This window comes from Gossypium hirsutum, chromosome D12, assembly GCF_007990345.1.
Source record: "Gossypium hirsutum isolate 1008001.06 chromosome D12, Gossypium_hirsutum_v2.1, whole genome shotgun sequence".
Classification (NCBI taxonomy): Eukaryota; Viridiplantae; Streptophyta; class Magnoliopsida; order Malvales; family Malvaceae; genus Gossypium; species Gossypium hirsutum.
Window position 1 is genome coordinate 40,169,444 of NC_053448.1, and position 72,089 is coordinate 40,241,532.

Sequence of the window (72,089 nt, forward strand, 5' to 3'; positions counted from 1 at the left end):
TTCTCAAACTCTGGCATTTTGAACTTGTAAGGGAGTACTAAATCTGGAACCAAGCTTAATTCTTTAGCATCCATTCCATAGTAGTTCTCAGCACATTCCATCGCTCTAAATTTCACTTCCAACCACTTGTACTTTTCCTCTAGCTGTTTTGGCAATTCATCGTTCATTTTCTCCTTTTCAACTGTTTCATCGAAATTAGGGATAGCAGGATTAACAAGGTTATCTCTGGGGTTAGAGCCTAATCCAGCCTGAAAATTCAATGGTGTTGCAATGTCGGCCTGAAATTGCTGAGGCTTAATGGTGACAAAGGATTTGTGCGGATATACCTCAACTTGCTGAGGGGTAAAGCCTGGAGGATAGACAAGTCTCTCACTGTCTCATTCTTCAACATTAAGCACAGAGCTTTTCCCTTTATCAACTCATCCAGTCAACAACTGAGTCAACTTAACCATCATATTCCCCTGAGATTCCGTTATTTTATCCATCATTTTTTGTTGAATCTTCTCAAGCTGCTCATTCATTTGTTGTTGAAGTTGATCTTGCATTTTCTTTTGGAATTGTTCTAGCCTCTGGTCCATGTCTTTAGTTTTCGATCGAGTACCGTAGCAGTGTTTGGTAGGTTGGTTGGTTTCCAGATTAACTGAGAAATTATTTAAATTAATTAGAATCTTTTTTAATACATTTTTTTAATGCATATGAAGCAATGCAATGCATGAAATGAATGCAAAAATGCATCAATTTTGATTCAATTCCATTTAAGAAAACTTTACTAGAAATTAAATTTCTTTACATAAAGTGAATTACAAATAAGACTTTGCCCTAGTACCCAGAACTCTAATCTTTCTAAGTAACAAAGCTAATTCTTGCCCTCGATCCGACTCTAATTCATACTTCACACTCAGCATGTCAACCTGTACTGCTAAAGTCTGTATCTGATCAGCTACTCCTCGAATCTGGACCACAGCTTCCTCCATAAGATGATCTCTGCTCCTAACTTGACTCTGAAAGTAGTGGAGCTGTTCATTATTACGACTTTCATTTGCTTTCAAGTATTTGATCTAGATCTCACAATTTCGTAGCGCCGTTTCTAGCTCTTCGATTCTTTTCTTCATTTCCTTAATCTTGCTCAAACTTGCTTTCAACTCTATTGCAGAATTTCGATTTCTATATTGATGAAGAGATCTTTCCAACTTGGTCACCCTATCCTTTAATTCACATTTTTCTCTCTGGCTATCTGACAAACTCTTTTCTAAAGCCTCGTTTCGCATCTGCATCTTTTGGAATTTTCGTTCCCACCTATCGGCTTTGTCCTTTTCTTCTCGAATTTCTTCACGCCATTGTTTTGAAGTTTTTCCCAGCCCGGTAGTTCTTATTGACAGACGCAACTTTTTATAATCCGACTTCAGACTAGCCAACTCCTCCTCGGCCTTGTTTTTTTCTTTCCTTAATTTCTCAGTTTAAAGCTTATGAATGTCTATGACTAATCTCAAGTTCGTCGTTTCTTCCTCCATCTGTTCTATCTTCTTTTCTAAATCTGCATTTCTTCTTTCTAAATCCTATCTTATAATTTCCAACTCAGAAGGGACGACTCGCAAAGATTCGTCTATTGACTGGCTATTTTCCTAATTTAACTTAGGTGTATTATCGTTAATCCTCCTAAGCCACCATTCATGATACTCATGAGTTGTCATCGGACCCACAGCTAATCTCTTCATTCGGCGAGTCTGTTTCCACGCACTAGACATCTCTTGAATCTTCTTTCTATAGCCATCATCCCTATACGAAAATTCATAATCAACTATCCCTTGGGTCGCAGGTATAAATTGTCTTGACCTATATTGCCTTAGCACCAATAATGGGACATATCCAACAGCTCCCCAAATACCAAGCAAAGGAACCCAATCAAAACTACCACACCTATACAGGATCTCATCTGGAAACAACCAAGGATCTCTCCACTTAATGAAGATTTTGAGGAATTGCCATCCACTTCTCCTCCGAAATGTTGTCTCTCCTCGGCGTAGCTACTATCTTCTTTAGTGGTGAATAATTTTCAAAGAAAACCCGATACGAAACCTTATACACCTTCTAAAAGTGACTATGAAACCATGCGAGTAGAAGCTGTGCACACCCAATAAATCTTCCCTCTCCCGTTTTTCGGCATGCACTCAATAACCTGAAAGTTTCTGCCAAAATCGCCGAAATTGGTGTAACCCTTTTATCAAGCCGGTCGAATAAGTCGGTGACTGCTTCATCAACATACCCCAAGGCTTTGGGGAAAACAACCAAGCCATAGATACTTAGTGCAAAGACATCTAACCTCTTCCTCACGTCTGGGTGCGTTAAAATTACATCTTTCAAACTTTTCTAAGGAACGCACTTACTATCCCCCTTTTGCTTAATCCGTGCAACAACCCACTGCTCTCTCATCCCTGTTATACTTATCAGCTTCTTCGAAAAGGTTGGCACATTTATCACTCTCGAATAGACCCTGTCTACTTAAAACTTTGAACATCGAAGTAAAGCCACATATTCTTCTATCGTAGGCACCAAATCGACCTTCCCAAGTGTGAAGCAACTGTAATCAGGATTCCAAAATTGGGCGATGGCTCGGAACAAACGCTTGTCTACCTTCACGTCAAGCAAATAAGGCAAATCCCTATAATTATCATAAAATAACTATCTAACCTCATCATTCCACTGATCTCATATTTCCTTCAACTCTTGCAAACTATTTTCAGTTACACTGATGCGAGTAAAGTCCCACAATTCCGATACATATCCGTCAGCCAAACTATCACCCTTTTCTTACTGCATTGTTTTAGACCAAGTTCGGACAGCCGCATTATCCTCCACTTTATCAAGAAACTTTTTTTCTATGATAAACTTTCTATTTAGCAACTAAATATGAACTGACGCCTTTTATGATGAAATGAAATGCCATATCATGCAATCAAAATAAAATACAAAAAGTCAGTGTCATATAACAACATAAAATATAATCAAGAAATAGTAAAACACCTAATCAGATATCTACTAGGGTTCAGTATAGTTCTACCTAATGTGGATTCCTAAGGTTCACTATATGAAGTTCGGCTTCTAGGGCAAAGGTACCCGAACCAACGGATTCCTCGATCTTCACCCATTATAGGCTCATATTGATCAAGTTTGGTTCAGGGGAATACATTTTCCCTATGACTATACGGAGATGAAAATCTCACGAAGGCATAGGTACCGATGTACTCCGAAAGTGATCCACTATCCTATACGGAGGTGAAAACCTCACGAAAGAATAGTTTCTCACTCCCACTTAGAAGGGTAAAATCACTCGACTCATGTAATGTGTAATGCAAATAATATTTAAATCAATTAAGTAAGAAAATAATGAATGTAATAGGATCTCATAAAATTTTTAAAAAATATTTTCTCGACCATAAGACAAAAATTAATCAACTTTGTGACTCGACTCTCTTATTTAAAAAAATGTCCCCAGTGGAGTCGCCAAGCTGTCGAAACCATTTTTCTAAAAACAAAAATTTAGTTGTCGACTTAAAAAAAACAAAATTGGGAGTCACCACCAATCTTTTATTAAGGTGTGATTGGATCACTTAAAAAACGAATTTGGTCTACGAGTTTCAAAAAAATGGATTCGGGAGTCAGTTACGTACGAGGAAGGATTAGCACCCTCGTAACGCCCAAAAATTGGTACCAATTATTAATGTCTTAAAGTCGAGAGTTAAAAAATGCGATCCTTAATTAAATTAAATTATTTATTAAGACTTTCTCATTTAAAAAAAAAAAGAAAAACATCACACCCAATGCGTTAGGGCACAACATTTTATTCTCTTCAAGATGAGTTAGTCCAAAAAACTCGTGTAATAAAATTTAAGAAAATCTGATTGTTTAAAATTTATGAAGAAATCGCAGCCCAATACGTTATGGCACAATTTCCTAAAATCTCAAACATTCAATATTTCCTTTATTTTTTAAAAAATCTTTGTCTCGAGAAATCAACGTGTCACATCCAATACGTTAGGACACAACATATTGAATTCCCGATGACAAGTTTTATTTTGTTTGATTAAAGAGCAATCCTTGATTGTTAGACTTTACGAAGAAAATCGGAACCCAATACGTTAGGGCTCAATTTTCTTGAAAATCCTCAATACGAGTATTATCTCTATTTTGAAAAACTCTATTTTTAAATTCGAGTAAAAAGATGGCATAATGTTATATTGTATGTATAAATGTCACAATAACAAGTACAACAATGGCATATAAATAATATAAAATAAATAAACGAAATGAATATATAAAAAAACAATCCATGACATGCAAAAATATCAAATAAATAAAGAATATAAATGTAAACACAATTAAATAGCGAATGAAGAAAGCAAGCAAAATAAATAAAGAAAAGAAGGTATATAATATACTCATAAAAATTATGAAGATTAAAATATACTTGTGATTTATAAAACTTTGGATTATAAAAAGTATATAACAAAATATATAATGCAAAGAAAAATATAAACGTATAAAACATATGTTAAAAATATATGTATTTGAGCATTTAAAAAAAAGAATAAATATACACATTTATATATATAAATGTAAAAAAAACATTCGTTAAAATATGTAAATATATACACATGTACATATATACAAATATATAAAAAATCGAAATTAATAAAAAATAAATACGTATATATATAAGAGAAATTTGTACATAAAAGAAAAATAAATACACATATATATGGATCAAAAAATAATTACATATAATAATAATTACATTATTGAGATTAATTAAACAAAATGAAATAAAATAAAAAACTAAATTGAACTGTAGGTGACAAATCTGGGGTAAATTCGCAAATAAATAAATCCCAAAGGACTGTATTGAACGCGCATATAATCATGGAGGGACTGGAAGAGAAATTTTCCCTTTCCCTCTAAACGGCGTCGTTTAATAGGGACCAATTTGAAATTTAAAATAAATTAAAAGCGAATTTAAAAAAACAAAATAAACTTAATTGCAAAAATATTAAAAGGCGGAGGGGCTAAAAGCGCAATTTACCCTTCCGCGCAAAAACACGTGGATCCTAGGCCGGGTCGAGTCGGATTCGGGTCGGCCTCCCCAAAATGACGCCGTTTTGGGCTTCTGGGGGCTCTCCAAAACGATATCATTTTGGTACCCTATATAAACCTCTATTCTTCCAAAAAGAATCACTTCAAACCATTTTAAAAAAAAAACCAAGATCCTTTCAAAAAACTCTTAGCCCCCTGTTCTCTGGCCAGGGCCCAGTCACCGGCCACTACGCCGGCCGCCGATCTCTGGCGCCGACACTGCCGTCTGCGGTGGCCGAAAAAGGAGAAAATCTCCTATTCAAACCTTTCGAAGCCCCTAAGCCCAAATCTGGGTTTAAATTTTCCACAAACCAACAAAAGCACCCTAAAAAAACCTAGAAACCTTTCGGCTTCTAACCGTCTGTCTTGGGAGACGAACCTCGACCGTCCCAACGGCGTTTTGGAGGTAAGCGAAAGTAAGTTCTTTCCTTTTTGTTTTATTGTATTTTAGCAAAGTAAAAAATAAAAAAATAAAAGAAAATATAGAAGAGGACGATGTTAAAATATCAACCTTTTGATTTCTTGATAGATTTTTGTACTCTTTGATATTATGTTTGCTGTGAAAATAATAACTTTTTGTTTGTATTGATTTTCGAAAATCCCCCTTTCTACAATATATCGGTGGCTTTTTTATAGCCGAATCAAAAAATAAAAAGTAATGAAACAAATCTGTTTGATTTGATTTACAAAATCTTTGATTTTCTTTCTATTTTTGCTTTCTTGCAGGTGAAGATCGTGCGGGGCTTGTGTCTGCTGCGCTGTTGAAACCCTAGGGTTTCTGACTGTCATCCGGAGGTTAATTTGGGCCTCTGTTTGGCTTGGGATTTTGGGCTTAGTTAATCTTGGGCCTCTGTTTAGTTTGGTTTGGGCCCTTATAGGCCTCTTTGTAATTTGGGTCTTTTAGACCTGGGCAAAATCTGGCATGTACACCCTTAATTTAAAACTTCGACAGTCTTGCGATCTGAAAAGCCCAACTCGAATTAACAGCCTCAACTGTGTGGGTCATTTAAATCCGGTCACTATCTCCCTTAAACGGAATCTAATTAGCTTTTCCCAATTGAACACGCCAATTTTTTTCGCAGGATTTTGAATACAACACCGCCGACTCAACTTCCTAATTGTACACCAAACGATTCCAACCTAACACGTGCTTTTTGAATTGAAATCAAATCAACTTTGAGGGGATAAATTTGTACTATCCCATATACCGGAGAGATAGCGAATATTAAATTGTAAAGTATTTAGTATAGGTTCATATCTCACGGTTACTTTGTTGAAGCGATAACTGGGCTAAGGCTAAAAATGGTTTAATTAATCATGAAAAAAATCATGCTTTAAAAATAAATGATTTAAATAAAATTGTGGAAAGTAGAAAGGGAAAAAGCCTTGGAAGGCAATTGAACCAAAAGGTTGAAAACAAAAGAAAGAGAGAGGGAGAGAGAGAGAGAGAGAATGAAACAGAGAACTGAGTATGACGCAGGAATGGGGAAAAAATAAAGAATTTTATTAAATGTTAAAAGGGTAGCTACTTCGTGTGTATATATATACTTTTAGTGTTAAAATTTAGTTAGATTTTTCTTAAATATTATCACTAAATAATTCAAAATTTAAAAAGCAAATTTAAACTAGAGATTAAATTTAAGCTAATTACAAAATTGTAACAATATAAAAAATCCTTTAATCTTTATCCAGCTGCTTTTGAAAAAAAATCTTCAACCTTTCAATCTTTATCCAGTCATCTTTGTATCTTCAATCTTTCAATTAAGCCCTCCTCTTTGCTTTTTGTTCCAAATTAGCCCCTTTTTTTGTAAGAGTTTGAATTCAACACAACTTCTTTCCTGATAAGAAAAATTCAAATTTAATAGTATTTTATTGATAATTAGCTAAAAATAAATATATTAAAAATACGAATTTATCTTACTATCACATATCTAAAAGAGTTTGGATTTACTATTTATAGATATAAACACTCGTATTTTAATTTAGGTTAAATTTTGACAAGTATATTCTAATTCGACTTAGCCAATAATCAAGAGATAGGATTCTCTCATGATTTGTATATAACATATATTTTTTTTAAAGTTTAAAAATATAAATACATATTTAATTAATTATAAAATAAAATAAAATTTAATATAAAATATAAACAAATAAAAAAGTGAGATATAATTGAATAAACTATAATTACACGTAATAAAATTGGAATAGCATGAATCATTGTGATTTAACCAAAATGATTTGCTTTTTCTCCCACTGATGTGTCAACAGAAAAATATTATTAGCATTGAGATTACACTCAACATAAGTAGCACACTAAATGAAATTAGGTTCAAGTCTTTTTCAAATGAAGAATTTCGTGGGTGGTGGGAGTTTAAGGTCTACGAGTACATCAATTTCCTCTACTCTAATGAATTTTAGTTTAATTAATGTAAAATTGAGGGCAAATGACTAAAAAAAGCCCTTTTTTTTAAAAAATTACCGAAATGAGCCAATTATTTAATTATTTACCGGAATGGTCCATTTTTCGCGAAATCGCGTCCACGTCAACGCGATGTCAGGGTACGCGCCAGGAAATCGCGTCTACATCAGCGCGATTTGCTTACGTGGACACAAATCGCGCCCTCTAGGACGCGATTTGCTGACGTGGATGAACAATTTCTCATTTTTAGCTTGGAAAACTTTGAAAGGCCGTTACTTTTCGCTCGGTTGTCCGATTGAGACGATTTTTTTTATTTCGAATAACTTTTCGAGATCTACGCGCTGATAAACTGCCGAAGGTGGTTTGCCACACTTTTCATCGAAAAAGATCCCTTTTTGTCCCTAAATTTTGATTTTTTCGATTTAAAATTAAATTTTGAAACATTCAAATCATTATTTGTAGTGTGTGTATATCTTAATAGTTATGTACAGAAAATTCAACTGAATATAATTTTATATTAAATTCATTTAAGTTCTTCTCAAACGACCAATGATTCTAACTGTCTTAATTATATGAGTTACCGATGCCTTTGCCTAAGCATCGATGAGCTAACATTTTATATAAGTTATTTCTAATTGTAATTAGCACTTTCTATCATTATGCAGGTTGCTTTTCCTAACTTGGAGAAAATCACAATCTACCATTTGAGGAACGCAAAGAGGATATGGCACAGCAAATCTCATAAGAATTCCTTTTCTATGCTAAAAGAGTTGACTGTTGAGGAATGTAATGTGTCATTTGAATCTTTTTTGTATTTGTTGCTATTGATTCAAAAAAGATTCAAAATTGTTACCAACAAGATTCGAACCAAGGTACTAAAGGAAAAGAGCAAGCATCTTAACCAACTAAGCTAAACTAATTAATTGACATATTATAAAAATACTGTTATTATCTTAATTTATTACTTACGTTCTAACGATTTATCGGACCTATTCCATACACGTGCCAAATCAGAAGAAATAATACAACAATTCTGTAAAAAAAAATCCGGTGTTTACTTCAAATAAATAAGGAAAATAATGATTTGAATGTTTCAAAATTTAATTTTAAACCGAAAAAATCAAAATTTAGGGGCAAAAAGGGATCTTTTTCGACGAAAAGTGCGGCAAACCGCCTTCGGCTGTTTGTCAGCGCGTAGATCTCGAAAATTTATTCGAAATAAAAAAAATTGTCTCAATCGGACAACCGGGCAAAAAGTTATGGCCTTTCAAAGTTTTCCAAGCTAAAAATGAGAAATTGTTCATCCACGTCAGCAAATAGCGTCCTAGAGGGCGCGATTTGTGTCCACGTAAGCAAATCGCGCTGACGTGGACGCGATTTCCTGGCGCGTACCCTGACATCGCGCTGACGTGGATGCGATTTCGCGGAAAATGGACCATTCCGGTAAATAATTAAATAATTGGCCCATTTCGGTAATTTTTGAAAAAAAAGGGCTTTTTTTGGTCATTTGCCCTAAAATTGTGAGGTTAAATATGTTAATATTCTCATCAATTGAGTCTTAGTTCGACTAACATAAATATTGTTATCAATGTAGGAGGACGCGGGTTCGAGCGCGTTGAAGCGTATTATCCTATTATTTTATGGTTTGATATTTATAAAGATATAAAAATAGTAGAATAATTAACTTAAATTAGTCTCAAACATAAAAACATTCTAATTAAGTTTTTAGAATATATTAATATCATATTAATCAAGTCCTTTTTTCAATTCAAATATTAGGGTGAATGTAAAAAAAAACAACAACTAAGATTTGACGTATTAAACAAACACTTCTAAATTTTATTAACATTGTTTTTTTAACACATTAAATTCAAATTGTCTATGCGATAAGTATACATATGTTTACAATTTGTTCCATGTGTTTCAGATATGCTTTATGTTAGATTCAAATTATACTTAACACAATTAGATTGATTAAATGACGTGATTGATACAATACAAATACTTTTTTTATTTTTTAAAAGTGTTACAAGCAAGTACAATCAAAGTACAAATACTAATATATGTTTGAGGAACCACAAGTATCAAACTATTACAATACAGAATGTCGTAAGAATAACAAAGTAGAATTAAACCATTTATAGCACTTCCGGAATAAGAACTAGTATAATCCAGACTAAAGCCAACAAATTGGAAAAAACTCTATACATGGCAATCGTGTCATGTGCTTAGAGATTTAGCCAAACAACTGTACAACCTTAAGCTTGGAAACTAGGGGTGTGCATTTGGTTAACCGACCCGAAATAGCTATAACCGATTTAACCGACGTTCTAAAATTTTTAACCGTTAACCGAATCAATTTTTTTTAAAAAACATTAACTGAACCGAAATTTTTTCGGTTAATTAGGTCGGTTAACCGAATTAATCGAAAATTGTATGTTTTTTTTATTTTTGGTTAAAAATTAACCGAATTAACCGAATTACCCGAATTGAATCACTACATAATTAAAAACATTACATAAGTCTTTGAATCACTACATAATTAAAAACATTACATAATTCTTGAAATTAACACATAATTGAAATGTAAGTCTTTAATATTCTCCATTTATATCCATTTCTTCTCACCAAAAAATATCCATTTGCATTAAACCTAAAAAAAAAACATGTGTAATTGGGTAGAGACTTAGAGTTAGACTTTAGTTTTATTTTTATTGGGTTGGTAATTGGGTAGACTTTAGTTTTAGTTTTATTCGGTTGGGTAATTCGGTTGGGTTGGTAATTGGGTTGGGTAATTAGGTTGGGTTAGATAATTTTATTTATTAATTTTTTCGGTTAAACCGAAAAAATTCGATTAACCGACCGATTTCGAACCGAATTAACCGTTAATTGAAAAATCATAAAAAAATTAACCGACCCCCGACCTAAAAAATTTGGTTAACCAACCGATTAACCGAATTCGGTCAGTTAACCAAATTTTTTCAGTTTTACCCGAATTATGCACACCCCTATTGGAAACTCAATCGCTAGTATGCCTAAGTAAGCTTTCGAGTGAGCGCCTTGCTCTTTAAATTGGATCGTCCATAAGAACCTTGGCAAAGATAACAAGAGAGCAAGAAAGCTATTAGAGAATGTGAGACTCTTATTTCTCAAATGGCTCATGTGTACAAATGAGGGTGGGGGTGTCCCTCTGTTTATAGGCATAGCCCAAAAACATCAACGACAGAGATTGAGATATAAGGTCCACTAAGGACGGTGGAGATCTAATCTCTACTATCTCTTAGCTACTCATAATAAATGTTATACAAGGAGTATGATCAAGTTTGGGCAATTCTATCTACATCTATCTAGAATGCTCCAAGGCTCTATGGTCCATGTAGGCCACAAAATCCCCTTTGAGTACGATTGAGCCTTTTGGTGCTCTTTGGTGGCCTGAATGGATGCCAAATTCTACTAGGACGTCTCATTCTCCCCCAAATGATTAAGTGACATCCCCATTACTCATTTTGCATGGAAATCTTTGATCTTGTCCTTGAATTGCCACAAGGCATCCCTTGGTTCCCAACTAGCCTGGACATCAGGTAGCCCATTCCACTCTACAAGGTACTCTTCCCTAGGCATGTGATATTGTTGCCTATAAATTCAGTTGGCAAGGATGCATGCCACTTCTTTGTCATATGTCCTGTGAATCTCCCATCTCAATGGCTCACTATAGTTTGAGGCATGACCCAATACTTTACCACATGTTTTAGGAACAATTGGGCTACCTTCTTGGTCGAACAATAGTTCGTGGCAAGAATAAAGGTCGCATACTTTGAAAATCAATCGACAACCACTATAATGCTTCCATAACGGTTGACCTTCAGGAACCCTACGACAAGGTCCATTGAGACACTCTCCCAATGGTGCTCGTGTTGAAAAATCGTGTTAGGAAAATGCAATGGAAAATAAATTTAAGGAAAAACCAGAGTTTTAAATTTTTTCCCAAACAATAACTTAGTTGTGTTATCTAAAGTAATAAACACTTAATCAAAACTGTACATTTTCGATTCGTCTACGATGAACGCTTCGACCGAGTAGTCTTCTCTATTATCCTCAAGCTCATGTTTGCCAAGTGTGGGCTTGCTTCCAATTAGAAAATTTTTCACAAAAATTACTAGTAAGGTAATTTCACAATTTCTCTAAATTTTTGGGTCAAGTTGTTAATAAGAAAAATATCTCTAGAAATTTTCTGAAATAATTTTTTCAGAAAATTTTCTCTCTACAACTTTCTCTTGAAAGTGTGTGTAAATAATGACCCAAGACTCTTTATATAGAGAGAGTTTAGAGAGTTCAACTATGATTAAACTTAATCACTTTAATATTAAATTAATATAATATTTATCAAGATAAATATTATATTAAATTTAATATTAAATCTTATTAAATTAATAGAATATTTTTTAACAAGATAAATATTAAATTAAATTTAATATTAAATCTATTAAAATATTATTATTTTTGAAATAGTTAATCTGAAATCAAATTCTTTAGTAAAGTCCCAGTAAAAGTGTAATTCTTCCACTATTCAACCACCGAAGATCTGCCACCGACCATTTTTTGGCCACTAGAATGCCAACGTCGCAATCGTCAGCACCCCAAGCTGGTTCGATTTCTGCCAGTTCAGTCCAACCACCAATTAGACTGTCAACCCGGTTTCACATATTAGGCCCGGTTCGACCAGTTTGGGTCTTAGTCTCATTTTTGGGCTCCCGGGCTCAATTTACGATCTCAAGTCCAATTTTCAAGTTTAGTTACCCATTAGGCCAACTGTCTAACTTGAAAATTAACTTCCAAAAATATTTTATTAATTTTATTTGATCAAAATTAAATTTTCCAAAAATCACTTAGATTTTTCAAATTAATTTTTTAAGAAAATTCTTTAACCAAATTCTCTAGTTGAACAATTCTCACGACCACCTAATTTAATTCCACATCGAATAAATCGACTCAATTAAATTATTCCCAAAGTCGAAGAATTTTCTTCTGATTCAAATGCAGTTCAATCGAGTTTTTGTTAAACTAGTGGAGGAACCATCAGACATATACAATTAGGCTTTAGTGATTGCAATTATGTCTAGAAATATCATTCTGATAATTCACAATTACTTAATCATGGTGTTAGTCCACAAGAAGTACCATGATTGAAAACTCCTTATTGTATACTCTTTACGAAAGCAATTCATCCAACTATTTTGTCCAATGACATCGTCATGTGTGTGTTACCCTCATATGATATCATTGATTCCTTTGAGTTAAATTTGTACAATCATATTTTATCTCATTGTCATCATTGTGTCTTCTTAATGACTAATATGATCACTGTCAACAAATGACCGTTATAAATTGCTCATTCGAGAACAAATAACTCGTGGCCCCATTCCATATTTATTAATCCACACAATGCCAATGAGAGGATACCATTCCATATTTATTAATCCACACAATGCTCGATTATCTTTAGAGCATAAGCCTCCACTTATATCAAAGCACATGAATTACATACACATAGTTAGTAACTAACTCAGGTTTAGGTAAATTACACCATGAATATCACAAGTGAATTAATTCACAAACGGGTTTAGAATTAATTCATCTTGGATCTAGTCTAATGTATCATTCTACCAATGAATACATCTATGTCTCTACCCGTGGAGTCAATTGCTCCGTTAGACGTCATATTATTTTTTCAATCGATTTGCTCATTTCCAATCAAACTAAAGACATGATTAGGTACATCTACTAATACATGTTTTCTTCTCGTATTACGATCTGACCACGTAATATTTGTTAAACGTTAGATAACCAATGAGCCAATATTTGTTTCCATTTTGCTTTGCATGCAAAAACATTGAAGACAATACACAAAGGATATTAATGTAATTAATTGATTTTTTATTAAATCAATTTGTTTAAAAAATATAAGTATACAAAAATGAATATACTAGGACACCAGATCCAACATAATATCCTGGTGAGACATGACAATTACACATGGTGAGACTTGAAAACTTGTGCATATAATTGTACATAATACGTCTCAAAACTGAGTACTTAAGAACCAATGCCTCCAACTTTGTCAACTGAACCAAGTCCTCATTTCCAATACAATACTAATGCTTTAAAACTCAATTAAAATGTTTTTAAGTTTGGTAATCGAACAATAATGTGAGGACTTTTGATGAAATTAACCCAAAGAAAGTAGAATCTCTTTTATGTCATGACAAGTGTGTTAGTGACAACCGTCTTGACTCAGACAACCACTAAACTCAAGTCGCCGCGTTTGACTCGGTCCATCAATAACGCGCTCAAAATTACCACCGCCATTTCTGCCCTTTTCCTTCATATCCTTAATCTTTTTTTTTGTTCATGTTCTTTGATCATTGACCTTATTTTCTCTCATGGGAACTTTACTTTCAAGCCGTGGTTTCTCCTTGTTCCTTCTTTGGACCTTCACTTTATACGGTCTCTGTTTATCCTTCTCTCCGATCGACAATTACCTCATCAACAGCGGTGCCTCCCTCGATTCCGTCGTAGACAACCGTCGATTCATCTCCGACTCGTCGAATTCACCCGATTCCCATCTCTCTTCTGGTCGGACCTTTTCGCTCTGTGCCGGAACTCTCCTTCCTGGTCTGCCTCAAATCTACCACACCGCTAGGGTTTTTAATTTGCCGTCGAAATACGTCTTCAATGTCAAAGATCCAGGTACGCACATGGTACGTCTCCATTTCCATCGATTCAATTCATCGAGATTGGATCTGGGTAACTCTCGATTTCACGTTTTGGTTAATGGGTTAGTAGCTTTAACCAATTTTAGCGGTGGGGATTTTGTAAATCCTAAAGTTATAGAATATTTGCTTTACGTTAATTCAGAAAAGGTTGAAATTCGTTTCGTTCCAGCTAAAAAATCGAATTTTGCTTTCGTTAATGCAATCGAAGTGATATCTGCACCAAAAGATTTGGTACTAGAAACTGCACAGTATGTTAATGGTGATAAAATTGAGGAATTTCAGGGTTTAAATAAACAAGCATTTGAAACTATGTATAGGGTAACTGTCGGAGGTCCTAAAGTTACTCCGTTCAATGATTCTTTGTGGAGAACTTGGATCCCTGATGATGAGTATTTGAAATCGAGTGAGGGTTCCAATAAGGTGTACTTCGGTGGTCGGATTAAGTACCAAGATGGTGGGGCGAGTCGTGAGGTTGGTCCTGATAATGTGTACGATTCAGCTCGGTTGATTCGAAGCAAGAATGCTTCCATCCCTAATGTGAACCTCACTTGGGAATTTCCAGTGAGTGAGGATTATAAGTATCTTGTTAGGATGCATTTTTGTGATATTGCTAGTATATCCCTTGGATTGTTGTATTTCAATGTTTATGTCAATGAACATTTGGCATATAAAGATTTGGATCTCTCAGACGTTACGAATTACATGCTGGCTTCTCCATTTTATGCTGATTTCGTGGTTGATGCTGGTCGTTCCGGGGTCATTACCGTAAGCGTTGGACCTTCTAGCAAGAGCATGGGGTATACGGTTGATGCGATTTTAAACGGAGTGGAGATCATGAAGATGAATAACTCCGTTTATAGTCTTGACGGTAAGGTGCCTGCGGAGTTGATTATGAAGTGTTGGCCAAGAAGAACTCTTGGGATTCTGCTTCCTTTGATTGCTCTCGCCTGTTTGCTGTTGAGCTTATCTGCCATTGTGCATAGGAGGAAGAGTAATGCTGAATTGTTCCCATGGTCGAAACTGCCTACGGATATCCATGAAATATCTCCAAAGCAAGCCAAACTACAACTATCAAACATTGTTACATAAACATTGTAAAGATCCAAATCCACTGGCTTTATAATATACTATTACAAGTAGCTAGTGGGGGCATACTGGGAACGTTTGAAGGTTTGTAGTTCCAATCTGTTAATGGTTTCTTCGTGTTTAAATTCGAGGTTTTGTCCAGTAATATGTATGTAAAAGCTGTATTAGCAGAATATAATGTTGTATTCTATACCTATTCTACATTGATTATGTCTGAGATGGTGGATTGGTGATACTGGAATTGTTGTTCATATTGCTACACTGCTTGGAAAAGGCTTAATCTGGTTATATACTTCCAATTTTCATTTCATCCGGGAAAAGCTGTAGTTTTCTCAACATGTCTGTCATTTGATCCAATAATCTTCTCTTAGATAAGAACAAATTTGATAAATATTGATAACTCTCGGAATGAGTATTAGAACGATTTCATTTTGGTTGAAATGGTAAATTTAAAGTTTTAGAAAGTATATACTCTACCTTATATGTAATTTTATTGATTTTAAGTATAGATGAGTTTAGGGGTGGGCAAAACTCGATTCGACTCGAAAAAATCGAAAAAAATTCGAATTTCGAGTTAAACGAATCGAGTTATTCGAATCCGCTCGAATTTTTTTTTCAAATTTCGAGTTCGAATCGAGTTGAGTTTTCGAATTCGATAATTCGAATAATTCAAATATTAAACTATAATATTTTATATTTTTACCCCAAACTCCCAAACTTTTTTACTTTTCCTTCAAAACTTTTACTCCTTCCCACTTTCCCCTAAAACTTTTACTCCCCTCCCAACCTTCGAATCTACCCAAAATCCATTTCCCACTAAAATTTTACTCTCCCATTTACTTTTTTTCAAAAATTTACTCCCAAAAATCCTCAAAACTTTTTATTTTCTCTCAAAATTTTTACTCCATCTCACTTTTTCCCTAAAACTTTTATTCCCTTCCCATCCCACCTCCCATCTATCCCAAACCCTCTCCCCTCCGATTTTTTTTAATATTTTCCTTCCAAAATTTTACTCCCTCTATTTACTTTCCCTCAAACTTTTATTCCTCAAAACTTTTTATTATTCCCCAAAACTTTTACTTCTCACCCTTTACTCTCAAATAAAAAATCAAAATTATCCCAAAAAAAATCACTAAACATAAATACTAATAATTTTATTTATATCTACTATTTATATTATTAAATTAAATTTCACATTTTATATTATTTATATTATTGAATTGTTTAGTCATTTTGAATATTTATATTAAAATTAAATTATTAATTATACCATAAAATATTCGTGTTAAAATTTTATATTGGTATCAATTTCACATTTTATTTTTAAAATAACTTTTATTAAAAAATTATATTTTTACATTTAATATATTTTTTAATTCCAAAATACATAGTGACAAGAATTTGAAGATAATTGAAACAACTAAGCATGCAAATAAGCTAATCAGTATATAAAAAATTAATAAATAAATTATGAGGTGATGGACAAATTTTATTATGATGGGTGACAATGGTTACAAGGACCCAAAATTATTTTTTAAAATTTAACTCGAACAAATATATTCGATTCGATTCGAATTCCATCTCACTCGACTCGATTCGAGAAAACTTCAAATAAAATTAGGATGATAAAATGAGATTCGAAAACTCGATTAACTCGAAAATTTTCGATTCGATTCAATCGAATGCTCACCCCTAAATGAGTTTATATATTTATAATAAAATAATATTTAATTTAGTTAATGATTGGTCAACTCAGTCAATTTAAGTAGAGATAGTTTTCACTTTGAAGTATAGTATAAATATGATGACCATTGGACTACCCCTCATATTTTGGTGGTCTCAAGCCCATTTATCTTTACAATTCAGCAAAATACATAATATATTTACTTTTGAATTAAATCATTATTTAAGGCTTAATTTTTTATATATTGTGATTTGATTTTTTTTTCTTTTGCTTAAGTTTGGTCTTAAATTTGATAATTATTTTCACATTGAGACTTGAATTGAACTAGACAATTGGTTTCATATTTGGGCTTGAACTTTTTTTTTGTTTAAGTTAACCCCTAAGTTAGATAATTATTTTCATTGGAGTCTAAGTTTGACATTTATTCTCACATTGAGTCTGAACTACAATCCATAAGACAAGGACTACAATTGACTCCCATGGGCAAACAAGCAGGACAGAGACAAATGTCAAACACATTTGGCGGTTTTGGGTCCATTGGCATGTTTGCTTTAAGCTTTTAAACCATAATAATTATATGAGGATTACTTTAGACTCTTACACTATGTTTGGTTTACTGTAATGGAATAAAGTTATAATATAATTAGTAATTTAATTGTTTGGTTGAATGGAATGGAATAGAATTATAATAGTATTGTATTTAGTTGAATGAAATAGTGTTGTAATAGCATATGAAAAAAAAACTGAAATGATCAGAGTACTCTTAGCAGAAATTCTTTTAGGTAAATGATATTGTTATTGTTATTAAATTTTAATAAGATAATAATTAAAAATAATTTAATTATATTTTAATATAATTCTTATTAAATATATTTTAATAAAAATAAAAATATATAATTTAATATTATTTTTCATATAATTACTTTTATATTAAATTATATTAAATTTTTAGTTTTATATTAAATCATATTAAAATATTTCAAATATTTTATTTTTATATTTTCTAAGTCCAAGTTTTAAAGGACTAACTTGGAAATTAAATTGAAAAGGTAAAAGGATTGAACTTTTAACTTTTAAAGTATAAAAACTAAAATTCAAAATCTATAGAAGTACAAGGACTAACAACATATTTTGACCAATTATTAAAAAGTGGGGCCTGCAGACAATCATTAGTGATAGGACGGACAGTTTCGAAACATGATAAAAAAAAAAGGGTCTGATTTTGCAGCTTTGAATCCTTGTTTTCTGGGAACCTTTGAATTTATTAATTAATTATTATTTTTGCCATAAATTTATTTACTTACTGTCACAAAAACCTCAAATCTAGACTCTAATTTTTTCTTTTTAATAATTGTGGTCCTTCTAAATTTTAATATTATTTTATAAAAATTGTATGTCCATACTGCTAAATACGAATTTTAAGAATTTAAGGACTAAATTAAGACAAAGCACTCAGATATTAAATTAAACATTAAAGCTAAATACGAATATCAAATAATATATTAACCCTTTATTATATTATCAGCCAAACTCGTGGTACAATAAAAAAAATTGGAATCAAAATTTAATTAACATCATCCAGCGTTCTATCAAAGTACAACCTCCTTTATGTTCAAAGTTGGAATTTATATTCTATTTTTTAAAGTATAATACCCGGTAATTATTGATATCCTGGTGGATTAGGCGTATCCCGCGTTTCACTCACTTCCTCACCCCTTCCATTTACGCCACGTTACACGTGTGCCATTTTTCTTACATATTCAGTTTACTCCTTGCTTCACTCTAGGTCTATTTCTTGTTTGGGTCCCTCTACTTTGTTAAAATTTGAATATTGGTCCTTTTGTTTAAATTTGATATCTCCTATTCTTATAGTATTGGATAACAGATCCAAATAATTAACACCCTTAACTTCTTTAGTTAATAATGATAGATGGGTAACCTTTTTCTCTTTTTTTAAGAAAATGCATGCCAAGTCATCATGGTTATAGGGATTAATTTGTTTAAATTTGAGTTATATTATATTATAAATGCAATAAATTAGTCTCCAGTTTCACCATGAGTAAGTTTTGTTTGGTTATATTTTAGTTCTTTAGCCATTTGTAGCTGTTCAGACATGCATATAATTACATCATATTTGTGCTTATATTATATTTGCACTAACGTCCGGACTTAAAATGGAAAAATTAAATTCGAAATTTCAATGGTTAAAGTACTTGGGAGATCCCTATATTATATGGACTGTATCAAATTATTCTCTCTATTATTAAATAGATCACTTTAGTCCCTATACTATTAAAAAGAATTGAATAAGTTCAATTTGTAAAAAAATTAACATTTATTGTATAAAAAATATCTTTAATTATTTTTTCAATTGCGGTTCAATTCCAAACAAAAGATTTCATTTACAAAATCATAAAAAAAGAATTTTAAAAATATTAACTTGGTTAAACAGTAGAAGATGTTTTTCAAATAGTAAATGTTAACTCTATTCTAATTTAGCTTTATTCGATTCTTTTTAATAGTATATGGATTAAATTGATGTATTTAATGATAGAGGAACTAATTTGATACGGGGATCTCCTAGGTACTTTCACCAAATTTCAATAAAGTAAAGGGACCAAACTCATATTTAGACCTTCGATTGCGCCACCAAAAATTCCCTACCCACGTCATAGCCGGTGACTCGATCAGTTAGAATTTAGTACTGAAAAAAAGCAGAAGCTTCCTTTTCTTTTATCTCTCTTCTTCACTCGTTTTTCCTCTCCTCTTTTTTCTCTCTATAAATACCCAAACCAAAAGCTCTCTTTATAATTTATTCTGTTTTTATTTTTTAATTCTGTTATTACTTTTTTTTTTTGTTCATCAATGGGATTCCCTGTGGTTTACACAGACGTTTTCGTACCCAAATTCTTCGTTCACACGCTATCGTTTTTGGGTTTCATCAGAAACCTAATCCTCTCACTTTTTAATTACCTCGGACTCTCCGATTTCCTCGAAACCGACACCGATTGGCCGGAAAACCCAACCCGAACCACACCTTTGAAACCGCCGGTACCCGCTCTCTTGATCCGTGAAATCCTAGCCGTCGTAAAGTTCGAGGAACTCGCGGTGGTCGGTGGTGGTGATCCACCGGAGAGTTGCGCCGTTTGCTTGTGCGAGTTCGAAGGAAAGGAAGAGATCAGGTGGTTGAAGAATTGTAAGCATGTTTTTCATAGAACGTGTTTGGACCGCTGGATGGATCACGATCAGGTGACGTGTCCGCTTTGTAGGACATCGTTTGTACCTGATGAGATGCAAGCTGAATTTAATCAACGGCTCTGGGCAGCTTCTGGAATCGTCGATATTTACAGTGAGTACGGTTCCGTTGCCGGGTTGTAAATTTTGTGTTATCCATTTAGTTTAGTGAAAAAATTGTACATTATAAATGTACACGGATCAAAACAGTATCCCTTTTTTAGGCTTAAATTTTATATATTCGAAAAGAATTAGATAAATTTTAGGTTAAAAATATGGCTTTTGGGTTCTTAAGAATTCAATAAAATCCACCATTTTATTTTTTCTTACTCTTTTTATACCTATAATTTTGCTCGCATTTCATTTTCTTTATTTTTTATACATTATTGATTATTCTGTACCGACCGAAATTTATATGTTTTGTTTTTTTAAAACATATAAAAGAATACATTAAAATTAACCGAGATATATGTTTTTGTCTTGAAAGTTAGCCGAATTAATCAAAATTTTATGTCTTGAAACACTACATAATTATTCGATTTTGAACCTAATTAACCGACCTCCGACTGAACTAAGTTAGGCCACCGATCGATTAACCGAATTAGATCGGTTCAACCGGTTAATTCGGTTTTAACTGAAGTTTGGACAATCCTACTTACAACATCACATTCAACATTTTACATAGTACAAATAATAAATAAGATAGTAAATGAGAAGATTTTTTGAGAATAATTCTTAATAGATCTAGCAACTCCTTACCTTGACAAATTTCATATATGATTATAAATTAAAAATTAAAACCAAAAGCACTACTAATTTTGAGAAAATAAAGTAAATAATAACCATGACAGTTTTAAGAGAAAATAGGTTGAATAAAAACAAAACTTCGATAGTGTTGATTAAAATAATAACCATTAAACTTAAGTTAAAATATAAATAAAAAATGACAATTAAATAAAATAGAGTGGACCAACAATCAGCTCGGAGGTTAATGTCGCCGCTAATAAAACTAAGATTTAATTTTAAAAAATTGAGCGGCTAAATTTTTTTTAAGATTTCCCGTGCTCAATATTTATATTTGTATACTTGACCTTCCGTGATTATGATATTGGTCATGTGACATATAATCTAATTTAACAATTGTTTTCAATTATTAAATCAAAAGAGTAAAAAAGAAAATGATATTTTAAGGAAAAAGACTACATCTTATATTTATATATCGATAGTCTATATCATATATAATACTATAATATAAAAATTTGAATCATTTATTTATAAATATAAATTGAAATTTAACCAAACTCATAATCAACTTTAGGGCATTTGGTGCATAACTAAAAAGCAAAAAAGGGATAAAAAGTTTCTCCATTTATGGTTCTTACAAATTGGTTGGATGTTATTGTTATATGGGATAATTATTTCCACATTGTAAAATTAGTGGTTAAATTTCATTCTTCTTTTTTGTGTAAAATTGTATCATAACTAGTATTGTCATCTTCCTTAAAAGAGGAAGAGAAAAAGGTGATGATGTTTCTTGTTTTAGTTATTAAAAAAATATTGTGGGGTTGTTAAGATTGCTTTTTAGTAAGTTAACCCAACTTTAGGTTAAGGTCTTAGAGTAAGTTACAATTAAGTTGATGGTTGAACATTTTTTAGGATCACAATGAAAATTAAATTAGGTAGACTCGAAATCGATAGGTTTTGATCTATCTTGATTCAATAAGAATGAATTTTTAATTTTGAAAATCGAGTTTTGAAATGTGATAAATTAAGTTTTTCATTAAAAATTTTGAGGAATAGGTTTATACGAAACTCGCCCTATTTTGTAGTGGCGGAGATGGGGAACCCCAACTTGTAAACACTTTTTAGTCCCCTTTGGAAATTTTTAATCTCTTTTCATTATGCAATCAAATTGCATTTGGAATATTTTAACTATTTTTTCAATATAAAGCTACTAACAACTAGTTATGTTACTCAAATTTGAGTGGATATCGAGGTAAAAGTATCATAGAGGCTTCTATAGCAAGAGTTAGATTGCATTTTGTTTTATTTTAAAGTTAGTCCCTGTACATTAGATCAAAGAACAAACTGATTATTTCTCTTAAAAGTTTCATCTATTTCTACGGTTACAAACTGATGTGACTAGCAAAATAACTAGACAATTATACGTGGCATGCCAAGTGTACCTTATGCTATCGTACAATGAACAGTTTTTAACAATAAAGATGGATGGAATTTTTAACAAAATGATCCGTTTACTTTTTGATATAATTTATAAGGATTAATTTATATATATTTTAAATAGAAAGGATAAAATGCAATCTGATTTTTAGTACAAAGGCTCTCGTGATTCTTTTATTGATATCAAACCTTAAATTTGTAAAATTTTTTATATATTTAAAAAATTATCAAAAATGAGCTCAATTATTTAAAATATAATAAAGAGATGGCTAGTTAAGGATTCTAGAACCTCCATGGCCCCCTAAATTTGAAAAAAAAAATTTGGCAAATAGAAGACCATTTTTGCAACCACTTGAGAAAACTAATTATACAAAAAAAATTCAAAGTAGGTAGGTGTTTTTTTCAACTTTATGGAAATTATGTCTTGAATTTAGTGACTGATGATTGTATATTTTGAAATTGAATCAATTTTCTTATTTTATTATTTTTGAAATTAGACAAAATTAAAAGAAATTGTAAAACACAACAACAAAGGATGAAAAATATTTTTACAAGAGAAATTAAATCAAGTTTGTTTATAGAATAATTCACTTTTATTTTTTTCCCTAAAAGTTATAGCTTCTGATTTCTCTGCATCATCACTATTAATTGAATTATTTTTACAATTTATTGAATATCATGAATCTATGAATCAAAATTCAAATAATTTTCTTTTCCAATCTTTAACATTAACTGTCAGATAAACTTGAATCTAAGGTATGTTCTTTTATTCGTCAATCCATATTGATCGTCGAATCATCTCTTGAAGTTCTCTAGCCTCAACAATTTATATAAAAACTTTAAAAATGACCATTTTATAACTTGTTGAAATTGAATGCTTAAATGTAAATTTATTAATAATTTCGTAACCTTTGATACAATTTACTCCAAAATTTTTGAATAACTTCAAATTATTTGAAAATTGAAAATTTCAAATTGGGTCCTTCAATTGAATTGAGTTCATATTAGAGTAGACTGGTCCAGCTAATGCTTATATTTCCAAAAAGTTCCATCTTTTCATTGGTTGTGTAGTGTTGGTCCACTATAGGCAGCTTTTTTGTCATTATTTAGATTTTTTTTATTTAAAAAAATGAAAAATTCACCGTAAAATTATATTACCTTTTTTTCATTTAGTTATTTAAAATTTTTATTTGTTGAAATTATTAATTTTGTCTATCTTTCACGTACAAGCTTATATATTATTATTAAATTTCATACACTTTTAAATAAAATGATAATTTAAATATTATTTTTAATGTAAAAATGTTTTAAATACTTAAATACAAAAAATAAAAAAATTGGAGAAAAGGGGCACCACCATTGCGAACTGGTTACCGATGGGGCTAGGCAATGCACGCTCATTTTAGGTAATTAATTTTAGTCTTTTTGGATAAAGGGAAAATGCCTGGATTTTGACAAATCATCTTACTTTTTCATGTTTAGAATTAATTTAAGTTTTTTCCTAATAAAATTTTGAGGTTTAAAATCATTTTATCTTTTTATTTATTTTATTTTTTTGGGTAAAAAGGGAAAGCATGAGTTTTACAGCAAAAGTTTAAATTTTTACAGAAAATTTTTCGTAAAAATTCAATTTTAAAAAAATTAATAAAATGAATGTACAAAAACATTGCATAATACCCAAATTATCAAAAACAATTATTAAAATGAAAAGTTACGAAAGTTGAATGACCCAAACTGTAGAATTTACTAAGTTCAATTTACAGTTTAAGCCAGAAAATAATCCACCATTGTCTTGTCTCATTTTCTTGTCTCTTTCTCTCATTCGAATCCAACTTAATGCTCTGCTTTACTAATTCCCACCTACAGCCTTTGTTACAAGAACCAACTCTTATCCTTTAATTTTAGACCAAACACTATAAGCTCTCAAACCTTTGTTTCATGTCTTCTCTTTCCTTCATCTTCTTCCTTTTACTCCTTTCATTTCACACCCAAAATGCAATCTTTGTCACTAATTCTTCACCAAATGACCCTTCTTCAAAACCCCCCTTTTCACATGAAGAAACATTGAAAACCAGTTCCCAAGCTACAAAAATGGAGTCCACTGTTGTGATTCTCAAAGGAAACGCAACTGTTCTTAGCGTTAACCGCACTTTCGAACTGGGTTTTTTCACCATAAATGGTGAGTCTGATTGGTATTTAGGAATTTGGTACTCTTCGATCCCGACTCAAACCCGGGTTTGGGTTGCGAATCGTGAAAAACCCATAAAAAATATCACCGGATCTTCACTGGAAATCACCGGAACGGGGCGGTTGGTGGTGAAGGAATCGCCGGATTCCGTCGTTTGGCAGAGCGACAACGTTGAAAAAGCGAAAAGGTTTGTTTTTTTAGAGACTGGGAATCTCGTTTTGTATTCTTCAAATGGGTTAAAAGTATGGCAAAGCTTTGATTTTCCGACGGATACGTGGTTGCCTGGCATGAATTTAACCGCCCAGCAAGCTTTAACTTCATGGAAGAGCTCGTTCGACCCATCACCGGGGCTTTTCTCTTTGAGGCTAAATCCTCAATTGTTCAACGAGTTCGAGCTCGTTCATAATTCGATCAATGTGTATTGGTCTACCGGAAACTGGACCGGAAAAGCCTTCGTCGATGTCCCGCAAATGACAATCCCGTACATTTACAACTTCCGTTTCTCCGACCCTTACTTGCCGACGGCGTCGTTTGGGTACACTGAAAGATCGTTAGACGGCAGTGTTGAACCGCCTTTGACGAGGTTCCAGGTTGATGTCAACGGGCAGCTGAAACAATACACATGGTCGGCGGAGACAGAGAGTTGGAACATGTTTTGGTCGGTGCCGGAGGATAAGTGTGGAGTCTACGGTTTGTGCGGCGATTTCGGGTCTTGTCTTGTAAGTACAACGTTAAAACCTTGTGCTTGTGTTAATGGATTTAGGCCTTTTAATGAGAAAGAGTGGGGATATGGGGATTTTACCGGTGGTTGCCGGCGAGAAAGTGGTGGTCTTTGTGCTGATAATGATGGGTTTAATGAAATAGGTGATGTGAGGTTTGATGGAGGGAAAACGGTGTCGTTTCAAGGTACTAGGAGTATTTGTGAAAAGTCTTGTTTGAGTAATTGTTCTTGCATTGGATTGTATCATAACGAGGGGTCTAATACATGTAATAATGTTTATGGGTCTTTGTTGAATTTGAGAAATTCAAGCTCTAATGGTTTAAAAAAGGATGTGTTTTACATTAGGGTTCCGAGAGGAATTGTGAAGAAAAATGTGCATAGAACTATGGTTTTCGTTGGTAGCATTGTTGGGTCCATTGTTGCTTTAGGGTTCATGGCAATGATTTTGTTGGTTTTTAAAAAGATAATAGATTACAAGAGGAAAGATAGATACGATGACTATGGTGTTTGCCCCGGGTTGAATCTCAAGGTATTCACTTATAAAGAACTCAATGGTGTGACTCGAGGGTTCTCAGAGAAACTAGGTCATGGTGGATTCGGGGTGGTCTTTCGAGGCGAGTTATCGGATTCGACTCTTGTTGCTGTTAAACGCCTTGAAAGGCCGGGGAGTGGTGAGAAAGAATTTCGGGCCGAGGTGTGCACTATAGGCAACATTCAACATGTTAATCTTGTGAGACTCAGAGGGTTTTGTTCTGAGAATTCTCATAGATTGTTGGTTTATGATTACATGCCTAATGGTCCTCTGAGTGCATTTTTAATCCCGGATAGTCCTAATTTGTGTTGGGATGTGAGGTTTCGGGTGGCGGTTGGCACTGCAAAGGGCATAGCATATTTGCACGAGGAATGCAGGGATTGCATCATTCATTGCGATATCAAACCCGAAAACATTCTCTTGGATAGTGATTACATTGCGAAAGTATCGGATTTCGGATTAGCAAAGCTTGTTGGAAGGGATTTTAGTAGGGTATTAGCTACAATGAGGGGTACTTGGGGCTATGTTGCTCCGGAATGGATATCCGGTATGGCTATTACACCAAAAGCTGACGTTTATAGCTATGGGATGACATTGTTGGAAATAATCGGCGGCCGTAGAAACGTGCAAGCACCACAATCCGCACAAAATGGCAATGCATTTAATGAAGGAAGGGATGGAGAGAAATGGTTTTTCCCTCCATGGGCCGCACGTCGAATAATCGAGGGCAACGTAGCCGCAATCGTGGATAGTAGACTTGGTGTTGCATACAATTTAGAGGAGGCCAATCGTCTTGCATTGGTAGCAATATGGTGTATACAAGATGATGAGGAAATGAGGCCTACAATGGGCATGGTAGTAAAGATGTTAGAAGGAGTGGTGGAAGTGACCATCCCTCCACCACCAAAATTAATACAAGCAATAGTTGCAGGCGAATCTTATCACGGAATTGGAACAAATTCCGGCATGTCAAAAGTCAATGGATGCTCCGACTACAACATTGGGTTTTCAAGTGCTGGTTCACGATCATCTCTTAGTAACCTCTCTTCCCCGTTGGAACCAAAATTCGGTGAAGTCTAATCGAATGATAAATGTAGTTCCATACTAGTAACTCATGTATGGGCTTCAACAACATTAAAATTCCCAAATTTTTGTTCAGTGAATCACTAATTTCAACTTTGGGGACATTGGCATATGATTACAACTTTGACATCAAAATAATGTGCAAATGACACCACCATCATCATTGCCAACACTTGCATTGCATCACCCCCCACCTTTTGCTTTTGCTTTACAAATGTAGTGTAATGTCATTGGATTCTAAAAGAGTCATTATCTCCTTTTTTTTTGACAATTTATAGTAGACTTTTTAGTGATACCTAAGTCGAAAACTTTAGGCGTACACGGTTGATCTGTGGGGACCTAAAATCTTGACCATTTTGGAATATAGTCGGATATTGAGCTCCGTTTCCCATGGTGGCAGCTTCTAGATTTCGACCCCAAATACTGATTAACATGGGCTAGTGTTAATTGGTCGGGTTGAGTTTAGATATGATTTTCACTTTCTTTAAGCTTGGGTTAGATTGAAATACAGTTCTAAAATTTTGTCTAAGCTTATTTTAGGTTCGACTATATTATTTTTAATTGGTTTAATGACAAATTTGGTCACTAATATTTTCATATTTTGTCAAAATAACCCTAATTGTATTTTTTAACCTCTTTTAGCCATCAGTCTTGCCTTTGTTATTTTTTTCAAAATGCTTTTTTTTAACAAATTTGATGAAAATATGGTTAAAAAAGTTAATGGGATGATGTGAAATTTTATATGTGAAATATTTTTAATGAGATGTAATTTATTATTTAAATAATCCAATAAAATAATTACATGTGGAAAATAATAGAATAAATAATTCATGAAGTTAAAAAAATAACTCTTAATTTAAAAAAAATAAATGTAATCAAAATAAACATAATTATTTTATTGGGTTAGCAAAGTAATAAATTACATCTCATTAAAAATATTTCATATCATCCCCATTAATTTTTTTAACAGTACTTTTATCAAATCTTTTAGAAAATGCCGTTAGAAAAAAAAAGGTTGATGATTAAAAAAGGCTCAAAAATATAATTAGGGCTATTTTGACAAAACATGTAAACGTTAGTGGCCAAATTTGTCATTAAGCCTTTTTAATTTATTAAAATTTTATATATAGTCATTTTAACATTTCTTTTAATATTTACATTATAGTAGTATTATAGCTTTAATTTTTATGTGTTATAAATTACATAAGTATATAAAAAAATATAACATAATATAAAAATTACAAACTTAAAAAAGTGGGCTGGACTCAAGCCTTCAGTGTTCTAGCCTAAGCTCGATCCATATTTTAAACTGGCCTAATTTTTTTGCTTAAACCCTCTTAAATTTCAGGTGAACCTTTGAGTTTGAGCAAGTAACTTGACCTGTGAACAGGTCTAGCTAAACTCACACTTTTAAGCCTTTGAATTAAAAGGTTCCAAAAATCCTTAGGACTAGACTCATCCAAGGATCGAGTTATCTTTCAAACTCAAAAATTTGTATAATATGCACTGGGTACAAAGTTTAGTGTGTTGGTTGGATCTGTGTATACGAGTCCGAGTCATGTTAATAGAGAAAATAAAAGAAAGAGATGAAATTGAAAATGACAATGGAAATTTGAAATTATGGTATGTGAATTGATTGGAAATAAAGAAGTTGTGAGATTTTAAATATTATTTTTCCAATGAAAGTATAGTGAACCATGAAATGCTTATGATTGAACCATGAAATTCTTACGATTGAATTGAATGTTGAAGTTACAAAAGATGAATGAAAAATATATGTTTATTTGAATTACTCTCATTACAATTTCTTTTTAGTCATATAATTAAATGTTTTATATTATGTTTAATTATTCAGATTTATAGGATCACCACTGAGTTATACTTAGCGTACGTTTGTTTTTCTCGTGCACAAGTTAGCTACCTAATAGTTCTAGTATCGACTCAGCATCTAGCAACGATCCTGATCTCAAGTGTTGGTGATGTTTCTATTTTGTTCTTGACATGTACCTAGGGGATCTTTGGTTGATATAATTATTTTGTAGCATGATGGTATTTTGAGTACTATGTGAATATGTATAAGTGTAAAAGAAATGGTCAAATTGTGGTTAGCATGATGTCGAAACCTTTTTTTTATTGAAATAGACTTTTATTTAAAAACGAAAATGGAGTCACCACCAATCACTTTTAAGAGGTGTGATCGGGTCACCTCGTAATTTAATCGTTTTAATAAGATGTTTGATTTATTAAAACAATATTTTTCGGTCTACAAAAATCCAGAAAATGAGTTCGAGAGTCGGTTACGCACGAGGAAGGATTAACATCTTTGTTACGCCCAAAATTGGTAACTAATTGATTACTTGATGTCTTTAGTGTCGAAAATTGAAAATTTGAAGAGATTTTAGAACACGACCCCACTTATCTCGAGGTAGTAAAAGGTCACATCTCGTAAGTTAGGGCACGACCACCCGAATCCTCAAAAATAAGCTTACTCTTTATGTTAATTACTGTTTAAATCTCATGTGTTCAAATTTTAAAAGGAATATTCGGTTATCTTGGTTCAAAGAGAAAGTCGAACCCCGTAAGTTAGGGCACGACCTTTCGAATCTCCAAATACGGAACATTATCTTAATTTTAAAAATTTCCTTTTATGCATCGATAAAAAATTGACGTAACACTTAAAATGATATATATTTAGTTTATTTGGGTATGATACAAAAACAGACAAATATGTTTAAATGTAACACTTGGCACAAATATTAACACAATATATAATAACGGGTAAAAAACAGATAGCGTAACAAGTGAATAAATCAATAAAATAAAAATTCTATGCTAGTGAATGATAATAATACACTATAATGATGATATAAAAAAATAACAATTTAATAATAATAACAATAATTATACTAGTAACCATCATAATATTAACATAAATAATAATGTGTAACACGATGAAAATATAAACATCATGAAAATAAAATAAGGCCAAAGAAATAATAATTAAAGAAATAAAATAATAAAAATGAAATATTGAAAAGAAATAAATAAAGGATTAAATTGGAAATAAAATGAAACTAAGAGCATAAATTTTAAAATATAAGTAAATAGATAAATACGAAAATAAATAAAATAGAAATTATAAAAGATTGAAATTAAAAGGACAGAGGACTAAATTGGGATTAGAGTGAACTTAAAAGCATAAATTTAAATAAGATAAGTAAATAAAATACTAAAATAAAAATGCAAAAGTATTTAAAAAATAAAAAATAGGGACTAAATGAGCGATTATTCCAAGTTTTATTATGCACACCATTTCCAAGAGACTAAATGGTCAAAGGATCAAAATAAAAAAAATAAAATTAAATGGATAAATTAAGAAAGAAAAAGGCTAGAATTAGGACCAAAATAAAACATGCGTAAAGGAGGAGGGACTAACTGGGAAATTATTCCCTCTCTCAAAACGTGTCATTCCTTAAAGGGACCAAATTGAAACAAAATCAAAATCATAGGGTAGAAATTTAAAAACAAAAAGGATTGGATTAAAAAATAATAAAAAAGCAGAAGGACTAAAGGCACAATTAGACCCCCTTAAAAAAGTTGTTCGGGTCGGCCAAAACGACGCCGTTTTGGGTGTCTGAGGCCAGTCCCAAAACGACATCGTTTTAGAGGGCTATAAAAGTAAACAATTAAAAAAAATCATTCCAACTGTGTTTTAAGAAAAAATTCTTTTTCTTCGTTTTTTTCTCTGAAACACGCCCCAAGTCTGGCCATGGAGCCATTGTGAGCCCGCCATGGGCCACCGATCATTAGCGACGGTGGCCGTCGCCTTTAGTGGCCAGAGAGAGAGAGAGAAAAGAAAGCCTTTTCAACCTTTGCCTTTTTAAATCTCTTTTTTAAAACCCTTTAACCCCTTTTTTAAAAAACTCGATTTGAAACAAAAATGCTGAAACCCTAGAAAATTTAAGAAACCTATTGATTTTCGGTCACCCTGATGAGGTTTTTGGTGAACCACCACAGGTCTGGCCACCTTCCAAGCCAGAGAAGTCTCTGGCGACAGCGGTGAAGGTAAAAGTTTTCGTATTATATATACACGATATGTTTAAGAAAAAATAAATATGTAAAAGCAAAAATACCTTTATTAAAAACTATTGTGAGTTTTTTTTATATTTCTTTCCCTCCCCTGTAAAACACATTGGATTTGGCTTTTATAGTTGTTCATACATATTTTATCTACTGTTTTCAACTACTATTCCTTGATGTTTTTGTTTTCGTTGTTTTTCATCTTTTTTGCAAGTTTGGCACTCGGTCAATGGAGGAAAGGAAGTCCCTTTGCTATTTTGATGAAATGGCGACAGGAAGGGTGCGTCAGGCCTCAGGACGATGCGCCTCGGGCGACGTGCGTATGAAAGGGGAGAGGTGCAGTGCTAGAAGCTAGGGTTTTTTTTCCTGACAATAGTTTAGGTCGTTGGGCCTTAGGGTTTGTGTCATTTGGGCTTGTATTGGGCCACATTTGTTTAAAACAAACTTTAGACTGTTAATTTTATATTTAATTTTTGGTTTGTGTTTTGGTTGGGCCTGGGCAAAATGGCCTGTTACAGTTGCCCTATTTGCTCGTTGGCGTGTAATGGGAATGGAGCAAGGACTTTAAGAAGGGCCAATTTTTCCTTGTCTTGCCGAATCTCAACTTCTTTGGTACTTCTCTTTTTCAAATAGCCTCGTTCTAACCCACTGCAACTTCAGAGGTATGTGCTTGCTGCTTCAATCTACTCTACTGCAACTTTAGGGAGATTAGACTTGCAGCTTTAATCTGCTCTACTGCAACTTCAAAGAGATAAGACTTGTATCTTCAATCTACTCCATTGCAACTTCAAGGAGATGATTTGTAGCTTTAATCTGCTCCACTGCAATTTCAGGGAGATAAGATTCATAACTTGTAGCTTTAATCTATTCCACTGCAACTTCAGGGAAATAAGATTTGCTATCTTCAATCTGCTCCACTGCAATTTCAGGGAGATAAGATTTGTAACTTCAATCTGCTCCACTACAACTTCCGGGAGATAAGATTTGTAACTTCAATCTATTCCACTGCAACTTCAAGGAGATAAGACTTGTAACTTTAATCTGTTCTACTGCAATTTCAGGGAAATAAGATTCACTATCTTCAATCTACTCCACTGCAACTTCAGAGAAATAAGATTCATTATCTTCAATCTGTTCTACTGCAACTTCAGGGAGATAAGATTCACTATCTTCAATTTGCTCCACTACAACTTCAGAGAGATAAGATTTGGAGTTTTAATCTGCTCTATTGTAACTTTAGAGAGATAAGATTTACTATCTTCAATTTGCTCCACTGCAACTTCAGGAAGTTAAGATTTGCTATCTTCAATCTGCTCCACTGCAACTTCAGGGAGATAAGATTTGTGGCTTTAATTTACTCCACTACAACTTCAGGGAGACAAGATTTGCTATCTTCAATCTGCTCTATTCCAACTTCAGGGAGATAAGATTTGTGGCTTTAATATGCTTCACTGCAACTTCAGGGGGATAAGAATCGCTATGATGACTTCAATCCGTCCCACTGCAACTTTAAGGGTATAAAATTTATGGTTTCACTGATCTGTTACACCGTTCTCTGGTGAACATGACCTGTAGAATCCATTTTATGGGCCTATATTTATTTTAAGTGATTAGGATGTTATGATCAGAATGAATCAAATGCTCCTAACTAAATGTGTATGAATAATATTTGCATGAATGCGGAATGTTATTTTTCGAGAATGATCCCTTTTTAATCCTTGGGTTGACATTTCTCATTGTTCGTCAAGGTTTTATCACTGTCGCATTACTCTGCCTTCTTGTTTAGCTGATATCTTTGACTGAAAACTCGAAGAAATAATCATAATTTAAACTATTCGTTCCCAAACATTTCCAACTCCTAGATTTGGTTAGTTCTAACTAGTGGTCCTATTTCAGGTCATTGTACTATTTAGAGAACTTTCAGAGCAATATGCAAGAAATCCTTTTACTTAAATATTATTAGTCCATTAATCGTTATTTCAATGTAAAATGCTTGAAAAAGATCATAACAGTGGACAAGATTGAAATTTATTGGGAGCAAAGCTCGAAATGAATAAATTAATCAAAATAGCAAACGTTGATAAAATCAAAATGCGTAAGATGACACTAGGTGCCCTAGATATCGCAGCATGAGCTTCTCTGTACTAACTTCTTGAAGACCCTTTTGAACTTGATATGTGTTTAGGAGATCTAGAGTACTTTGTTGATGCCCCAAGATGTAGCGTTCCTCTTTCTTGTTAATTCTGAGAGGACAAGATTATCACATGCCCCATCTTCGATCAAAATTTGAATTTCTCTTTCTTGGGTTTTCAACTCAAAACCCCTTTAGTTTCAAGGCGCCCTTTTACGAGTTTTCACCTTGGCCACTCCTTTTTTTTAAGTGAAGTATTTCTTGACTGAATCTGAATTCAGAAGATTAGACAAGTTTTTGCCATCCATCTCGGTCAAAATCAACGCTCCTCTAGAAAAGGCATTCTTTACCACATAAGGTCTTTCCCAGTTTGACATCCACTTTCCTCTAAAGTCCTTTTGTATGTGAAGGATATTTTTCAATATCAGGTCCCCTTCATGGAATTCTCTAGGGCGAACCTTTTTGTCATAAGCTCACATAATTCATTTTTGGTACATCTGACCATGACGGATAGCTTTTAGCCTATTCTCTTCAATCAAGTTCAACTGATCATATCGAGATTGGATCCATTCTGCTTCGTATAACTTCAACTTTGACAAAACTGGGAGAGAAATAATCTCAACTTCAATGGGCAAAACTGCCTCCATTTCGTAAACCAATGAGAAAGGCATTGCTCTGGTGGAGGTTGTAACAAACGTTCGATAAGCATATAAGGAAAATGGTAACTTCTCAAGCCAATCTTTATAAGTCTCAGCAATTTTCCCCACGATCTTCTTAATGTTCTTATTGGTTGCCTCCACTACACTGTTCATTTTTAGGTGATATAGTGATGAGTTGTGGTGTTTGATCTTGAACTGACTGCAGACTTCTGATATTGTACTATTGTTCAAATTTAATGCATTGTCAGATATGATCCTTTCTGGAATTTCATACCGAAATATGATATCTTTCTTTAAGAATTTGCTTTGTTGACTTCGTGACGTTGGCGTAAGAAGTGACTTCTACCCACTTGGTAAAGTACCCGATGACCACAAAGATGAATCGATGCCTATTAGAAGCTTTTGGCGAGATCAGCCCAATGACATCCATGCCTCACATAGAGAAAGGCCATGGAGAAGTCATGACATGAGATGAATGAGGCACATGAATTTTGTCTTCATAAATTTGGCACTTACGACTTCTCTTGGCATAACTGATATAGTCCCCTTCTATGGTAGACCAATAATATCCAAATCTCATTATCTGCTTGGCCATTGTAAAATCATTAGCATGTGTTCTGCAAACACCCTCATGGATTTCTTTTAAGATTTTTTTAGCCTCAACAACGTCCACACATCTTAGTAGCACCTGATATTTTCTTCTTTTGTATAGGATCTCCCCATCTAAGACATAGTCACTGGCCAGTCTTCTCAACGTCCTTTTATCATTCTCAGTTGCTTGGTCATGGTATTCATGATTCTTCACATATTGTAGTATATCGTGGTACCAACGGTGATTGTCCTTTTCTTCTTCCTCGATGTTGTAACAATGGGCTGAATTATCAGAAATACTTTGACCTTGGAAGCTAAAGTAGCCAATGCGTTAGCCATCTGATTTTCATCTCGCGGGAGGTAGCAGAAGGTGATGTCATCAAACTCCTTAATTAATCCAAGGACTAGACTTCGATAATTGTCAACTTGGGGTCTCTCGTCTCCTATTCTCCTTTGAGTTGATAGATTACTAGTGCAGAATCCCCATATACCTCTAGTACTTTGATCTTGTGTTCAATGGCTGCACGGATACCCATGATGCATTAGTCGTATTCTACCATATTATTTGTGCAATCAAAATCTAATTTACTAGTAAAGGGATAATGATCTTCGTTTGAGGATACGAGGACTGCCCCGATTCCGTTACCCATAGCGTTGGACGCCCCATCAAAATTTAGTTTCAAGGGATGTTCTTCACCTTCTTCAGTAGTCGCAACATACATCACATCGTTGTTTGAGAAATCAAAATTCAAAGGCTCATAATCTTCTAGAGCTCTACTGGCTAGAAAATCTACTATTGCACTATTTTTTACTGCCTTTTGGTTTACATAGACTATATTGAATTTGAAAAGTAGAATTTACCACCGAGCCATCCTTCCATTCAAAGCAGTTGACTCCATCATGTACTTTAGAGGGTCCATTTTTTAGATGAGCCAAGTTGTGTGGTACAACATGTACTGTCTCAGTCTTTGAGTTGTCCAAATTACAGCACAACACAAATTTTCAATCAGTGATTATCTTTTCTCACATTCAGTAAACTTTTTACTGAGGTAATATATCACTCTTTCTTTTCTCCCTGACTCGTCATGTTGGCCAAGCACGCATCATATGGAATTCTCGAATACCACCAAGTACAGTATCATTGGCTTATCTGGGTTAGGTGGCATCAGTATTGGAGCATTGGAAAAGTAATGTTTGACTTTATCAAAAATCTTCCGGCATTCTTCATCCCAAACGCTTGGATTATGTTTCTTAAGGAGACATAATATAGGGTCGCATTTCTCGGTCAGTGGTGAAATAAACCGGGCGATGTAATTTAATCTCCTTAAGAAACTCTGAACTTCTTTTTGAGTGTGCGACGAAGGCAACTCCTGTATAACCTTGAATTTATTTAGGTCAATCTTGATTCCTTTTTCACTGACTAAAAATCCTAGCAATTTCCCCGACCTAGCCCCGAAGGTACATTTTGCTGGATTGAGCTTTAGTTGAAATTTTCTCAACTTCAAAAACAATTTTCTTAGGACTTGTATATGCTCCTTTTCTTTTTGGGATTTTGCGATCATATTATCGACATAAACTTTGATTTCCTTGTGCATCATATCATGAAATAGGGTTACCATGGCCTTTTAATACGTTGCTCTCGCATTTTTTAGTTCGAATGGCATCACTTTATAGCAAAATGTTTTCCACATGGTTACGAATGTCATCTTTTCCATATCTTCAGGATGCATTTTAATCTGGTTGTATCCAGAGAAACCATCCATGAAGTAGAACAGTGAGTATCCTGCTGTATTATTGACTGATGTGTCAATGTGAAGCAGTGGAAAATTATCTTTTGGGCTAGCCTTGTTTAAATCCGTGTAGTCTACACACATTCATACTTTTCCATCTTTTTTAGGGACGAGAACAATATTGGCTACCCATTCTTAGTATTTAACCACTTGCAAGAAACCAACGTCGAATTGTTTCTTGACCTTTTCTTTTATTTTTAGCAAGACGTCGGGTCTCATCATTCGGAGCTTCTGTTGAACTGGCTTGCACTTTTCCTTTATAGGGAGCTAATGTACCACGATATTAGTACTTAACCCAGACAGATCTTGATACGACCATGCGAAGACATCTTTAAATTTTTGGAGTAACTCAATGAGGTCTCGCTTTGTCTCTGTGATGATGCAAGCTCTGATCTTCACCTCTTTCTCTTCTCCTAAACTAACAATTTCTACTGACTCTTTGTAAGGTAGGATTTGTTTCTCATCTTGTTCTACCATTCTTAATAAATCAGGAGATAGGTTATCGTTTTGATCATCTTCAAAGTCCTGGAGTTTCTCTGGACATATATCTTGCTCAAACGGAGATTCTGAGTTAGTAGTAGCGTCACTCATATCATTGATATCTGGAAGCCTGTTATTGGAACGAAAGAAGACTCAAAGAATAAATGAATCTAAGAATAACTATCTGTGTGGTATGAGTATGAATGAAATGGAAAGAATATTTTCCAAAATGAGACACAAAGATGCATTTGATTAAAATAAAGATATTGGACATATGACTATTTCACAAAAGGATTCTTATTGCTCCAAGGCTTAGAGCAATAAGTGAGTTTTCAACATTACTTTGAATTAGTTCTAAAAATTATAAGGATCTCTTTCGCAATTCTTTCTTTAGATATGGCGTTGATCCTCAGATTTCCCAACATTTCTTCTAGGCCTTTGATTTCTTTAAAAAATTCTGACTCTTTGTTATCCATTAGACTTTGCACTGAAGTTTTGAATTCAGCGCACTCCTGGATTTCATGACCTTCTTCAGCATGGAACTCATAGTAGCTCATCGCTTCTTTAGGTAACTCCTCTGAATCTTGAACGATTAATCCTACGTCTATCATCTTTTGCCAAACCCATTTTAGTGGGGTTTTTACTTTCGTCACATCAGTTTTGGTCATCTTTCCTCCACTTTCAATTATCGCATTTACCCTTTGATCTGAATGACTGGGTAATATATTTTCGGCCACATTAGGTCCCGATGGATCATCAAACCTTACGATCCCCATCTTAATGAACCTTTCAATTAACTTTTTAAATACAATGTAGTTCTCAATTGAGTGTCCCGTTATTCCTGCATGGTACTCGCATTGAGCATTCGCATCATACCATTTTTGGAATGAAGGTTGCATGGGTTTCAAGTAAAACGAGGATACTACATGCATATCGAACAGATTATGAGATAACTCCCTATATGTCATCGGGATGGATGTGAACTGGAGTTTTTCTGTACTTGGCCTTAAGTTAGATTCTTGTCTTGAGGGGCCTTGATGGTTGGTTGTTACAGTCCTTGGTTGGCTTATAGTGACCGATTTTGAATAACCTTTATTGTACATGCTCACGTTATTCACTTCATTTTCCCTTTTCCTCGGGGCTGATCTTTTGGCGTTTTCCCTCGCATTTATTTTCCCACTCCTTATTACTTTTTCAATCATCTCACCGGACATTACTATATCTGAGAAGCTCTTAGTAGCGTTTCCCAACATATGGTTAATGAACGGGGCTTTTAGAGTATTTATGAAAACCATTATCGTTTCTTTCCCCAGAAGAAGTTGTTGGACTTGCAATGCCATCTCTCTCCATCTCTGAGCATATTGCCTGAAGCTTTCAATTAACTTCTTTTCCATATTCTAAAGTGTAATTCTGTCGGGTGTCATATCGGTCACATGGTTGTATTGTTTCATGAAAGCCTGTGTCAAGTCTTTCCAAGAGTTAATTTTGGCGCGGCTTAACTGGTTGTACCACTTGGCGGCTGACCCGATCAAACTATATTGAAAGTAGTGGATTAACATTTGGTCATTATTGACATATCTTGTTATCCTTTGGCAGAACATTGTGATATGGGCTTCAGGACAACTAGTCCCATTGTATTTTTCGAATTCTGGAGTTTTGAATTGTGGTGGGAGTACTAGATCAGGGACTAAGCTCAACTCCTTAGCATCAACTCCGCAAAGGTAATCGACATTCTCAATAGCTCTGAATTTCTCTTCCAACCACTTGCACCAATCTTCTAGTTGTTTTGACAATTCATGTCATCTAAATCGGGAACAACTGGGTTGGTCAGATTATCCCCGGGGTTGGAACCTAAACCCGTAGGGTAATTCACTGATGTCGATGTGCCAGCTTGGTACTGTTATGGTCTGATGGTAATGTGTAACCTTCGTGGATATGTATCTGGTGGGCTTGGACATTTACTGGGTACCTGAGGGGTATATAGGGTCTTCATTATCATCCCTAGAGTTATTTACAGTACTTTTCCCTTTTTCAATCCCTCCGGCTAGCAACTGGGTCAACTGGCTTATAATACTTTATTGGGATTCATGTATTTGATCCATCATATCTTGCTGTACCTTAGCTAATTGTTCATGTAGCTGTGCTCGCAACTGATCTTGCATGTCCTTCTAAATTTGTTCCAATCTCTCTAACCTTTGATCCATGACTCTAGTTTTACTGCGGGTACTGTAACGATATTTGATTAGAAAATTCTTGTTGATTTCCTGGGTAACTGTCATAATTTTGATTAATTAGGGTCTTTTTATGAAACTTAATGCATATGATGAAATGTAATGCGGATGAATGAAAAATGAATGCAAAAAGAGCATTGATTCTAGTTCAATTTCATTAGAACAACTCTACTAGAAAACAAGTTTCTTTACATAAAGCGAATACATAGACGGCCTCGCCTTCACATTCAAACCTTAACTTTTCTAAGAAACAAAGCTAATTCGTGGCCCTGATTCGACTTCGATTCATATCTCTCAGGCTTTGAACGGTTGGGGTCTGCAAGTGGTCAGCCACTTCTCGTACTCGGACCAAACTCATAACGTGGTCCATATCTCTGACCTACCCCTCTCATAGGCTGTCACCTTTCTCTTGTTTCCTTTTCTTAGACCATATTTGCGCTGCCGTGTTGCCTTCCACTTTACTAAGAAACCCCTTTTCCATGACAAGCTCTCTATTTAGCAACCGAACACAAATCAACACCCTTTTTTTAAAGAAAAAAATGCAATGCAATCACAACCAAAACAAAACGAAACAAGTCAGTACATTTAATACGAAACTAGAATTTAAAGCAAGCAAGAAATAATATATAGAGCACCTATTCGGGTGACCACTAGAGGTTCGGTGTCGTTCTATCTAGGGTAAGTTCTTAGGGCTCATTGCATGTGGTTCGGTTCTAAAGTAAGGGTACCTGAATCGACAGATTCCTCGATCCTTACCCATTATAGGCTTATACGGACCGAGTTTAGTTCAGGGGAATACATTTCCTTATGGCTATACGGAGATGAAAATCTTACGAAGACATAGGTACGAATGTATCCCGAAAGCGATCCACTATCCTATATGGAGGTGAACACCTCACGAAGGAATAGTTTCTCACTCCCACTTAAGAAGGGCAAATCGAACAGTTATGCAAATGTAATATGCGGAAATATACCAAGAGATTTGAACTAATAAAGCAAACATATCACTATATAACAAAATGATGAAGACCACCAAAATGAAGGATGAAATGCAATGAAGGGGTCGTAAATTTAAACCAAATTATCAATTTTCGACAAAAAGACCAAAAATAATCAACTCGCGGCTTGACTCTCTTAATTTGTCCCCAGTGGAGTTGCCAAGTTGTTGAATCCTTTTTTTTGAAATCGACTTTTTATTTAAAAACGAAAATGGAATCGTCACCAATCACTTTTAGGAGGTGTGATCGGGTCACCTCGTAATTTAATTTTTTTAATAAGATGTTTGATTTATTAAAACAATATTTTTCAGTCTACAAAAATCCAGAAAATGGGTTCAGGAGTCGGTTATGCACAAGGAAGGATTAACACTCTCGTTACACCCAAAATTGATACCTAATTGATTACTTGATGTCTTTAATGTCGAAAATTAAAAATTTGAAGAGATTTTAGAACGTGACCCCACTTTGCTTAACGTTATTCTTTGATTAAAACCACTTAATAAATCAAAACGTATATAAAAGGCTCTCTTATCTCGAGGTAACAAAAGATCACATCTCGTAAGTTAGGGCATGACCACCTGAATCCTTGAAAATAAGCTTACTCTTTATTTTAATTACTATTTAAATCTCATGTGTTTAAATTTTAAAAGGAATGTTCGGTTATCTTGGTTCAAAGAGAAAGTCGAATCCCGTAAGTTAGGGCACGACCTTTCGAATCTCCAAATACGGAACATTATTTTAATTTTAAAAATTTCCTTTTATGCATCGAGTAAATATTGACGTAACACCTAAAATGGTATATATTTAGTTTATTCGAGTATGGTACAAAAACGGACAAATATGTTTAAATGTAACACTTGGCACAAATATTAACACAATATATAATAACGAGTAAAAAACAGATAACATAACAAGTGAATAAATTAATAAAATAAAAATTCTATGCTAGTGAATGATGATAATACATTATAATGATGATATAAAAAAATAACAATTTAATAATAACAATAATTATACTAGTAACCATCATAATATTAACATAAATAATAATAATGTGTAACACGATGAAAATATAAACATCATGAAAATAAAATAAGGGCAAAGAAATAATAATTAAAGAAATAAAATAATAAAATTGAAAAATTGAAATGAAATAAATAAAGGATTAAATTGGAAATAAAATGAAATTAAGGGCATAAATTATAGAATATAAGTAAATAGATAAACACGAAAATAAATAAAATATAAATATAAAATATTGAAATTAAATGGACTGAGGACTAAATTGGGATTAGAGTGAACTTAAAAGCATAAATTTAAATAAGATAAGTAAAAAAAAATACTAAAAAAATGCAAAAGTATTAAAAATAAAAAATAGGGACTAAATGGGCGATTATTCCAAGTTTTATTATGCGCACCATTTCCAAGAGACTAAATGGTCAAAGGACCAAAAAAAAGACTTAAATGGATAAATTAAAAAAGAAAAAGGCTAGAATTAGGACCAAAATAAAACACGCGTAAAGGAGGAGGGACTAACTGGGAAATTATTCCCTGTCTCAAAACGTGTCGTTCCTTAAGGGACCAAACTGAAACAAAATCAAAATCATAGGGTAGAAATTAAAAAACAAAAAAGGATTGGATTAAAAACTAATAAAAAAGTAAAAGGACTAAAGGCGCAATTAGACCCCCTTAAAAAATACGGATCCTAGGTCGGGTGGTTCGGATCGGGTTGGCTAAAACGACACCATTTTGGCCGTCTGAGGCTAGTCCCAAAACGACACCGTTTTAGGGGCTATAAAAGTAAGCAATTTCAGAAAAAAAATCATTCAAACTGTGTTTTTAAAAAAATTCCTTGTCTTCTTTTTTCTCTGAAACACGCCCCAAGTCTGGCTATGGAGCCGTCGTGAGCCCACCGTGGGCCACCGGTCATCGGCGACGGCAGCCGTAACCTCTAGTAGCCGGAGAGAAAAAAAAACCTTTTCAACCTTCGCCTTTTTAAATCTCTTTTTTAAAACCCTTTAACCTCTTTTTTAAAAAACCCGATTTGAAACAAAATGCCAAAACCCTAGAAAATTTAAGAAACCTTTAGATTTTCGGTCACCCCGATGAGGTTTTCAGCGAACCACCACGGGTCCGGCCACCTTCCAAGCCAGAGAAGTCTCCGGCGACAGCTGTGAAGGTAAAAGTTTTCGTATTTTATATATATACACGATATGTTTAAGAAAAAAATAAATATGTAAAAAGCAAAAATACCTTTCTTAAAAACTATTGTGAGTTTTTTTAATATTTTTTCCCCTCCTCTGTAAAACACATTGGATTCAGCTTTTATAGCCGTTCATACATATTTATCTACTGTTTTTGACTACTATTCCTTGCTGTTTTTGTTTCTGTCATTTTTCATCTTTTTTGAAGGTTTGGCGCTCGGCCAACGGAGGAGAGAAAGTCCCTTTACTGTTTTGGTGAAATGGAGGCAGAAAGGGTGCGTCAGGCCTCGGGACAATACGCCCCGGGCGGCGTGCGTGCGAAACAGGAGAGGTGCGGCTCTAGAAGCTAGGGTTTTCTTTTTTTTTTTTGACAATAGTTTCGGTCGTTGGGCCTTAGGGTTTGTGTCATTTGGGCTTGTATTGGGCCACATTTGTTTAAAATGGACTTTAGACTGTTGATTTTATATTTTATTTTTGGTTCGTGTTTTGGTTGGGCCCGAGCAAAAAATGGCCTGTTACACATGATAGTTTCTTAGTTAATTGCTTAATGCTTTCATGAATGGGATGGTATATGTTAGACATTATGCTTGTTTGATGGTTGAGCTTAGTTGCGTTTTATGATGTACTTAGTTGGTATCTTAGCATGAATTTAGTAAAGAAAATATTTATGTTTATGATCTATTTGAAGGTTTAGGTAGCCTTTGAATCCAGGTTATTTAGATAAGATGAAAATCAAATATGGAATGTTGATTCTGTTCATGATTAGCTTGATTATTGATTGCCATTTGAGGCATATTGGGTTGACATTTAAGTGTTTGATTGGAAGATATTATAGTTTCTTACTTGATAGGTGAATTTGGTAAGAAATGAACTTTCTAAAGATAGATTTTACCATTTTGAATTTAGGTATCGATAATTTGGCATTTGGTATCGATACAAGACTATATGAACAATTTTAAAACAATCAAGATGCCAAAATGGTATCGATTTTTATTTGACTAGCTATACTTTTGCATAAAACATCGATACCATAAAATGTTTATCGATACCCTTGTTTTGCAAAGAAAACAATAATGAATTTTGGTATCGATTTTCAAAAATGTATCGATTTAGTATTAATGCCAACTATGGGTTTTCATTATTGACCTATAAACCTTAAGATTTTATAATTCGAACCTATTACATGCATGAATTTCACAATTAGGTCTTTACAGTGTTCAAAATTTTAATATGTTTGATTATATGTTATTTAATTTAGTGAATTTTTGTTTAGTAAAGTATCTATCAATTATTAATTTTTGTCGTAATATCTTTTTACTCGGGTCCGTCGATCAGGCCGGGTAAGATACAACAAATATAAGCAGAATTAAATAAAATTTGAATATCGAATTTTAAAGAAAAGCTTACAATCATAGAGTATTGATGATATGTTATGAACCTGACCTAGGCTAGGGATGCTAACACTGTTAACCCAAAGAGCTAATACAAGTATTTTGATTAAAATATTTATATGGATTTTCTTAAAATATTGTTCTAACTTATCATGCTAATATAGATTTAAAAAAAATACATAATCATATTTTATATTTTAATTGGAATAGTTAACAGTGTTATCTATTTAAATTAATTAATGATATTATAAAGATAAAATAATTAAATTATGTCAAATTAAAGATATAATATCAAATTTAGTCTTCAATATTTACATTTTTTGTTGGCTTGTCTCTCTTTTTTTTTTGAGTTAAATTTGACCTTTTACCTTTTAAAAAGAGTCGAACTTGGAAGTCAACCTTTCAAAAAGAGTCAAATTATTATTTTTAATGGAAATACTTACTAAAACGTTAAATTTTTAAACATGGCAGCCCACATGGAAATCCATATGCAGTTCATGTTTTTTTTAAAATTTTTATGAACTTTTTATATTTATTTATTTTTGAATATTTTTATATAAATTAAAGTATTTGTTGACATGACATATAAGACAAATAGTGTCATGTCAATATAAAGTATATGTGGGTTGCGACGCCAACATTTCCGTTAAAGAGACAATTTGACTATTTTTCAAAGGTTAATGGTCAAATTTTGCTAAAAAAGAAGAATAAGGATCAAATTGATAAATGATGTAAACATTGAGGGCTAAATATGGTATTATGCCCAAATTACTATAAAAACTAAATCCAAACTTTGAGCATATAGAGAGTCCAAAATTATAATATAGTATTTGATACCTGAGTTTAGCTTTGATGTTTAATTTGATACTTATATTTTTTTGTCTCAGTTAAGTATCTGAATTTGATTTCAATGTTTAATTTGGTACTTAAGCTTTTTATAATCTCAATTAAGTACCTGCAATTTTTTTACTAAAGTACACAAGTCAAACATTTATTGATCTGTTTAATTTAAGTACTAAATTAATAATTGAAGCTAAACTCAAGTACCAAATTACATTTAAACCATTATAATTTAACCATAGGGAATCCATCCCTATACGACACCATGTGAACTATATGGTGTACAACATTATTCCATGGATTGCGCAACACAAGATCGTGGACCCCCAGCAACAGAAAATAACTATATTAACGAACAAACAGACCAAATTGAAAAACATTGAACAAGCTTTGTCCTAAGAAGCTAAAAAGACCGAGTCAACTCAAATCCCGTCCCTCATGTTTGATGTTTCCATGGTCACCCTAATTTATAGCCATAACCCACCACTTGCTAAAACCCTTTCCTAAACTTCCACCAAAACAAAAACAAAGCAAATGTATAAAACAAAAATTAAGAAAAAAAGGACAAAGATTGAATTTTTCTTCACATTGACTCGCTTGAATCCATACAATCAAATTTTATAAAAGAAAAAACCCAGAAAAATTAATCAGAAGGGTTCACTAAAATTGTGCCAAAATTGCGAATACTAAAGAGTACGAGCTGCAAAATGCAGCAGAAGGGACAATAATTAGTCCATCTTCTGTTATGGAGGACCAACTGCATGCTACGCCATCGTCGACGGTACCCCTTTTTGAAGTTGCCGAGCTACATCCGGCACCGTCGAGTTTAATCATCGAGGGAGGGGATTACCCTCAGGTACAAAGCTTTGCGGATGTTAGGAACATATTGTTTGTGGAGTCTTCTAAGATATGGTCTATTGCAACTCCTATTGCGTTCAATATTTGGTGCAATTATGGGATCAACTCCTTCACCAACATTTTCGCGGGTCATATCGGCGAGATCGAGTTATCGGCTGTCGCCATTGCTTTGTCGGTCGTCGCGAATTTTTCATTTGGTTTCTTGGTTAGCTTCTCTCACGTTTATGTGTTGTTTCTTTTCCTTTATTTGGTTAGCTTCTTGGTGCAATTCAATGAAAAAGGGGTTAATTGCAACAAATCCCCGCATTGTCGTTCAAATTCTAAATTGATAGTGCTCAGGGACAAAGCCAAAATTTTGTGTTAGTGGAGCCAAGATAAAATTATTATAAAATTTTGGGGGTTGCCTTTAAAAATTTGTGTTAAAAAGGCTTAAATTGAAATATTAATTTCTAGGAGGACCAAAAATGTCATTTTTTATTTAATCAAGGGGCCTAGTCCTGCATGCTTTGCCTTACTTAAAATATCAGTATTATATCAATCAAATCCTTCAATCAACTTAGTGATTAATTTAATGTTAAATAGCAGTTTAGATATGATGTGAAGAATATTAAAAACATGAGAATTAAATTGTAAACACAAGTTGAGGATTAAGCATATACCAAGAAATCAAAACTTGGTAGCGGATCGTCTTGCTAAACTCAGTTTGAGTTGGAAATCAAGCTTACAAGTTATTGATGAGGCTCCTAGGGATATTTTAGATTTACTACAAGAGGATAAAATTAATGGTTGCTTTATGTAATTGATGTTTTCATTTCACCAAAAAAATTGTAAACGCAAGTATATTTATTGTATGAACGATTTAGATTTCACTTTTTATTTTAACATATCATATCTAAGTTGTCTATAGATAGAGGCAAAGGCTGGAAAATAATTTAGGGGGTCAAAAGATAATTTTATCATTATACTACTGTATTTTTATAATTTTTTACTGTTTTACCAATTTTGGAGGGCCAATGTCACTATGTGTCCCCTTGAATTTACATACAATAGGTATTAATGTGTTTACTATTCGATTAACGTGATTTAAGTATGCACCACGTAATATTTGAGCTGACATTTAGTGCTCAACTTATTACTTATGTTAATGAAAGGATCTGATTGATACAATATTAGTGCTTCAAAGATTTGATTAGAACATTTTGAAGTTCAGAAGCCAATTTAAAATCTAAACTATTATTGAAGATTGTACTGTGAAATTAACCCACGAAAAAAACTATCATATTTTATTTTTAAATATATTTCGTGACTATTTTTATAAACTGCAGTTAGGAATGGCGAGTGCACTCGAGACCCTATGTGGGCAAGCATTCGGTGCTGGACAAATAGATTTACTCGGCATATACATGCAACGATCCTGGATAATCTTATTCGCCGCCTGTTTCGCCTTGTTGCCTCTCTACTTATACGCCACCCCACTACTAAAACTCCTCGGTCAAGAACCCGGCATTGCCGACCTCGCCGGAGAATTCACCTTGCAAGTCATGCCCCAAATGTTCTCATTAGCCATCAATTTCCCCACCCAAAAGTTCTTACAAGCACAAAGCAAAGTCGGGGTCTTAGCCTGGATAGGCTTCGCCGCCTTCGTCGGACACATCCTAATCATTTTCCTCTTTGTTAACGTCTTCAAATGGGGTACCACCGGTGCTGCGGTGGCTTATGATATATCAGCTTGGTTGGTTGCTTTGGCTCAGCTTATATATGTGGTGGGTTGGTGTAAGGATGGCTGGTCCGGGTTGTCGTGGTTAGCTTTTAAGGATCTTTGGAGTTTTGCTAAGCTTTCTATAGCTTCGGCGGTGATGCTTTGTTTAGAGATTTGGTACTTCATGATGATAATTGTTCTTACTGGTCACCTTGAAGATCCAGTCATTGCAGTTGGGTCCCTTTCAATATGGTATGTTCAAGGTTGAGCCAAAGTTAAATCGAAACCGATTTTAAGGTTAATATATATGGATGTACTTGAACTTAACAACTTATATCTACTTGGTATTAAAAACTTTTTTTAGACCTAATTATATCTAAACTTGAAAACCGTGAGTCAATTTAGTATTCTTTTAGACACCTAAATAACACCGTTACAATACGCTGATGTGGTACTGGCAACCAATAGCATGGTGAGATTATCACATTCCACCATAATATCAGTCGCCAGTGCCATGTTAGCACCATGTCAGCGTATTTTAATGGTGTTAATAAGGTACCTAAAAAAAAATATTAAGTTGGCTTATAATTTCTAAGTTTAGGTACCAATTAGATTAAAAAAAATTTTAAGTGCCAAATAGATATAAATTGTCAAATTCAAATACCTCAATGTATATATAAACCCTCTATTTTAATAAAATTTTAAGTCTAAATTAAATTAGAAATAAAAAAATATAAACCCAAAATTTGGCGGGCCATAAACATCTCTACTCTATATTCTCTCAATTTTTATTTTTCATTCTTATGTTTTTTTTTAAAAGTAAATTGAGCTTTTATTCAATTCAATGTTTCAGCATGAACATAAATGGCTGGGAAGGCATGCTATTTATCGGACTAAATGCAGCTATAAGGTAACCTTAAAAAGAAGGCTTAATTTCACTAATCATCCTCAAACCATGATTTAAAATTTAAATTAGTCCTTAAATTTCAAAATATTTTAATTAAACCCCATTAGTATCAAATCATTTAAGTTCTATTATTCTAACTATTTGCTTACACGTTATATGTCAGCTGAAATTTGATGTAAAACATATTTAAAACACATTGATCAAATTGTAAACACATGTAAATTTACAATATGGACAATTTAGATTTGATGTATAAAAAAAAACCAGATATAGCTCTCCTAAATTTTATTGACATTGTTTATATTTTTTAACACGTTATATCCAAATATTTGTCCATATGGTGAGCACACATGTGTTTTAAATACACTCTACGTTATGTCCAAACTGATATTTAATTCCTAAATTGATAGTTGGATTGACAGAATCACTTGATTAATGCAATACCGATACTTTAAAAACTCAACTAGAGCCTTTCAAAGTGTATAAACCAATTTAAAATTCGGGCAATAGTTAGGGGGCTTCCTATGCATACCCCAAGAAAACTAGGATTTTCTTATGTTATTGATGTTGAAATTGGTTTGGTGTTTTTTTTATGCAGTGTAAGAGTGTCTAATGAGCTTGGATCAGGCCATCCAAGGGCAGCCAAATATTCAGTGATAGTCATTGTTGTGCAATCTCTTCTGATAGGGTTACTTTCAGCACTTGTAATCATGGCTACCAGGAACAAATTTGCTATCATATTTACAGATAGCGTAGAGATGCAAAAAGGGGTGGCTAGTTTGGCTCATCTTCTTGGCATAACCATGGTGCTAAATAGTGTGCAGCCAGTTATATCAGGTAAGCAAGTTCTACCCCTTCACACACACACACAAAAATGGAAAATTAGCATTTGAGAGGTCAAATAATTGGTGCCATAATCATTGCAACATGCAGGTGTTGCTGTGGGAGGAGGTTGGCAAGCCTTGGTAGCTTATATAAACTTGTTCTGCTATTACATTGTTGGCCTCCCACTTGGATTTTTTCTCGGTTATCACATTCATTTTGGGGTCGAGGTAATCTTTCATACACTATGTTTCCCATGCTTCAAAATCTTCTTATTAAGGACTTAAAGTAATGGTATAGTATCAATTAGGTTTTTCAGTGTTGTCTAAATTAAATTGAATTGTCTGTATACTGGTCCAAACAAATAGATTAGACTAATTTTAGAGCAAACTGTTCAAAATTAGGGTTGAATTTGAAGTGCAAATTAATTTTTTTTATAGTTTTAGCTCAATTTAATGACCCGGAAAAAAAGTCTAAACAGCCCAACCCAAATACTTAAACCAAACCAACCAACCCACCCAAATACTTAAAAAATGAAGAAAAAAACAGAGAAGAGAAACACTAACCTAAATTGGAGTGTATAATTGATGTTTTATGTTATTATTGTTATTTATTTGTGTTTATCATTTATATTTATTTTTATTTTTGGTTCGATCAGGCTGATTGAATTAATTTGGCTAAGAATCGGTTACCGAGCCTGTTTGACCACTAGTCCGATTTTAAAAACATTGATCTTTCTGTCAGTTTGGGTGTTAAATGTAAACTCAAGTTTAACATGGAGTCTATTTACATAAACAACTTGACTATGACATGTTTAAAAGAAAAATAACAGACTCTTGAATTTCGTTAACATTTTTTTCAATACATCATATCGAAATTATCCATGCAGTAGGTATACACATGTTTATAATTTATTTTAAATATTTTAAATATGTTTCACATCATATTTGAACTTGTATTTAATGCTTAAATTGATAGTTAGATCAACAAAGGGACTTGATTAATGCAATTATCATATTTTGAAACTCAATTAAACCACTATAAAATTTAAGGATGGGAGCGTACTTGATGGAATTAACCCATTCATCTACAGATCACATGAACATGATGATGGAATTTAGTAATAATAATATTGAAAGCTTAATTTTGCAGGGAATTTGGGTTGGCATGATTTGTGGGACATTCTTGCAAACATTGATCCTCTTGTACATTATCTATCAAACTAATTGGAACACAGAGGTGGGGCATTCTTCTCCTAAAACATTAATGGATATTTTGAGTTAAGTTCATAAAATCTAATAATAAAGGAATTTTTTTTTAAGGTTGAACAAGCATCTGAACGAATGCAGCAATGGGGAACTGAACTGCAAGTCTCCGAAAATAAAGGATATAACTTTTCCCACTAAATATTTAAGATTGCCAACTTTTACAAACGAACGACATTTCGTAAACTTTTGTTGAAATCCCTCGACAAAAACTTAATTTGTACAATTTTTGTACCATTTTTAGATTGGGTTCCTTTGCTTTTAGAGCCTTCACGTATAGTTTTCTACAATTTTTTTTTTAATTTAGCCAAATGCAAAATACTACATGAGAACATACATGTATATAGCTAGTAGGCTTGGTTACCAAAAAGAAAACATTTTAGATAACAATTTGTAGCTATATATCAAATTTAGTAAAAATTAAATCACACATTGCTTGATTAAGATAATGTAACTAAACTATTTTATGAATTAATATTATTTTCATCTTTTACCATTATTTTTGTTTAAATTATGATATAAATTTTGATATAATCCCACTATGATTTTTAAAAAAAACTCAACATTTTCTTATTTTAGTGATTAAGTTTTGAAAATTCAATTAAGATAATCCAATAATTTTATTTTTATTACTTTTCATAATATATCTTTTTAGTACCTCGACAGTCATGGGAATCGAGCATAGTATAGAGTTCTGATTATCGATTTTCCTTGGAAATAAGGAGGGGACAAGGAAACAAAATTTCATCTAATAAGTCTAACTTTTGATTCCAAATCCCATATATATCGAGTTTCTTTTTATTTATTTAAGTCTGATTCCAGACTTCAATTCTCATTGATGTTGAATTTAGTTTAATATTTTGGCTATTTTTTCTTATGTCTTCATTCCTAATCTTATAATGTATAATACAAAATTTTAGCTATAAACTCTCTCACAACATTTCTTCAATTGAAAAAAATTCCTAAAAGGTAACAAAATTGTTGAGAGCTTGACTCATTTTCTTTTTACTTAATTGAGAAAATAATAAAAATTCTCACCATTTAACTCACATTTACACGACGTAAAACTCGAATATGGGATCTTAAATTTTCTAATACCAAAGGCTCACTAGTAACTTATTAGAATTATTGTTTTGGATCTTTTTATCTTTTAAAAAAACTAATCTCTAAAAAAATTACTACCTTTATTAAACCTATTGTTCTCTAAACACTGGATTTTTTTCTATAATTTCTGTATAAATATTTTTAAAAATAATAATAAAAGTACTATGGAGACCCTTATACTAAAAATAGAATTGTATTCTACCTCCTCTACTTAAAAAATAAATAAATTAATCACTACACGTTAGATTGAAGATCAAATTAGTCATTTTATTAAAAATTCTGTCAATTTTTACTATTAAAAATTGGTCTTTGTACATTAGTATGAGGTACATATGACACGTTATGTGTCATTATCTGATTATTTCATCAATCACATCAATTTTTAACAATACAAATAAATAAAAATTTTAACAAAAAAGATTGATTTGCTCTTTGATATAACATAAAGAACTAATTTATTTATTTCTTAAATAAAAAATAAAATATAATTTAACTCTTAATACAATTGCCATGTATTTCCTTTAAAAAAAATGATGAGTTATTAATTATTGGTGAATCTTTGTACGAAACCAAAAGTTAAACGAGGTAAACAGTCAAACTTAATAAATAAAAAAACCGCCAAAAAGAATTTGTGGGACCTACCGCCAGTTGTTTGGGTAAGGTTTTGATATTAGACTTTGACCCCTACTTTTCCAATGAATTGCATATCAGACCCGTTTTAATTTTATTTTGGTTTAATGCACATTTTAGTCCCTAAAGTATACTGTTTTTCTCACTTTGGTCTTTAAAGTTTTTTGAGCCCACTTCAATCCCTAATATTATCAAAAAATTTTAGTTTAGTCCTTTTGAATGTTAAAAAATAGTTGGAATATTCAACTAATATAAATTGGAGCAATTTACCAATAAAAGCCCTTTTTTTCAAAAATTACCGAAATGGGCCCATTTTTTAATTATTTACCGGAATGGTCCTTTTTCCGGGAAATCGCGTCCACATCAGCCTGATGTCAGGGTACGCGTCAGGAAATAGCGTCCACGTCAGTGCGAGATGCTGATGTGGACGCAATTTCGGCCCTCGCGTGAACAGTACCCAACGGTCAAAAAAATAAAATACCGGGCCCATTTCGATAAATTTTAAAAAATAGGACTTTTTCGGTATTTTGAAAAAATAATTTTTGAATCTTTTTGTACTTGTATTTATTGTTTTAATCAATTAACTCTTCAATATTACAGCAATAGCAACAAGTACAAAAAAGATTCAAAATTGTTTCCAACAAGATACTAAGGGAAAAGAGCAAGCATCTTAACCAACTAAGCCAAACTAATTAATTGACATATTATAGAAATACTGTTATTATCTTAATTATATTACTTACGTTCTAACGATTTATCAGACCTATTCCATACACGTGTCAAATCAGAAAAAATAATACAACAATTCTGTAAAAAAAATCCGGTGTTTACTTCAAATAAATAAGGAAAATAATGATCTGAATATTTCAAAATTCAATTTTAAACCGAAAAAATCAAAATTTAGGGGCAAAAAAGGATCTTTTTCGACGAAAACTGTGGCAAACCGCCTTCGACTGTTTGTCAGCGCGTAGATCTCGAAAAGTTATTCGAAATAAAAAAAATCGTCTCAATCGGACAACCGAGCCAAAAGTTATGGCTTTTCAAAGTTTTCCAAGCTAAAAAACATAAACTGTTCATCCACGTCAGCAAATCGCGTCATCGTAGGCGCGATTTGTGTCCACGTAAGCAAAGCGCGCTGACATGGACGCGATGTTCTGACACGTCCCCTAACATCGCGCTGACGTGGACGCAATTTCGGGAAAAATGGCCCATTCCGGTAAATAATAAAATACCGGGCCCATTTCGGTAAATTTTTAAAAAATAGGACTTTTTTTGGTAATTTTCCCCATAAATTGCCCTATGTTATACTATGACATCATTAATCAAAAAAAGTTCAAAAAATCTTTTAAAATGAAAAATACTAAAAAATTTTGCCGAAAAATATTATAAATATTATAAAAATTATAAAATATAATAAATTATTAGAAATTTTAAAAAATATTAAAAATACCAAATAATTATAAAAAAAATTTGAAAAATTATTAAAATTTGTAAAAAGATTAGTAAAGATTATTAAAGAAATATGTGTGCACCCTTTTTGTTTGTTTAGCTTTCAAATAAGTGATGAAATGGCTTCTCTAAAATCTAAATATAGCTCCTTAAATTTCATTATATTTAGAAATAGTTTTTTATTATAAAAATACCTAAAATTACCCATAGTCTTTCTTCAACCCTTCAATAGGAGGATAAATGCGCTTCAGTGCGCTCGCTCTCGAATCCACATTCTCTTATATAGACATTAATACCAATGCAAACCAAGTTAAGACTCAATCGATAATAATATTTCTTAATCCTACACTATAAATAACAAAGCTATTTCACTGTCAAAGCATTCCTTATTTTAGAGAGAACATAATTTCTTTCTTAATTACTATAATTATTTTAAAGGTCTTTTCTGATTTTATTTTTGAAAATTCTAATTATTTAAGTGAAAAAAGTGACAATTTATAATTTTTATCTTTTAACTTGTGTAGTTTTTTGGGAAGACGATATGTAATAAAACTTCTTTGCATCAGTTATTATCATCGAGAGAATTTACATATCGTCTCAAGAGAACGACTTAATCCAGAAGAAATATCATGCAACATTCTCAAATGGTTTATGGTGACGATAATGGAGACCATGCTGACGAAGAAGCAGACTATGATGATCCAATGGCATTTAATGCTTCTTATGGACGAAAGGGTTGATGTGATAGGCATTTAGTGATTTTCTCACGTTCCTCTCTCCCATTTTCTTGTCAGTTTCTTCTCTCCCTCTTCCTCACGTGAGATTTTTCCATTTTCTTTGGTTCCAATTTTTTTTTTGTTTTTTTGTTTGGTGAGATTTTACTATTTCCTTCAATACGGTCTCGGGAGGTGGGTAATTGAGTTCCAGATCAAAGATGTGGTGCTTTGATCACGAAATTAGGTGTGGGTGCAGAACTCTTCGATTTTATTTGTGAATTGTTTAATTTGGTGTCGAAAGGCGGTGAGATTTGGCAAATTCGTGTGTTTCGATAATGGTGCAGTCATAACGTTGTTTCGATATTAGATTGCATCAAATTTAGTTTACTATAGTATGTTTCTGAATTATTTGAGGTTAAGAAGTGTTTGGGGATGAAATTTACAATTTGCAGTCTATTTCGAGCTGGTTTCATGACTACACATGTGCCCACACGATCGTGTGTATTTGAGAATTAGGGTTTTGGGGCAAATTTTGGTATGGCCATGTGACTGATTTGAGGATTTTAGTCAATTTTCACACGGGCGTGTGTTCTGGACACACGGTCGTGTCTCGTGGGCACACAGGCGTGTGAGGCTTCCACACAGTCGTGTCTGCCCTGCACTTTATTTTAGCACAAATGGACAAAGAGTTACACGGGCTGTCTGCACGGCCATGCTCCTGGGTCATACAAGCGTGTGTCATAGTCACACAGCCATGTGCTTCCTTTCACACGGGCGTGTGTCTCCTTCATATGGATGTGTTGACCCCACACGACTTATGCATTTCCACATGGCCGGGCACACGGCCGTGTGGCCCTATTTTCGCAAATTTTTATTCCGAGTCGGATTGTGACTATTTCGTATTCCTGTGTGTTTCGACCTTTGGCTAGGCCTTAGCAAGAGTAGCCGAGACTCCGTTTGGCTCGAATTTACGTGTTAATTGTTAGCATAGCACTAACTTAATGACTTGCCTAAGTGATGTTACCTAGTAGTTAGGTACTGTGACCTCTGATTGTGAATTTGGTCATTTCTTTATGTGCATTTCTGATTCTATTTGACTGAAGTATAAATATTCGCAAGTTGTGTGTATTGTTTCTGTAAGTTAGTTAATAATCTATTTGCATACAAGCATTCGCATAAAATTTCTGATTCTGTATCATGTTTCTGTATATTTGTCTTCAAATGGTGTGCTTTTTTGCATTTGCATTAAATTTTTGGGTTTGGTTGCGAAGAGAAAGAAGTCTGATTTGTTCTATTTTGACAGTTTTAATTGCAACTCATCAGTACTGCGGTTTACCGCACTGTACTACATATATGTCAGTTCTGCTGCATATTATCATCTGAGCGGCCTAGTCTACATACGTGGTGTGTAAGGTTGGATGGGCCTTTCGAGGTCCTATGTGGTGTGCATGGTTGGTTGAGCTTCTTACAGCTCATTCATGGTGTGAACAGGGGACGGAGAGGTGTTTGGTTGGATGGGTGGGATTATTTTCTGACTTGTTACATACCATTTGCATCTGTTTACATGTTGTTTGTCTGAATGTTGGGGTGCATGTACTGGTTTGTATCCACTAAAGTACTTAGTCTTGTGTGGTTAAGTATTGTGTGTGATTGAAATTTGGTATACGCGGCTTGTTAATTTTGTATTCATATTTTGTATTTCTGATTGGTTGTTCGGATAATGTTTTAGAGCATTCTGGTTTATTTCTTCGTCTTTTGCTTCTTACGTTTAGTTTCGGACTCACACTGAGCTCATGTAGCTCACCCCATTAGTTTTCCCTTTCAGGTACTCTCATAACTGAAGCTGGACTCGGTATACCAGAGGTCTTGAAGTGACATATTTTGAAATGAGCTAATCGATTCTTTTCTCAGTTCTTATTTTTGTTAAGCCATTTTTTATCGTAAACAATTATAAAAACTGTGGTATGAGTTTTGTTTTGGGTTTTCAAAAATTTTATTTTGGACTGAATTTCAGAGACTGCGGATTTGTGTTCTCAAATATTTTAAACATAACCTAAAGTATCCGTTTGAATTTTTAAATGATTGAACGTTTTATTTGAATTTGGCACAGTGTGTTTGTAACTAGACTTTTGGATAGCACGTTTGGTAAAGTTTTTCTACGATAGCTTCGATGATCAATGTGACCTCCGAGATCCAGTATAAACTTCTAGACCGGGTTTTGGGGCGTTAAAATTTTGGGTTGATTTTGGGTTAAGGGTCAAAAGCTAGATGGTGAGAAATAAGTGAGTCTTGGTGCATAGCGGGTCTCAAGTAGATGGTTGGTAAGAGTGGTGCGTAAGAGTTAAAGGGGAAAATGGTGGTGATAACATTGGGCAAATGGGGAAATGGTGAGTTAGTGATGCTTGTGCTTGTTTCAACAACTTTTGGCTATTGGTTTTGGGTCGAAAGAAAGGTGGTCAGATAATGAAAGCTTTTGTTTTTATCGGGTTTTGAGAGAAGAGAAAATGATGATGGTGAGGTTGAGTTGAAGATGGTAATGCATAGCGTATAGTGGTTGATGAGAGGGCCGTGGGTGTGTATTGTCGAGAGTGAGAGAGAGTCTAGTTGTTTGTTGATAAGATTTGTTAACTTTTTAAGTTTAGAATCAAATTGATAGAATATTTAAATATTAGAGAACTAAATTTATTATTAGACAATAAAAAAACTCATATCAAATTTTTAATAAATGAAAACAAAATACTAAATATTAAAATAATATAATATAAATATTTTTTAAATAACTTTTGAACAAAGTTATCTACTTTACACCCATAATCATTAATATTAATTGAATCAAATCATGTCCTATGTTGTTTGTCCATTTCACACAAACCTGCAGTGGGTTAATCCAGCTAACAAGCTTGGCCTAGTAAGGGGTGAGCAAAGGTATGCTTTTTCAAGCCCAAACATTTGGGTTGCCAATTTTAACACATTTATTATTTTTTTATCAATGAATAAAAAATCAGATTGGATCAATTCATGAAATTAATTGAAATAAAATTGATTGACATTTTATCAGTTCAATTAATTAATTTTTACTATTTTTTTATGTTTTTTCTCGTTTTCGTTTTAAATGCAAGATAAAATTATATTAAAAATAAATAAACATTTATGAGAATATGATATCCAACTATGATGATGGTGTGTTAGAACTTAGAACTATCAGACTTAAGGGTTGTCCAGTAAAAGAGAGTTGAAGTCAAACGTAAGTCGAGTTGGGGTGTCAAGTGGAAGAGAAAGACAATGATTGTGGAGTTGTGGAGGACAGATTTGCTACAATGGTGACCAACGAACGATGGTGGTGGCCTGGTGGACATCGGATGACGGTAGCTTGTTGGTTGGCGTGGTCATGTGGTCGTGGAAAATGCAGTAGAGTGTTTTGGGTTTTGGTAGATTAGGAATTATTTATGTAATATATGTTAAATGGCTTGTAATTTATTGGTAGATAATTGGACTCTTGCTTTCAGTGATTAGGAGTCCAACCATAGTAACATAAAAAATAAATACAATTTATAATATTAAAATTTGAGAAAATATTTACTATACTATTAGTGAAGTTTTTAAATTTCACAAATAGAATTAGGGTAGTGACAAGTATCTAATAAAAGTATAGTAAAATATTTTAAAAAATAAACATGCAAAAAAGGAGGAGAGACGTGACAATTTTTTAAGACTGATCATGGAATAAAAAATATATATTATTGGTGTACAAAATACTAACCCTTAAAATTTATATTGTAAACATTCTCGGTATATTAACAAAAATAAAAATAAAAACTAAATATAATTATTTTGTTTGATAGTAGTAAATCTTGATTTTTGAAAAAATATTTATTTTGTAATACTAATCTTATTAATGTAATATTGTATGTTATTTTAGATTTTGTTGGATTAAAGTTAATTATAATAATTTGAATATTTCTTTTTTAACAAGATAATTTATTTCATATGTAACACTCCTTACCCGGTCCGATCACCGGACCCGAGCTACGGGATGCTACCACAGAAAAAAGAGATCATCACATGCAATTTCGACTTAAAAATCAATTTCTCATTTCATAATCTGTGCAAAACATGATTAACAAACTAATTCGAGTCCCAATTGAGCTTTCAAAATCCCTAAAACAGCTTTGGGGATTAAATGAGGACCAAATTAAAACTTTTGCAACAAAATAGGGCAAACATAAAATAGGGGTCACACAGTTGTGTGAAAGGTTGTGCCCGTGTGTGCATATGTCACACGATCGTGTGTTCAGGCCGTGTAACTAATTGTGATTGTGTGATTCAAATATTACTAAACCTGCAGTATCCACATAGGCATGTGGCCAGCTCGTGTAAGGCACACACTCCTGTGCTAAGCTGCATGGGACAAATATGTCTTTTTAAGTGTTCATCATATATCAAGTAAGCCTATGATTCATGTACTGCATAAATGGCAACACAACCTGTAAAAATACTAATCAACCATCATATCAAACATGTAACTAACCATTCTTAAGGCCATTCATTCATAAGAAATAGATCTTTCTTTTTAACAAGCTTAATGGCCTAAGCAATCAACATTTAAACAACAAGTTTTACTCATCCATGATATTACTCTCAATTCATCTCAAAACATATCTTACATAAACATTTCCTAGTCTTCTAACCAATATGCCTCAATGACACCTTTTCACAACAAGATTATACAAGCATGATAAATCATTCAAGCAGGTTTGTACCATTCCTTACCATTCATGCATTTCAAACATACCATTTAACAAGTATTATCATGACCTATTTGAGCAATTTATACCATTTCCATTAACCTACCATTGTACCTCATTTAGCAATCAATTGACATTCACATCTATACCTTTCTTCACATTGATCACCTAGAAACATCATTCAAGTGTTATCCACAAGATAGAACCACATTACCACTATTCAATATAACAAAGCCCCTTAGCAAGACTTATAAACATACCATCTTATGATCATGAACAACTGTTATACACATATCATAAACATTATCAACCAAGACGGCACTTATACATATTAAGCCTATATACATGCCACAAAACCGAATCTTGATTGATTAAAGGTCTACCAAGACAAAAGTTGGATAGTGTAAGCTCCGAGTTGATCTGATCTTCACGTTTCACAAAAGACAACTACAAGACAGGAAAAACATAACCAGTTAAACATTAAATATGCTTAGTAAGCTCATAGGTGTTAAAACATTAACTTACCTCATTTCATAATTAAATCTATCCAAATAACAAATTTAACTAAGTTTCTTGTCACAACATGTCACAACTGTAAGATGAGTATTTCTTATCTGTTCATATAATCATCAATTCGTTCGTGTCATTCAATTTAATATCATTTCATCAGAGCTATCAAGCGAAACACAAAATTTGCTCAATCAGAACAAGTGACTACAAATAACAGTATGATCTCATTCATTTCAATCCTTATACCAAGTCAAGAAATACACTTTCATCAAAGAATCATTAGCCCAATGAACAATGGTAAAAGAGTTTGCATAAACAGGTTACAGTATCAAGATACACCGAGGTGATAAACAGGGTACGAAAGTGCATACATGAGCATCGAAGTGCAAACATGACATCGGAGTACATAATTGGGCACAAATGTGCAATCAGGGATCGTAATGCAAATAGGAGCATGAATATGCTTTCAAGAGCACCGTAGTGCTAACATGAGCACGAATGTGCTATTAGGAGTAATTATTCAAGATTCCGGAATTCATGTTATCACAACACTTTCAATAACTAAAACATGTATCATAATCATCTCAATATTGTGCAATACTCTACATAGGGTTTAATTATCACATATACATCTAATTACCTTTCAATTGAGTCTAAACTCAACGTTTATATCAATGCCATTTCATTCAAGATTCATCAAGTATATACAAGTATTTATAACACAATAAGTCAACATTTTTAAATTATCATATTCAATTTATTAGCCAATTTTCTCATTTCTATACAATTTAATCTACATCTCACCATTTGTACCAAATCTCAATTAGTCCAAATTATTATCTATCATATACAAATTTATAATTAAATTATCTAAAAATTTAAATAAAAATTTAATTACAATTATATCATATGAACTTACCTAACATAATCAGCTAACGAACTGAAATGTAAGGACTATTTTACAGTTTTTCCTTTTCTCTGATTGACAATGTAACTCCCCCAAAAAAATCCAAGTATTTATTTTTGCATGTTTATAACACAACTACTTGTTTGCTTCAGTGGTTAAGTGATTTGGGTGTGTTTTGGAGTGTTTGAGAAGTCTTGGGTTCAAGCTTGGGCTTGTGCACAAAATTTTGTTTTTAAGGAAGGAAACCCTTGCCTATAGTTAGTAGGTTTTTAAATTATTGTGGGTAAAGCATGACGTAAAAAGCCTGTTGGTCTAGGGGGTAAGTGGTGTGTTTCCTATGTGAGTGGTCTAAGGTTCGAATCTTGCTGGAGGCAAGGGAGTGTTTATTTTGCTGCTTTGCCATGGGGGTGTTGGAGTCTGATTGAAACACTGAAGTGGTTGAGGAGAATTCAAATTGAGTGGTTGAGGGGAGGTGTGATCAGGTGGAGAGGTTTGAGGAGGGATTTTAGGAGAAAATCAAGGGAAGTGAGAGGAGAGGGAGTGTTGTGCCGAAATGGGGCTCTGAGGCACTCAAGAAGTCGGCTAAAGGAGTGCTTCTCATTTCGGTTCTGCTTTGTTTATTTCTCTCTACCGAAACCTCTTCTCCCCTAAAATGTTTCTCTTTTTCCTTTCTTTCAAGTTTTGTGTTGCCGATTCTCAATTTTGATCACTGCCAAAACCATTCCTCTCATTGCCTCTTCTTTGTTTCTTTTCCCAAATATTTCTAATCATTGCTGTTGTTTCTCCCTTGCCGATTCTCTTTTCTTTTTACCTTCATGTGCCGATTCTGTTCTTACTTCTTCCTGCCGATCATTGTTCTTGTGTTCCCTCTCTCTAGACTTTCCAAGAATATTACTCTTCTAAAAAAGTCGACTGCTTTTCCCGTTTCTACTGTTCTGATTATCATTCTCTAATTGCCGATAAGTCTTACATTTTGTAGTAGGTACTCTTCTCGCGTTACTGGTAAGTAAAGATAGTAAATTGTTATTTTGTTGTTGATCGATTGAATGCTTACCCATCTTCGGTTTCTGCTTACGAACCATTCGAAGAGTTGAAGGTTTGTAATCAACAGTTGGGTAGGTGAAACTCCCTTCTATACTCAATCAAAGGTATTGTGGTGTGAGTTCAACGATTGGGATTTTGAGTATATTCGATTAAGTATATGTTTAATTGATTAATTGGAAATTGTTGGTCAAGTGTAGGTTTCAAAGGTGGGGGCAATTTTCTCAACAAATAGGAACTAGGTGTGTAAACACTGCCTAAATCGTAAACCGATAAAAGTAAAAAAATATGACAATTGACGCTACACGAGCGTGCGCTCGCTCGTGTGGTAATTCGAACGCATAAAACGTGGGTATTAGACTGTTGAGGCCACCATGAGCGACTCATGGTCTTTGGCCGTTTTGGGCCATGTTGGGTCGAAATGGGTCGTGTGGGCCCAATGGGCTTGTGGGCCTCACATAGGTAAACCACACGAACATGAGGAGATTATTGGGCCAAAATGTGTGATTTTTATGACCGAGACCAATTCTAGGCTATGTGGACCACACGAGTGCCCACATAGGCCCGTATTTTAAGCATTGGTCCCAATTTTATTGGGCCCTATGTTATAAATTGACTATATGCTCTATGTTATGTATGACTGTATATAAACATGCCACAATATATATGTTGCATACATGTATGATATGTTGCATGGGAATGAGATTATTATTGGAGGAAATGTACTATACTGGCAGCTCTGCTGCATATACTGTTTAGTGCCGCAACCAGTGCTAATTTTGGAGTGTAGGGATGGGTAGATGATATTATCCCCACATTGAATGTTGGGCTAGACGGATTGGAGTGTAGAGGCTGGTTGGGTAGGATTTCTAATTGCATGTTTGAACTATTACTGATACTGTAAGTGGCTAAGGCCCAACTAAACTGAAGTATTATTGAATTGGGCTTAGGTCCAGACTGTACTTGCCTAGGGCCTATTTGGCCGTTTTGCTTATATGGGGTTACACACTGAGTTTTCATAAACTCACCCCTCTATTTATTTTACAGGTAATCCCCAGCCTTAGGGACCGGTGCTGCGAGAGACTCAGAGGTGGCCACACAATCGCACCTGCTTCTGTACTGGATTTTTTTCTGATAATAATTTAATTTGGGTATTTGATTGTAATAAGGCCTCTTTAAATTATTAACTTTTAATTTGGTATTTTAATTATTTAAAATCTTACTGATAGTAGTAGGACGCAGATTTTCAAAAGATGTGTGCTTTTCAAGACACCACGTTTTCGTAAAATACTGTAAAAACTTTTGCATCAAATAATGTTTTAAATATAGTAACAAACTAATATGATCAACAAACTGCTAAAGACAACTTGAGTTTTCACTAGACGAGAATTAATATAGAACGGTTTTTTTTATTGAAACTATGTTTTTGAAAAACACTTCAATATGATATCGCCAGATTCGGCCATAACGTCTAGGCAGGGTTCGGGGTGTTACATACAAAAACTTGATCTGTATTATAGTTAAAAGTAAAATTATCAATTCCAAATACATTATAATACTCAAATACATGCATATGGCATTTTAATTTAATTTTACACAATTTTCCTAAATATTTACATTTTATTCAATTTAGTCCCTAAAGCCAAGACTATTATAACTTTCACAATTAAACTTCATTTTTCATTCCGATTTCAATTATTGTAACATCTCAAAATTTGGGGTTAGATGTTTTAGTTTGTAGGGTGAGTCATGAGGACGTGGTTTAGAAATTTACATTTTTATGAGCTTTTTAGAACAAGAATGAGCTTGATGGTTCAGTGGTTGTGGGTGTTAGCTTATCCTTGGGTCTTGTGTTCGAATCCTTGCGAGTGTTTAGAGGAATTAATTTTATTTTGACTCTGGCTTCAATTTTTTTAAAAAATATGATTGGTCGTGTGTTAAAAATTGATTTATTATTTTATTTGTTTATTTTTGATATTTTAGAAAATAGAAATAGAATAGTCTCAACTTCTCTCACGTTTTCTCACTTTTCGCACACGACAGTTTCACTCTTTCTTCGAAATTTCTAAATTTGACATTTTTTCCATTGAATTTTCTTTACTAGCACTTTTGTTTTGTTCCCCTTTAAATTTTTATTTGAAATTGTTGGATTCTATTTGATTTCATTGATTGGTATGCGGGTAATTCAAGGATTTCAAAGCGAAAGTAGAGTAAATATTGTTTCTCTGATTTTTAGAACCGTTTTGGTTGATTCTTTTGTATTATTTTGGTTTAATAATTATAGATTGGTGTGTTTTTGTAAATGAGTTTTTAGAATTGGTGGAATTGAGACATTTAGGTCAATTTTTGGGTGCTTTAGATCGCGAAATCAGGCATGTTTCTGAAATATAATGTTTAGGGGTTGATTTGATGTTGGAATTCAAATTTTTAGTCTAATTCAGTGTGGTTTCAGGACCATACAGGAAACCACACGGGCATGTGCCGCATACGGGTGGTTCACGCAATCGTGTGCCGTTGTTGAAGTTAAAGTTATTTTTGAGTCACACGATTTGGGGTGTGCCACACGGCCGTGTGACCTCTGTTTGGGGATTTTATCATTTTTCACGTGGGCGCATGAGTTAGCCACACGGCTGTGTCTACTTTGCTTCCTAAATTATGCTAAATTTTGTGCAATTGCATAGTGAGTTATACGGTCTGGCCACACGGCTGTGTGCCTCTATCATACGGGCGTGTTGCTCTTTCACACGACTGTGTAAACCCCTCACACGGTCTGAACCCTTCCACACGGTTGTGTTGTCCTGTTTTTGCAGATATTAATATTTTTTTTTTGTAATTGACTTGTTTTAATTGTTGTGTAATCCAACATTCGTTTAAGCCTCTGTAAATGTGTTTGAGACTCGACTCAGCTCGGATTCGTGTACATTTTTGTTCTTGGGTGCTTTTTTTTAATGGTTCATTAAGTGATAATGTGATGTGATGAATAGGTTTGAGTATAAGTTGTTATCATTGCCGGTAACTGAGTACAAGTTTAATCGAATTTGAATATGTTTAACTGGATATGTGTACTACTGTTTTTGTATGTTCGTTTGTTTGTTTGTGCATTCTTGCATTTGCATAAAAATTTGGGGTTTTGGTTGTGAAGAGAAGGAAGTTTGATTCGAACAGTTTATTTGCAGTATTCTATATAGCGATTTTACCGTATTGTTACCACAATAGTGGGTCTTAGCTGCATATTTCCTTTTGAGTGGCTTAGACCCACTATTGTGCTGTGTAGGGTGGACGAGCATATTATAGCCTATTGTGGTGTGCAGGGTGGACGGGCCTACCATAGCACAATTGTGGTATGTAGGGTGGTCGGAGTGGTGTTTGGTTGGTTGGGTGAGATTTTGACTTGTTGTATTCTGTTCGCATTTGAGTTTAGGTGTCTGTTTAAGTAATTTACGAATTGTTTGCGAATTGAATAATAATTTGATGTGCTTAGTATTTATGTGTGTTTGGATATTGTATTTTTTTTTGAATGACTAATGGAAATTGTTCATATGTCTGATTACCGGTTCAGGATTTTCATACACTGTCTATATACTCTTATCTGAAATATTTGTTTTGTCAATTGTTTTTGTTTTTGTTTCTGACTCACACTGAGCTCGTGAGCTCATCCCCTTAATTTCTCTGTTTCAGGTAATCTTGTGGTTTGAAGCTGGGCTCAACATTTGGAAGTCTCAGTGCTAAATATATTTAATTTGGTTTGGTTTGGTTTGACTATTGTGTTAAATAATTTTATTTGATTTGTAAGGAAGATTATAAAACTGTGGTATGAGTTTTGTTTTTGGACGATTAGTAAACTTTGAGATTTTGGTTTTTAAAATTAATATTTGTGATGCCGTGCATGAGTTTAGAATTAAATATGATTTTCTGGCAAGACTACAGTTTTGTTTTTTCGATGTAAATTTCTGACTTAAAGTTTGGTTATTTAAACTTTCAAACCTATTTTGGGTTGCGAAATTACTAGATCATTGAATGTGAATTGGTTTCAAGCAAAGTTTTAAATGGAAATAAGTTCAACGTTTGCAAAGCATTTTGACAAAACTCATTTTTGGTTGAGTAAGTGCAAGAGAAAAATATTTTTGAAAAGAATTTATGTGTTTAAATCCGTGTTTTGTTTTGAGCCATTTTGGTGGCCAATGTGACCCTCGAGATCTGGCCAAAATTTCTGGGCTGAGTTTTGGGGTGTTACAATTATATTATTCTAGAACCCTATTAACTCTAAATTTTCAAAATTTCATGTCAATTTTGTCATATTCACAAACTAGTCCCTAAATGCAAAACTAACAAAAATCACTTAACAAAATAATCCTTAAACATCTTCAAGCTTACAGATCTGCCATTTTCTATCAACATCCAAAATACATCAATGGTAACTTTTACAAACTTTAACAGTTTTGTAAACAGAGATACGAGTTAGTTAAATTGAGTTACAACGATCTGAAAAACATAAATTTATGAAAATCGGGCATTCGGAGGGCTTACATGCAAGCACACAAATTTGGCCGAATGTTTGGTCTTCTTCTTCCTTAGAAATCGTTTTTGAGATGAAAGAAATGGAAATTTTCTTTTTCTTTAACAATATAAAACATGTTTTATTATGATAATTAAATAATATTAAAACTTAATATATTTATCAAAATAATATGGTCACTAACTATTCCACTTAGGGGTGAGCAAAACTTGATTCGACTAAAAAAATAAATAAATAATCGAATTTTGAGTTAAACGAATCGAGTTATTCAAATTAATTGAATTATTCGAGTCAACTAGATTTTTTTTTGAATTGCAAGTTCGAATCGAGTTTGATTTTCGAATTCGAATAACTCGAATAATTCGAATAAACCGAATAATAAACTATAATATTTTACATTTTTATCCCAAACTCCCAAACCTATCTACTTTTCCCCAAAACTTTTACTCCCTCCCATTTTTCCCCCAAAACTTTTATTCTCCTCACATCCCAACCCCTTTCTACCACAAACTCATTTCCTCCCATTTTCTTTTTGAATATTTTCCCCCAAAATTTTACTCCCTCAACCGTCAAAACTTCTTATTTTTCCCCCAAAACTTTTACTCCCCTCTCATCCCACCTCCTTCTACCCCAAACCCTCCCCCCCTCCCTAATTTTTTTAAATATTCTCCCCCCTAAATTTTACTCCCTCAACCTTCAAAATTTTTTATTTTCCCTCTAAACTTTTACTTCTCACCTTTTACGCCAAATCAAAAATTAAAATCATCCCAAAAAAATCTCTAAACCTAAATAGTAATAATTTATTTATATCTACTATTTATATTATTAAATTAAATTTCACATTTTGTACTATTTATATTATTGAATTGTTTAATTATATTGAATCTTTATAAATCTTTGTTAAAATTTTACGTTGGTATCAATTTCACATTTTATCTTTAAGATAAATTTTATTTAAAAAATCACATTTTTTACATTTAATATATTTTTAATTTCAAAATACATAGTAGCAAGAATCAGAAGATAATTGAAGCAACTAAGCAAACAAAAAAGCTAACTCGTATATAAAAGATTAATAAATAAATTATGAATGGATGAAAGTTAATAACAAATTTATTTACGTTGGGTGATAGTGATTATAAGGACTCAAAATATATTTTTTTAATTTAACTCGAACAAATAAATTCGATTCGATCCTATTCGAATTCCATCTCACTCGACTCGATTCAAGAAAATTTCAAATAAAGTTGAAATGATAAAGTAGGATTCGCCAACTCAATTGACTCGAAATTTTTTCATTTGATTCGATTCGATCGAACGCTCACCCTTAGTTCCACTTATTATAAAAGTAGTTAAATTGCCATGTAAACCCTTGAAAAATTATTATCCAAGCCTTTTGTCAATCAAAATTCAATAATAATAAACTTTTACTATTTTTACGATATAGTTATTTTTGTCATAATTAACTATCAAATCATTAAAATTTACGGGCCAAAACTAAATTGCTCCGTTAATATTCAACGGAAATATTTACAAGCTCAGTTTACAAAATCAAGAACCCAATACCTAATTTTAAAATATCACTGACTTTCGGTATGCACCACTTGTACTATAATTAATCATTCTATTAGCAAAACTTACCAAATCGAGATTTACTATAATACTATATTTAACTCTTAATTATAAAATAATAATAATTATGAATTCACATGTCGAAATTGTGATCCGGAACTACTATTTCCAGCAACATTGAAAAACGGGCTGTTACATCATATATATTTAAAAATATAATCCATTTAATATTTTTCAACATTGTGTGATAATTAACTATTTATCTACTTATCTTATTTAATATTTTTTAAAAAAATTTTTTGTATTAAGTAAAAACAAATATAATTATCAAATACATTTCTAAAAATAATTTAAATTTCTTCAAGAGAATAAAAATTTGAATATTTTATTAAACACCCTTAGTTATTTTTTATTTATTTTCACATCAGTTTAAAAATGTTTTAATAAAATTAAATTTCTCACTTATAAATTACATAGATCTTATTAATAATAAAAAATATTTATAATATAATGAAGAATAATGACCATTTTTTTTCTTCTTTTTGTTTGAGAAAATGAAAATTTTAATATTGAAAAGTTAAGTACTAAATATTGATTTTTAAAAATTACTTTTTTCATAATTTTAGCCTTATTAATATTACATTTAAGCTTAAGTCATGTATAGATGTGTTTGGAAAGCTATAGGAAAATAGGATTGTAATTATTTGTAGTTAGTTGTGGAATCACTTTGATTCTCACCCTCAGCTAAGAACCGTAGAGTATAATTAAGGTGCTCCAATTACACCAAATTTTGTAGGATCCATTAATTACGATGATTATCTAAATATGTCACGTATGTTATAAAATAAAAGACAGAGAATAAAGAACAAAGAGGATGTGATACGAGTCACAAAAGCCCAAATTCTTGAAGGCGAGGCCCAATAAGCAAATTCCCAGCCCAATCAAGAAATCCATCCATACTTAGTTGAAAATCAGGCCAAATTGTCAAAGTGGCCCAAGTTGTAAAGTTTTATTTTTATTTTTATTTTTATTTATTTATTTATTTACTTAGTTTAAATTTTTATGTCAATATTCAGTCCAAGAGTCCCAGATAAAATGACCTTTGACCGAATTTTCATATTAAAATAATTAGGAGTTTTTTTTATTTTAGTTTTCTAATTAGATTAGGACTAGTTATAAGGCCTATTTAAAGGCATGGCTGTCCACCTTGTTAAACACTTATCATTATTATTAAAATTTCAGATTTGTTGAGAGCAGAATTTTCTTTGAGTTTTCTCCAAGATTTCTCTCTTGAGTTTTCTTTAGAAGTTGTTTTAACAATCTTGTGATTGTGGGAGCCATCTTCAACCTTCTTCTTGCCATTGATATTCTTTGGAGGGGAGATTAGAGCCATTTGAAGGGAGTTGTGAGATCTTTCGAGATTTCAAGGCTTCTTAGGACTTATCTTTTAATTTCTTACTGTCAATTCTTTCTTTATTTCTGCTTGTGCCGAATCTTTATCTAATTTATTTTCTGTTTTTATTGTGTTTTCAGCCTTTTTCTATCTTAAGGAATTAGCCCAAAAATTTCCAATTTCTAGGGTTCTTGCCGATTCATCCATACTCTTTTTGGGAGAAATTAGATTGCCGAAATTTGGGGAAAACTATCTTGGTGTTCAATTGGGCAGAATCACAATCTCCTTGAGGGTTTCAAGAACCCTAACACTTATTTCTATTCTCAATTTGATTCTTTGCTAATTTGGGGATTTTATTTCAGATCTGAAAATTCAAAAATCTAATCTTTTAATTTTCTGTTTCGTTTCAGATCTAATTGTTTAGGGTTTTCGTAGGAGTTTCTCGTGACTTGGCAACTCGATCTTGGTCCGCGCGCAACCCCGTATCATTTGGTATCAGATTTTGGGCGTTTTGGGTGTTCTTGGTTGATTTCTAAACTGATCTCTATTTTTTAAAGCATAAACAGCAGTTTTACCCAGAAAAATTGTTCAAAAAAATTCATTTGAGTGGGTAAACGTTGTCCGATTGATCTGAAATTTTACATACATGTTTTTGGCACTGTGATTGAATATAAAAAAATTATTCCCGCAAAAAAATCAGTCAAAAGTCAAAAAAATAAAAAAGATGAAATTCAATAAAAATTTTAAAAAAAGATTCAGCGGGTTGAATTTGGTGCCCAAAATTTCCAGATCAAAAATTCAATATATAAGGACACTCCAGATTTAATTTCGTGATTTTTGGAGATTGGGAACACCCCGAACGAAGTTGTCAAGTTACTCCGCAGTTTTTCGGGTTTTCTGTTTTCAGCAATTTTTATTGATTCTTAGCTGTAGGTTTTCATTTGTTTACCTTTATTCTTCCTTTACGTTATCTAACACCTTCTTGGTTCTTGTGTTAGTAGGATTTAAACGTGTGCACAACTTCTTCCTCGGTGCAACACGAATCAATTGGTGTCTCGTCAGTTTTTGGCATCCTAGTGCAAATTAGGATTCTTTGGTAGTTTGGTTCACACTCTCTAATTGGTTGATATAAACTCTGATAAAGAACTCACAAGATTGAATTCGACGTCATTGAGAATTTGATTTTTTCTTTTTGAGTGATTAACGGTGAGGTTTGATAACTTTTATTTTTGAGTGTTGAGTATTTTGCAGGTTTTAAAAAAAATGTCTACAGGTGATAATAATAGTGACATATTTAAAAAATTCCAACAACAGTTGGATGAACAGGCTGCTGCTCTTCGAGCCTTGACTGCTACCATCAATGAGGTACGATTGAATCAAGAACCTCAATATCGATATCCAATCAAGGAAGATAGGGATAACCAGCCCCATAGGCGCGACCCTCGACGTGTCCCTAGAATGGATGATGATTTTCATGATCGTGAGCAACCTTCTTTGGCAAAACCAAAGAGTGAGCAGCAACGAGAACATCTCTTTCATACTCGCTGCCATGTACAAGGGAAGCTTTGTAGAGTTATTATTGATGGTGAAAGTTGCACGAACGTAGCCAGCACGACGATGGTGGAAAAGCTTTGCTTAACCACTACCAAGCATCCACAACCTTATCAACTACAAGAGCTTAGCAACGAAGGCCAATTTAGGGTCACTCAACAAGTGCGCATCGCCTTTTCTATCGGTAAGTATCAAGACGAAGTTGTGTGCGACGTAATGCCTATTCAAGCCTGCCATTTGTTGCTAGGAGAACCATGGCAACTGGATCGAAAAGTCACTCACGATGGTCGTACCAATAGGTATTCTTTCAAGCATCAAGGAAAGAAACTCACCTTAGTGCCGCTCACTCCGGAACAAGTCCATGAGGACCAAATCAAACTGAAAAATTCTGTTAAAACAAGTGAGGAAAAAGAAAAAGAGAATGAAAAAGAGCAAAAAGAGATTGAGAGTGAAAAAGAAATTGAAGAAAGAAGAGAAAATGAATTAGAAAAAGAAACAAAAGAAAAAGACGTGGAAAGGGTAGTGAGGAATGTTTTCACTAACCAAGATATGAATTTTTCTTGTGTTGCTACTTTTCAGGTTCCCGAAAGATCGAAAGATAACTTTCAACTTCAATACCTCTCAAATGAAAGACGCTTTCATACGATCAACTTAGGCAAAGATGAAATCACACTACATGATCCCGAAGGTAAGCGAGGTAAGGAAATTTTAGAAACCGAGTCCAGTGCAGATTTGAAAATTATTGATAAAACTTTTGGTGAATTAGTTCTTAAAAGATCCCCTCATTTTGATCTGATTAATTGTTACTCTTCGATTGTGGTTGATAAAGTCATTACGAAAAGAAGCGTGATTTGTTATTCTCTTGATTTACCTTATGTAAAATCCTCGAATTTGTCCAAATCTGTTTTGGAGAATAAGGTAACGAAATTTTCCAAATTTGTTTTCAATTTATATTCGTGCCTTAAATAGTTTATGTGGTTGTACATGAAGTTTTAGTTCCATTTGACAAAGGTTAACTCAACAACGGAGATTCGACTACACTATGCCCCCGATGAGCGAAGGTTTGTTTTAAATGAAAAAGGTAAAATCGACCCTTATTCTTCTGCTTATCGAGGTAAGATGCTTGAAACCTTTGAAACACTTTTGTACTCCTCGGATAGTGATAAAGATCGTGTTGATGAACACTTAGATCGAAACGTGCTTGACTGTCCTATTTTATTTATTGATGATCTATCTGTTTTGATGGTTGATAAAAAGATTCTCGTTTTTGATAATGCATGTGTGAGTGAATCTATAGACCGTCGATTAATGCATGGTATGATTATGCAACTCTGTGAACCATGTGAATCTTTTCAAATACCTACTTGTGACGATTATGTTTACCATTTGATTTATTACTCGCAATTTATTCATGGTTTGTGGGAACAATGTGAGACGACTGAATGCCTTAAAACATGTCCATCTTTGTTTCAAATATTTGACGAGGCAGTGGTGAGTAAATTAGATTGTTTGCATGGTAATCTGAATCTGTCCATTCACATGCATTATACCTGTTCTGTTATGCTTATGATTGGACTACAAGCTTGTTTCCGTTGCTATTTACTATCTCATGGCTATTCTTTTCAGTGGACTCAATTGCCATTAGTCCCGTTCGATAGAGGAAAGTCGAGTTCATTTGATTTTTCAGATTCGAGGACGAATCTTTTTGAGGAAGGGGGGAATGATACGAGTCACAAAAGCCCAAATTCTTGAAGGTGAGGCCCAATAAGCAAATTCCCAGCCCAATCAAGAAATCCATCCATACTTAGTTGAAAATCAGGCCAAATTGTCAAAGTGGCCCAAGTTGTAAAGTTTTATTTTTATTTTTATTTATTTATTTATTTATTTACTTAGTTTAAATTTTTATGTCAATATTTAGTCCAAGAGTCCCAGATAAAATGACCTTTGACCGAATTTTCATATTAAAATAATTAGGAGTTTT

General features: G+C 33.2%; 4 protein-coding genes across 4 annotated transcripts; all 4 read left to right on the forward strand.

The window, feature by feature from the left end:
• The first annotated feature begins 13,835 nt into the window (after window positions 1-13,835).
• LOC107945947 (probable receptor-like protein kinase At5g24010) lies at window positions 13,836-15,715 on the forward strand. The gene has a single exon (XM_016880117.2). The coding sequence runs from the start codon at window positions 13,987-13,989 to the stop codon at window positions 15,406-15,408; it is 1,422 nt and encodes a 473-aa protein (XP_016735606.1). The 5' UTR covers window positions 13,836-13,986; the 3' UTR covers window positions 15,409-15,715.
• A 4,082-nt stretch (window positions 15,716-19,797) lies between these two features.
• LOC107945945 (brassinosteroid-responsive RING protein 1) lies at window positions 19,798-20,652 on the forward strand. Its single transcript, XM_016880114.2, has one exon. It carries the CDS (start codon window positions 19,955-19,957, stop codon window positions 20,465-20,467), a length of 513 nt encoding a protein of 170 aa, XP_016735603.1. The 5' UTR covers window positions 19,798-19,954; the 3' UTR covers window positions 20,468-20,652.
• Window positions 20,653-24,303: 3,651 nt separating this feature from the next.
• LOC107945944 (G-type lectin S-receptor-like serine/threonine-protein kinase SD2-2) lies at window positions 24,304-27,130 on the forward strand. Its single transcript, XM_016880113.2, has one exon. The coding sequence runs from the start codon at window positions 24,443-24,445 to the stop codon at window positions 27,023-27,025; it is 2,583 nt and encodes an 860-aa protein (XP_016735602.1). The 5' UTR covers window positions 24,304-24,442; the 3' UTR covers window positions 27,026-27,130.
• A 17,819-nt stretch (window positions 27,131-44,949) lies between these two features.
• LOC107943015 (protein DETOXIFICATION 34) lies at window positions 44,950-50,461 on the forward strand. The gene is made up of 7 exons (XM_016876747.2): window positions 44,950-45,486; window positions 46,607-47,232; window positions 47,834-47,890; window positions 48,486-48,724; window positions 48,821-48,939; window positions 49,862-49,948; window positions 50,032-50,461. Exons 1-7 carry the CDS (start codon window positions 45,169-45,171, stop codon window positions 50,113-50,115), a joined length of 1,530 nt encoding a protein of 509 aa, XP_016732236.2. The 5' UTR covers window positions 44,950-45,168; the 3' UTR covers window positions 50,116-50,461.
• The last annotated feature ends 21,628 nt before the right edge of the window (window positions 50,462-72,089 follow it).

Coding starts and splice junctions, on each gene's coding strand:
- LOC107945944 (XM_016880113.2), top strand. CDS start 24,443: ATGTCTTCTCTTTCCTTCATCTTCTTCCTTTTACTCCTTTCATTTCAC.
- LOC107945945 (XM_016880114.2), top strand. CDS start 19,955: ATGGGATTCCCTGTGGTTTACACAGACGTTTTCGTACCCAAATTCTTC.
- LOC107943015 (XM_016876747.2), top strand. CDS start 45,169: ATGGAGGACCAACTGCATGCTACGCCATCGTCGACGGTACCCCTTTTT. Junction 45,487..46,606: donor ATTTTTCATTTGGTTTCTTG/GTTAGCTTCTCT, acceptor TATAAACTGCAG/TTAGGAATGGCGAGTGCACT. Junction 47,233..47,833: donor GTTGGGTCCCTTTCAATATG/GTATGTTCAAGG, acceptor TCAATGTTTCAG/CATGAACATAAATGGCTGGG.
- LOC107945947 (XM_016880117.2), top strand. CDS start 13,987: ATGGGAACTTTACTTTCAAGCCGTGGTTTCTCCTTGTTCCTTCTTTGG.